The 72,089-nt window shown below is 39.3% G+C and overlaps 1 protein-coding gene and 1 long non-coding RNA gene across 2 annotated transcripts; one reads left to right on the top strand and one right to left on the bottom strand.

The window, feature by feature from the left end:
* Positions 1-25,644: 25,644 nt before the first annotated feature.
* On the bottom strand, positions 25,645-30,918 carry LOC135313342 (uncharacterized). Its single transcript, XR_010372965.1, has 3 exons — positions 30,578-30,918; positions 29,404-29,474; positions 25,645-27,188 (listed from the first exon to the last, which is right to left on the bottom strand). It is a non-coding gene; the product is annotated as an uncharacterized LOC135313342 (long non-coding RNA).
* Positions 30,919-31,035: 117 nt separating this feature from the next.
* Positions 31,036-68,212, top strand: SPOPL (speckle type BTB/POZ protein like). Its single transcript, XM_064451036.1, has 11 exons — positions 31,036-31,337; positions 48,417-48,551; positions 48,718-48,839; positions 49,126-49,277; positions 52,252-52,379; positions 56,840-57,017; positions 57,113-57,168; positions 58,728-58,850; positions 61,563-61,705; positions 61,788-61,841; positions 63,981-68,212. Exons 2-11 carry the CDS (start codon positions 48,474-48,476, stop codon positions 64,123-64,125), a joined length of 1,179 nt encoding a protein of 392 aa, XP_064307106.1. The 5' UTR covers positions 31,036-31,337; positions 48,417-48,473; the 3' UTR covers positions 64,126-68,212.
* The last annotated feature ends 3,877 nt before the right edge of the window (positions 68,213-72,089 follow it).

Genomic DNA, 72,089 nt, shown 5'->3' with positions numbered 1-72,089 from the left:
TCTTCTCTAGGACCATCTGCACAGTCGGCCTCCAAAAATTTCAGAGACCAGCTGCCCAATAGAATATGCAGCCATGCTAACGGTTTTACCTACTTGTTGCTGAAAAACCATACAATTTGGCAATAGCTTATGAACCATTTAAATGTGATTTCTTAAACTATGAGTGATGGCCTGCTGGAAGCTTTACTGGATTGTTTGAATCTTCTCTAGTGTCAACAGGTTAAAACAAAGCACAACCAGGTAACTTGCACTGACCATTTTCCTTCACTGCAACCACTCTGGGGTGGAGTAACAAACAAAACCTTAGTAGCTTTGTAAACAAACTGAGACTGGGAGGTTGATGTTTCTGGCAGGGACACGCAGAGGATGCAAATCAAAGACAAGAGAGAGGAGAAGATAACAATCCATTAGCAACTACAGCTCTAGGTGATCTGGAAAGCTGAGATACGCTTCTAGTGGTTCAGCATCGAGAGAGCTCTTTTCTCTCCCACAAAATGTCCAGACAAGCTTGTAAGGATCACCAGAATCAGAGTGGAAAAACTGATTACTGCTACCACCAACCATGCCTTTTATGTACATACGTTTTAGGCTGACCCACACCACAGCCTCTAACAATCATTTATACACATCAGATGTTTTATCTGCTATGCTATTTTATGATCTCTGGATTAAGGCAAATGTTCACCACAAGAAACAACTCTCAGTTGTAAACTATTTGCCTGCACTTGCAACTCTGTAACCTCTGTAACTTCCCGTTGGTTTCTGCTTTGGTGTGATGGTGAAGGCTGCAGCGTAAACCCCATTACCCAGCATCCCAAAACCATTGTCGAACTGCAACGGAACACTTTAAAGAGTCAGTACATAAAGACTTATATGTTTCTCTAGCTAATTATGGAATACCTAACTGCCACTGTGTGATTTAAACTTTAACAATTACTTTAGAAAAATGTTTGATATCGTCATCATCCCATCAATTTTAAAGATAAAAGAAAACCACATAATATGCATTTTTTAAAACACTAGCTCTCAACTCTGTGGATATATGTGGCCAAGTTTTAGCAGCTGTAGTGACCTGTTCTTATGCGGAATTTGGTTTATTATAGCCTGAAATTTGTTTAGTTTTTCCAGGTGAAATAAAAAGCTTTGTCAACAACAGCATATATTTCATAAAAACACAATCTATATCTAAGCCCCTTTGCAAATCCCATCTCTGAATTTCTTCTCAAATGAAAGCTCAAAAATGAAGAGCAGTGAAGAGCAACATTTTGTTACAGCAAAGTACATTTTTCCTTCTATTTTCTATTACCACATCTCAAAATCTGTCCTCCCTGCCCCTCTCCAAAAATGAAGATTCCTCCTCTTTTTCTCACAGCCTTGGATTTCCCCTTTCATCATAACCCACAAAACTCTCACACTGAATCATCAACCCAGTCACAGGAAGTTGGATGTACCTCACGCTGGAGAGCAGCTGAGATACAGCGAAACGAGGCACGTTTGCACCAGCTGAGCATGTTGCCATATCAGCACTCACAGCCCCTGCCAGCTTGAAAATGAAGGACTGAACTTGAATTGGTGATTCATTTTAGCACAGCTGAGCCACCAGCTCTGTTCCCACATTATATTAGTATTTTCTCCTTGGCCTCTGTTGACAAAGCTTTGCCACCCCCTCACAAGAACGGGCTGCTGGTGTCTGGCTTGAACATGTACAGCGGTGTGCAACCCAAGGAACAAATGCAGCCAGCTCAGATCTGCCGAGTAGTCTGCGCTTCCTGTCAACGGAGGGATAGCTTTAGCAATTGACAAGTCAAAGCCTGCAAACCTCTGCTGAGATACTCGCAGGCACACTGAGATGAAACACATCAAGCTGAGACTTGTCTCTGGAGCCATGATCTGGTCAAAAAGGGTGCTCTGACCTGCAGTCCACCCTGTTTCAGACCAGGCAAGTGTGGAGCTGCAGCAACATATGCTGCCAGTGGTGCTGCGCAAAGCCTGCATGTCACATCGTCAGAACGCACTCATCTTTACTCAAATTCAGTTGTCTGCTTCTAGAGCTAAGTAGATAGAAACATAGCCTCCCAGAAATTGCCATTTCTGCTGAAAATCAAGTCAGAAGTTACAAGAAAGTGTAGCTGGGAGTACTAGGAAAATAGGTATCTGTACAGGCACTGCTTTCGTCTTTTAAAGAGAAGGTGATACACAAGTTTAAAACAAACACCATGTTTGTGAAAGAAAGTTTGATGGGGTGCAGAGGACCACCAGAACTGATGCTAAGGATTTCACAATCCCAGAAAGGCAGCCCACAGTGCACTGTAAATGAACTCCCACTCAACCATTGTAGAGGAGACAACAAAACACTCATTTACAACACTGCATAACATCTGCAGGTAAAACCAGTCCCTGTGAGGACTCTCTGAACCCAGAGCATATGAGTTACAGAAGCTCTTGCAAAAGAGTGAGGGTGTTCCTGGTTGAAGCCACCCAGTGCAGGGTGAGGCCTAAAGCAATGTCAGTACCATAGGAGAGAATGGTAATACAAACCAGTCCATGAGAAATTGGTCATTATCAGTGGCTAGTGCCTATTTCAGAGTAAATAGACTGAGGAGAAATTGATAATTAATATTCTCAAACTAATTATGGCAAATCATGACTACAGTGATTGCTGCCGTCTGAGTAAAGCTATAGATCTACTAATTTGCTGCTTAAACAGCAGCAGTACATTCATTCGTTAGAGCCTGGACAGGATGTTTTCCATCAGGTTTAGTAGAAGACTGCATCCCTACTCTAAATGGGAGATCCATTTTCTTTAATCAGAATAAAAAACCAGTTACTGTGTGTGAGAACTGATGTCTCACGTGTGCAATGGGAAACAATGAGCTTTTACCTGCTTCTAGAATAAAGCCTAAAATACAGGTAAGCACAGAACTTGTACCTGAAACAAAAGCTCAAGCAGGGCAAAAGAGAGAGCAAAGGAAAGTACATTGTCATCATTAGCAGCTTTACCCCAAAGACCCTCTTGTTTTCTCTTTAGACCTGTTCGAGCTCCTAATGTGGGAATTTCACTGACTTCACTTGGGCCTTGTGTCAATTATTTTAACTTTTACTGCATGACCCAGACTTGAGATACCATGCTTTAAAATCCATTCCCAATAAAAGATAAGCACATGCCGAATTATTTCCTCTTGTGTATTCTGTCCCAAAATCAACCCCAAAACAGCTTATCAATTTGCACTTCCTGCTTTTGAAAGTTTGTCACTTTTGACTTCAGACACCTTTTGCTACTAATAGAATTGTTCCTTCAAAAAATATATTTATTTAACTAGAAGATAGAAGATCACTAATAGAGAAAGAAGTTTTAATCCTACACATATCCACATAACTAAGAAAGAGGAAGTAAGAGCCCAAATATATCAATTTTACTTTGAAGGACTTACTAAAAACCATAGACTAAAGAAGCTTATTTTCTTGGAGATGATTTTTTGGTACAGTAATATCTGTCATCAGTGTAAGGCCAGCAAGACTTCCTTAGTATGCAATGAAGTGCAAATGCCCAGAGTGCTGTACTAATAACACGTTTGGCAGGACATAAACTCCTCTGCATTTGTGAGTAGCCTGTTAGCCAGTGTGTAAAATGTAAGAAGCATAGATCAACAAGCAAACTCAAATACCACATGAAAAAAAAAGTAAGGAAGGAACCTGTATGACTGTAGCATCAACGGCCGAGTGATCTGATCCCTCTGCATGTGGTAGAATAAAATCTGAAGAAGAAAAATCCCTTCTCTAAACTCTCCTCTTTCTTTAAGCCATGAATACTAACCAATGTTAACGTAAATGTTGTCAGGCACCCAATCATTATTTTAAAAAAAAGAAACATTTCTGTAAGAAGTACCTTCCCCAGGTCTCCCAGGACAGTTTGCACTGTCTGTCTGTTGTTAGACTGCACACTGCTTGGGCCAGCAAGTGTCATTTTTACTGCCTCTTACAGCGCTAAGCACATTATCAAAGCTTAGCATCCATAACGATGAAAAGCAAAGCAAAGAAAAATCCCACAAGTTAACTTTGATGTGGGTTGCAGATCCCAGTCCTGTTCTGACATCAGGAAACTGGACTGATGTAGGATTTGTGAAGGCTGTCAGAAAAAATGGCAAAGATAGTTAGGGCTCACCTACAGAGGCACAAATGGGAAGGTTAACATGTTTTACTCCAGTTTATTTAACTGCATGAAACCTCTCCATGGACACTTATAATTATAGTGGCTTTAATTTGATGGGGGGTGGGCAGGGTGTCTCTCTGCATAAGGGAGTTAGTGTACAATAAACTGGGCAACAAATTTCTGGATCCCCGGCTGCCCTACACTCACTCCCCAAGCAGTGATGATAGCTGAGTCTGCTTACATATATATACAGAAATCATGCCCACACAGGGAGTTAGCATGAGGAAGAGTAAACAGCATGTCATCGATTCACACTCTGCTGAACAGCACTCTGAAGTATCAGATGACAGTGATACATGTCAGATCTTCAGGGTATGTGCACCTTTGTCATCAAACTTTAATCCAGGCATTCTCTGTTGCTTCTGCACCCTCAGTTACTTCAGATAGCTTTTCCACCATGTAACGTGGGGAATGTGCAGGCTGGCATGGACTTTTTAATCTCTCGTTTCTATGGGGTGACAGTCGTGCACCACCTCAGAATTGAAATGCCATCATGCTGGGTGCATATTTAATGCCAGAGTGAGAAAGTCTGTCTCATCTCCTACTGTTGAATATTTATACTGAAGTAGTGACCAGATTCCCCAATGAAGTTTGGGGTTCCATTGTGTTTGTAATTTTGTGCATGTCTGTAACAAGTCAATCACAGGTCTAGAATATTATCTCATCTGGAGATGACAAAACCACAGGGAACATCTACCTCTCATGAAACAAAACCCACAAGACAGCACACTCCATCAAGACTGGACACTTCTCTTATAAACAGGTTTTAAGAGAAGTTAGGATTTTCATTTAACATTAACTCTTCCTAGAATACCTAAATTGCACTCCTTCCTGTCTGTATCCATTTTCAGTGCAGCTGGGAATGTTTTTACTATTGTAAAATTCAGGACTTAAAAGACAGCAAACCACCATCTGGAAGATATTGATACCAATGTATAACTGGTGTTACAGACCCTGGCACTGACCAGCAGATCAGGACTTAATCTTGACCTTCCCAAATAGGACTTGATGACCTAGGTCCACCCAGATTTTGCCAGCATTATTTTAACACAGAAACCACAGAAACACACATTATCAAATGCGTGCTTAGATGCTTCATCCCTTTGGTGAGAGGAAACACAAATGATCTTTTCCTCAGGAGCTACATTCACAGTAGTCTCTTTAAAAAGCAGAGACCAAACACTTTTATCACATTATATTACATATTCAACCATTTTATTAGAAGGAGACTGATTGGATGTACTCTGCCAATTCAATCCAATTCTCAAGCAATACTATCCTTCCTTGCTATTAAGCATCTCAGCCTCCCAATCTATAACAACTGGAATTGGAATCCTCTGTCTTTTACCACAGCATTTCCCACTGATTTAATCATTCTATTCATATTTCTTGCTGACCTGATTTTTCTCCCCTTTCACTTTTAAATCCCCTATTGACTTGAATTAATCTTGCAGAGGGCTTGTATGACTGGGAACTCACTGAGTTTTGAAAGCAAGCTCTGCTAGCTCATGGAAAGCCTTCTCACACATCTATTTTCAAAAAAGGTTAAATGCCTAGTGACAGAGGTAGCCAAGTGTCATTGAAAAAAACTGCAGCCCACCACATACACAAGAAGAGAATGAAAGTGATGGTTAAAGCAAATCTGCACCCAAGAGGCTCTTTCAATTCAAGTTAAAACTCATTTAGGGGAAACTGTACAATTTTGCATAGCAAAAGTAATGACAGAATTGCTACTAAAATAAAGGATCAGCCAGTTTTATATGTACAATGCTTAGATCCTTCAATAAGCTCTCTTACTTCATGCTGTGCCTGAGCCAAAATACAAATTATGCACTGCATCCACCTATGAAAATCTGTAGCTAGCTACAGTCCTCATGCCTTTAAAAACAACATGAAGCCATTTAACATTATATGATCCTGGGTTTATGCTTTTCTCCCTGTCTTAAAACTGGACAATATTTACACAGCTATCTCTACCAAAAAGGAGCCTTCAGTATGATATAGACTCATGCTGTGCACCTAATACAACCTCAGTGAAAAAGACTGTACTTCAGCTATGAGATTGTGAAGAGAGGGCTTGTCAGGCTGCTGCAGTTTCTTGTGAAATACACATTTTCTCAGTTTAATTGCCCCTCCTTAGCTGCACTAAAGTGAGGAGAGAAAGAGGATCCGATTTCATGACATATGCTGAACCCTGGTTATATGATAATTAAGCACACGAGCAACATAAATTCAGAAAAATTTTGTTATAATTAGATACAAGCTCATGTATAGTAGGAAAGAACCCTTTCCTTGCAGCGAAAAGTGTGGAAACAAACATCCACTGGTGCCCAGAAAAATATTCAATAGCTCTTTACTTTTTTTTTTCTCAGTATAACAGTCATGCTGTGGAGTAAAATACTTATTCCAAGTACAGGGGTTGTACTTACCATTTCTGCTACTATTTTATAGACAAAAAAATTCTCAATATCTGGGATCAAGAAACAGCATGAAAATACAGTACTGAACAACATATTACAGCTGTAACAGAAATTCCTACTAATGTTTGCATTTTGTACAGTTTTATGGTTTCGAGTAGTGGTTCACAAAGTGTGGTCTATGGATCACTCTTAGTCAGCTAAGTCACGGCAAGGGATCTATAGAGTTACTGAGCACACTTGCTATTTTCAGTAAAGAATTTGATAGAAGTGAATGTATCCCTGAGAAATTTAGAGGTCTAATATTGATCCATAATTACACACTCAACAAGCAACCCCTCCTCTCAATTATAAGGGAATATTAACAGAAAGCAGTATTATCCATGTAAAGAACAAGGATTCAGGTTTCAGCTGAAAATAGAAAGGTTATAAACGGCCACAAGCTAAACTTTCAGCCAGGGGAATATACTCTTATCCTATTACATGAAAACTTCTTGTCCCTTCCTGTGATTAAACCATTTGGTTGCACTATTAATACTACCAGAGCAGTATTTTCTATCTAAAGAGGCAAAAGCCAGCACATGCGAACAGCAGTCATTTGGCAAGGGAAATAGTGCCAGTCTAACGGCACAGAAGGCAGCACTTCATAGCAGAAACATTATTAACAGGTTTTTATCCCATGTTTTTTGCTAAATCTTCCTCTCCTTTGTATCATGAACCTGTTTTTTCTTATTTTCTTTTAATAAATTACTACGAGCTTTGGGAGTTTCTGGCATGAAGAATATTGTGTAACTATTGTGCTAAGAGAGAAACAAATGAAAACACATTTTTCCTTAGGTGCCTACATGTACAGGAGAAGGTAAAGGAGAAAATTCTTTCAGCTAGAGTGACTATTACATTTAACAAATGTGCATGTAAATATATTTATGAAGATAAATTTCAGATTACAATCAAAGGTATAGAACCTCTTTGCCTATTTTGACAATTCTCCTCATTACAATACCAGAGCTGTTGATAGCAGTCCTATGAAAGTAGATATCACAGAAACTAAGTACTTTACATCTCATTTTCCCTCTTTATGATAGTACTTTGACCTTTGAATATTAGTGTAGATTCTTAAAGTGATTATGTAGCTGTCTGTAAGTTTATGCCCAGTATCTATTGAAAATATTTGCAAATTTAAAAGAAACCATTTTCACCTTTAATTGCAGTAGCAAAACTATTATCTTATTACTATTCTTACGCCCCATGAAACGCAAAGCTTGTGTGGGCAAATTACACCTCTTGCTGCTAGATAAAAAACTGAACAGGAAGCTTCTGAAATAATCTTGCAGTATGGGCATTTAAAAATGAAGTAAAAATGCTATTCACAGGTCCAGAGGAGGAGCAATAATGAACACTTATTGGTTTTTAAAGGTATTTGGTGATTTAACTCATGCAATTTCTTTTCGAAAACTATCTCATTGTTTTAAATGGCCTTGAGAGTTCCATGCCATTAGCTGTGATTTTGAGAAAATGAAATGGTGTTTTCCATCAACATGTGCATTAAATCTATATCAGATTTTCCTTTGAGAAGGTTATGTCAGTCGGTATGGGTTCTGTACGTCACCCACTGTTTTCCGTACTGTACCAAATTTAAATGAAACCTCTCGTAAAGACAACAAGATATGTACGCGTTGTTTTCAAGGACTTGACAAAGAGCCATTAGCTGCATACTGTCGCCGTGTCTTCGCAAATCTGGGGTTAAGGGAGTAAGGGGAACAAGAAGCAGAGCACAACAGAAATAAGAAGAGGAGGAAAAATGCTGTTAAAGATTCAGTGAGGCATAAGAGCTCTTAGACACCGATACCATAGCTTCCAACTCACTGGCAAACTATCCCTCAGAAGTATGCATGGGCAGTCCTGGAGAAGGCTGGGAATTTATTCTCTTGATAACTGCCACTGCTGGTCAGGCAGCTTGCTACTATTCTTACTTGTGGAGAAATGGCCTTCAGAGAGATCATAACCTTTCTCTGGAGGTCCATCCACATTTTAAATAAGCATTCTCCACATCCAAGGGTTGCTCATCTGGAGCTTGAAGAGGCCAACCCATTTCCATGAGTCCGAGCAAGCCACAGGTCCTCTGAAAATGCTCCCCACCAGGAGGATCTCTGTGTGGCTAGCACCTCCTTGGGTTTTATAGCAATGCAAATATGCTGATTGTCTAACATGACAGTTCCAGTTTCTGGTATAGCCATATTTGACTCACCTGGCTGCCATGTTATGCCTTGCCCTTGAGACAGAGAAAAAGCTAAGGTCAGGACCATTAGTCACCCTGTTGACCAGAGAAAAAGTCTGGATGAATTAGCAGTGTTAGGACCTAGTCCTATGAGAAGAGGGAGTAATTTCTGGTCAAGCAGATCTGCCACATTGCATGCTTATGATTAGTTTCAGTTTAGCCTGATGTAGTCTAAACAGAAGTGACAGCTAGAAAAAGCTAGAGCTAGAAACTGAACCTAAAAGTGAGGGAATGAACCACCTTTGAAGAGTGATCTTTCCACTGTATTAAAGTGATTAATATTTGCATCGAATTACAGCAACTACAGTTAAGTGAAGGGCAGGATTCGTGGTTTCTGAAGATACAGATTTTGTTCAGGTAAAAAGGATATCCTTCATTCTCCCATGCATTTATTACCCAAATTGTCAAGAACTCTTGGATCTATAAAAGAGGTACAACTTCTCCAATTTCTGTTTTTGTTTGAAATGTCTAATCTGGTTGGTCCATACTTCATGTCATGCTCAGTCAAAACAGAATAAAAAAATAGAGATGATAAAATTACGCAAAGTCCTCAGATGTTACAGTCATCTCAGTCAGATGAGATGATTGAGTCAATCATCTCAGTCTTAATCAGTGTAGCCTGTATGAAAAAGGCCTTCACTAAGCCTGAGACAATGAAGATCTTGTGTCTCTCAGATTTTTAACCACGATCACAATTTAGTACAGACTACAGAGACAACACCAGAAAAAATCAAATAGCTTAGTCTACTTAAAAGTAGTACAGAAATATATATTCAAGGACATGATTTCAGTATTACATTTTGGTACAGCTAAACTATAACTTATTTGCAATTCCAAGTCATTAACACCACTTAGGAGCAGTTTGGTACAACATTCTGAGGCCTGATCACTGCAGTGATGATACAAGATATGAATACTTGCACTTGTAATAATCATCTCTGGAGGACATGCCTTTCTAAAATATACAGATCACATTATGAGAATTTTGCCATTTGTGTTTCAAAGTGAAAAGTGAGCTACTGGAACATTGAAAAAAAGTCAGAAAAGAACCTTGGCTATTTTTCAGTTTTAGATCCCCATAAGCATTCAGATATAATTCACTTTCATATGTTAAATTGGAAAGGAGAATATTTGAAGTTTCAAAGACCTATTTATCTTCCTCCTAATCTAGCATGCTTGTTCCTTTTGCAATGAAACTTACAGTTACCTGCTCCTGTCTATTATCACATCACCAGCTTCTCTCCACTGTTTCTGACCTTCACCTGCACTTGCTGCTTCTCTCATTCCAAGCTCCTCCAGGGGATGCCAGCTCTGAACTGAAACATATAGCTATTTTTTTGCAAACTTTTTTAAAAAAATCCCATCTACTGTGACATGCAAGCTATGAGGTGACTAACAACAGGTCTACCAAAGGGGATCTGGGAAATATTTGATAGAAAAAATAGCAATAGCAAAATTTATTCTTTTTTTTTTACTCTTCATTGATTAGTTTCTTAGGGCATGTCTGCACTGTACAATACTACAGGACACAGAGGTACCGGAGCTACAGCTGAATGAGCCAGCTCTGCGGGACAGAGCTAATTAGCCTAAGCACAGCGCCATGCTAGCAGTGTTACATTGCTTTAAAGAAGGAATTTAGTATGTCTTCACAATACTGCATTCTGCCCTATCACTTCACAAGCTTGCTCAGTGGTAGCCTGATGATTTCTGGATCCATCAGAGTGTAGAACTTCATTAGTAATTGAGCAAATGCAACTCCATCAAAGTTAGCAAAACTCATATGATGACTGATTTGTAGGTAGCTTTTTTCTTAAGGTCTTAGGTGTGTGCAAACAAACACTTCTAGTATAAAAAACACCAACTTTTAATTTCTGTCCATTAAATACATATATATACACTTATCTAAAAATTAAATGTTTTGTGTGTGTGAAGAAAAGATATATTCAATGCTGAAGGAAATCAAGGGGATTGGTCACCCAGAAGTGGATGACTTCAGGCACATGCATATAAACCAGCCACTTGGAAGACATGGAAAGCAATTTCTTGACATTTCTTGAAACAACTTCTACAATGCAGAAATCCTCTTTTTATGCTCTTTCAACATTACAGAAATTTGAATAACTGTAAATTCGATTTACACCTACATTAAAAAAATAGCAAAAAAAAGTATTTCTATACATTGCAAGATTATACTGCCCTGTGAAAATTTTGCTATATGCTAATAACGGCAGTCCACATTATGGCTTTATACAAATATAACGGACAGAGCCAAGGAAGCCATTCAAGGAGCAGAGGCCTCAGCCAGTAAGGCTTGCTGACCACAATTCATAATTAAGATGATAATCCTCAAAAAAGCCATATTAGAAACGAGCAAAATAGAAGAAATAAACTTATAAGGCGAAGGCAGCCATTAAAAGTTTCCAAAGGCAAAAGTATGTGAATTAAAGTGTTTAGGCCCATCTTAGAGACTGCTTAAGCACATTATAATTGCCTAATTATAAGAACATACAATCCAGAAAGGAAACAAGTGGACTAGACTAAAACAGTATGACTGACCAGTAAGATCTGTGTAAAAAGTTATACTAAAATATGAGTTCTTCAAAATACAGAAATCTCCATCATGATCAAGTCAGCCATAGAGGACAAACTAGGGATAGTGAAACATAAAGTGGGAGCTCAGAAATCTAAGAATCTGAAGTCAAAATGGCAAGATTTATAATAACAGATTTTGAAAGTAAATCTTTCCTTCTTTCATAGAAAGAAATGAAAACATGCCGAACTAACAGTGCAGCTGAGAAAGATCTAGTCATTATGGGTAATAAGGGATTTGAGATGTGTTCATTTATCAAATATAGTTGTGGTTGGGACACTTTATCACACAACTGCACTCCCCCTCCCACAGCAAAACCTCTGACTTCACACATAGCCTGATAGCTTTGTTTAAACGAAGAGTGAATCTAGGCACTGAAAGCAAGGCAACATAGGTTGGTCTGACGCAGGCTCTGTTCCCTCAGCACTGCCAGGGAGGCCAAGAACCTGCAGAGCAGAGGGCAGCCAGGCTGTGGCCTTATGTCCCTTCATTCAATGAGGGCACCCTGCTAGGTAGTAAGGGTTGTTCTTATTGATAAACTGCTATTGGCCAGGTCACATAAAGATAGCTGGACCCATTATCTGGATGTCATAACAATCACTGGGAGAGATTTCTGCTTCCACCCCGGGGTACTCCAGGGTAGCGCAGCTGGGGGTCTTTTCCAGCCGTTCAGGCAGAGGTCTCCCATCAGCAGAACAGAAAACCTCCCAAGCTCAGCTACTGCATTTGCTCACAGCTAATCCACTGAGCTCTGAAACGCCACTTCCCACCTAGCGAGGCAGAACAGAAACCTCGCTGTGCACTTCAAGGCGCTAACTCACTCCACGGGAAGCTGCTGGTGCATGTGACCAGGCACAGCACCAACCAACTGCTTTAGGAATAATGATCTGGGGACAACCGACTTCCAGCCCTGTCCCAGGGGTCACTATCACAGGCTCCTTTGTGTGCACAGCTCTGCAGTATCACTATTTTTGAAAATGTAAACCTCCTAAAATAATGGATTTATTAGTAATGCAGCGTAGTAAAAATCAAAAAATTAATTTTGATTAACAGCACGTCTTGAATTTTTTCAGGCTAGCCAGTTCAATAAACTACATTTTTATGACGTGCTCATCCTTGACATTTTGGCTTCTATTTTTCCCAGGTGGGTTGCTTAACAACCAATTTCCAACATGCTCCAAAGTGACTCAGGCATCATTTCTGCACTAGTCTGATCACCCTGTCACAAGTTCTCGCTCACACAGATCTCTACACCCACCTTCCATCTCAGAATGGGGGCCATATCTTATTGGTTGAGCAGCAAGAAAGCATTAACAGTAATTACAGAAATGTTTTTCCTCTGCTTTAATTACAGTGACATCAGCATTCTATTAACCTTTAAATTACTGGTATTTTTCCAGGAGAAAACTGTAATGAATAGCAGTTAAGAAAAAAGCTCCATGATTTCAGTGCAGAGAAAATGAGCAAGAAACAAAGCAGAGGGAGCAAATCTGGTGCCAGTATAAACACCTCCTAACAGTGCTCTTGTACTGATGGACACCACTGCCTCTTACAGGCCGGATCCGCAGCTTGTACAAATTGGAATAGCTTCACTGATTCTGGTAGCCTGGTAGCTATAAAGCACAGCTTTTATTTTCGGTCTTCAGATCTCCTGAGAAAAGCCACCTGGAACTCAAAGTGCTAAATGCGGTGTGGTGGGTACCCAGCAGCTGGAAATAGCAAGAAGTTACTGCCTCGCATCCGCTCCTGGACAGACAGAAATAAGCACTGTTCTGGATTCCCCTTAATAACAATATATAACGAAACACTAATGAACATGAAACAGAAATGGTTTTCTTTCTATTGTGATAGTCTAATTTGATCTGTTATAAAGTTGATATTTCTCTTTATTCCATTGATTGCCTTCCTTAATTTTTCAGCAACTGACCTCAGAATGGAAATATCTTTTTCAGAGACAAGATCAGAGAGGAGAGCTAAGGGAAGAACAAGTTGGCAGAAAAAACAATACTTTATGGAACAAGTCAAATAAAGTAGCTGAAATTTTTGTGTATTCTGAAAAAAGATGTTTAACAATTTAGGGATGCTTAGTCAGAGGAACTGTTTTTCGTCCCTCTAGGCTTTCTGAGCACTTCATTTCTTTAAAGGAAGTCTGTGGAAACACTTCCCATGAGAATATAAATATTCAGAAAAAATAGGGAACCATTTATGCTGATACATATTTTTTTACTCAGTTGTTTCTGGCAGAGGTGCCTGCTCCTCACGTACACCTAAGCAGTCAGATATACGATGGCAAGCACTTCCACAGTGATGTAACAAAAATTTCTGTTTACAGCAGCATATGCAGAGGCTTGGCATAGTAAGAACGCAGGAGAACCAGTAATGGAATAAAACCACCTTATTACCTCATACACAGCTAGAAAGAACCCAATGCAGATGATTCTTCATGGAAACAAAATTGCTCTCTTCTCCCAATGACAAGAATCACTTTCACAGATACAGTTCGTAACTCAGTCTAGAATCCCGCTGTGTGACCTTTGTAAACGTGTTTAGGACTATCACTTTAGGTTAAGCCTTCTCTGGTTTTTGCCTTGATTTCTGGCTAAAATTTATGTGTATATATTGTGAAATTCACCCAGGTTACTCCTGCAGAATGAGATCTGGGTAAAAGAGTTCCCATTCAAAGATTTTTTTAAATTAAAATCAACCCTCATTTCCTTTTTTCAGTGTCTTTCCTAAGAACTGTTCTAGTTCACATAAATACTTTAAAACGATTGGACCAGGTGAAGTGAGTGCTATGACAAAGAGTGTCAACTGAGACTCAAATCCTTGATCTGAACCAGGCAGAGAAGGGACTTAGGACAGCTTTCTTCTCTTGCTGTGTGATGGAGCCACCAAGCCATGGACAATACCGGACTGATTCTCTCTCTGTGTGTTTGAAATCTCAGGCAGGATTTCAGGGAAACCTTCATTGACCAAGAACAACTGAAACTGCCTGTAACAAAGGAGAAGTTTCAGCATTTCCTCAAACCAGTTTTGTCAACTGAACAAAATATCATGACCACCTGACTTGTACCATTTTCTAAAACAGCCAAGAGGCTTCAGGACTATGAGATTCATTTTCAAAACATTATACCCTCAGAAGTCTTAATCTTACTTCATTTCCTTGAGGGTGAGAACAGTCAGCATGGATTTACCACAGGTCAGATGAAGATTAACAGAAAGCTAAAGGCATAGTGGAGCATGTAACAGCAGTACAACCCTGGCGGCATTAGGCACGTAGTGCTTTCTGAGCCTTGGCAGAAGTGACTGACTCCAATACAGGAGCTCTTAAATCAGCACACAAGTTTATTGAAAATGCATCTACGAAGAATTCAGTTCTAATGAAGCAAGTAAAAGGAACTGAAATTGCTTAGTATATACCTTTAGAAAATCTTATTAATCTTAATATATTGGCACTGCTACAATTAATAGCCTGTTTGAATTTCCCTTACAGTTTCTATTACAGGAAGTTTATAATTCAGGCATAAAAATCTTACCCTGGGCTGAAACTTGCTATTTAATGTCTTAGCTCATTTGATGCAGCTTTTCTGCACAACCCAGCTCACCTCCCACCCCCAAACAGTAGCAGAAGCTGCTACGTGGTGTTCCTCAACCTAAAATGCTGGTAAGGGGTCAGCAAGCTCTGCTTGCCGTCTGGTGTAAAGTTTGCAAGAGTATATTTTTGAAAGAAACACCTCGGTCTGTCCAAGAGCAGACCTAGATGGGGGAAGAGCTCAGGAAGTAGCTCTTCTAACTAAAACTTTAAACACAATCAGAGAACATCCCTAGCAATTTACTGACTTCTTATTTGCCTATCACCAATATAAGGAATTTTAATTTCTTGTCACCTCGAATAAGGATTCTATTGTCATACAGGTTCTTGAGAGGGAATGGTCTTATACCGGAGGCAGAATGAACAAGCATAGCATGTCCATTGAGAATGAGGCTGAGAACAGAGGAGCAAGAAGAGACCAACAACTGGGAACAGCCACCTAGATGGCCTAAGAGGTAACCAAGAGCCATATTAAAAAAATTGTTCATGGACAGGTCAAAGATATGAGCCAGAAAGGGAATGGAAGCAGAACCATGTCTGGATGAGACTTTTACCGTGGTAAAAGAAGTGACAACATTGGGATTCTTTCCAGATTGGTCATTACTATTCGTTCTGACTCAAGCCGTGACTCCGCAAACACTAACACTGGATCTGTACAGCGTCAGATCACTTTGCCATATAAATCTGATCCACATCAGCCATGGATGCAACTGCACTTCTGTTGAATTATCCAAACCAATGATAACATTTGTGATGGATTTCTACTATGGTGTGAAGAGAGACAGCATCTTAACTAGCAAATGGTGTTTGTGCAAGATGGTGGTTTGCCGCTGGAACACAAGACTTCTTTCTGATCTGGCATTAGGAGTTCAAAATCCTAATTTACACCACCACCAAACCACCAGCCCAAAGGAAAGGTGTTGTGTTACATACCATCACAGCAACTCCACTACACATTTCCTTTCCCTTAAGGTCTTACAGGCTTCCTACCGTCTCATTTTAATAACTATTCCTTTGAATATTTTTGATAATACACTGAATTCTATATGTGCCCATTTCCTGAACTCTCTTCTAATTTTCGAAAATTCAGAAGAAACAGAATTAAGATCTGCATTTTTTTTCTCCAAAAGACTGCCAAAATATCATCTTCTACTATTCTGCAATAAAATTGGATGAAACGGCTGAAGGTGACTTAAAGTATCGCTTATCGTACTATCTGTGCAAAACCACAAGGACAGTGACTTAAAAAATAAAAGTAAGTTACTGAAAAATAAGGAGTAGTTGGGAAGGGTTACGATGGAACCCTGTATCAGCCAGGGTCAACAAATCTATTTAGACTTTCTCGTTACAGCTAGCCTGAATTTGTTGTAGCACTCTGGGATAGGATAGGCTCATGTAGCTGAACTGGAATCAGGAAATGAAAAAGTACTCAGTATTTGTGGAAAAAGATGATGCTCAACATGGACTGGAGTAGGGGGAAAAATAGGGTGGTAGGAAAGACATAGACCAGACCAGGTGCCAGTCTATACTGGAACTGGAAGTTACTTAAGCATCCTTAGTTTGTCATTTCGTGTCTCTGAATGCTTGTTTTTGCTCTGCTGAGGTTGTTTTTATGTAGCTCTGTGTGGGGTTGTCACCCGTGGAACACTGGTCTCCATCGATTAGAGTGGAACTGGCAGTAAAGGTCTCTGGTTTCTATTCCCAGCCTTGCCACTGTCAGTACCACTCACCATGAAAGTCACTAACGTTCTCTGTTCTTCAGCTTCCCCATTTATAAAACATGAATATTGTTATTCACTTATTTCACAAAAAGTCTTAGTGATTCTGTTAAAATGCTTAACTGAAAAATAATATCTATGAGTCTTCCGCAAGGAAAAGAAAACAAAACCTACAGTTCCTGACTAAAGGAATAACAACAAGAAGAAAATGTGTTGTAAAATAGTCATTTTTAAGAATTTTACCAAACTGTAAAGGCTATCACCCATGACAGCATGCTAGAACAAGAGTTCATATGAAATTGCAACCCTACAGATGATCCTAGATGGGTACTGAATAGGAAGCCACCAAGGAAATTATGTTTATACTGAATCATTCAATCATAAAATGCTGTGTTCTTTTTGAATTTTATGTGCATCATGTCAGAGCACGATGAGATTCTATCAGTTCTTGTACACTGATGCAGATTCCTCATAAGTTGGAAAAACTCCCAGGTTAAAACCACATTTTTAAAATCAGAGATTGGTAGAGTTTTTCATTAGCCTTAAAACTAACCTGTTGTGTTTGGTCTCATATTCTCTCTTCTCGTGAGAAAGACAATAACCTCTCACCTGTACTGCATTTTTTTTTCAAAGGAGATCCACTGAGCCTGGATTCCAGCTTCATACAGTACAGGCTATCACCTTCGGTCTGGAGTTCGTGTTAAAGCGTGGATGCTTCCTCACTTTGCTCTACATTGACATTTTAATTTTTAAGAGAGGACTACTATAAAAGAATATACAAAATTCAACTACTGAGGTATGCCAACCCTTGGTTTGGATTAATATAATTGTTTTGGTAGTATGTACTTGGATTAGAGTTGGATGGTGTATCTCTGATATTCGAAGAGAGAGAAAAAACCCAACTAAACTAGAAAGGTTTATAAATTCTCAGATAAAATGATATATGATTCATTTGAAGGCATCTCTCTACAGCTCAGAAGCTGTCCTCTAGTGTGACAGATTGAAAAACTCCAGTACAATTTGTCTTTTCAAGCTGTCCCTGAAAGAAGATTCTGGGGGAAGTTTTTCAAGTGCAGAAACATGTGCTGTCTTCTTAGCTTTCAGTTTATATCCAAGCTACTGAACTGAGAACATTTTATATCCTGTCAGTTTTAATGTTTGTCAGTCTACTTTTATAATTGTGTCACTTGTGAGATTTTATTAGAACAGAGACTGGGGTTTGTAAAAATGCGAGGTGTGAAAGTAACACAGTAATTCACAGAGAGCCTTGTTTTCATAAACATTCCACAACAGAGCACTTGCAAACTCTCTGGTTCTCCTAGACAGCTTTGTAAACTCAGACTTTGTCCTGTCTTTCATGTAGAAAATTGAATCAGTTCCTTATTCCAGAGCAGTGAATTCTGCCTGCTACTCACTAACAAGGCACATTTTTTCGTTATTGTGGCACATATTCCTTGATTCCCTTGGCCAAATATTTATTTATTTGCCAAAATACTGAACAGAACCAACGTTATTTGTGATTTCAAGTCAAATTTTGACTTGGTATGTCTAAAAAATGGCAGGTAACGAGAGAAGTCAACATGTTTTGGAATAGTAATAGTAATATTAGTAATAATATAGTAATAGTAATAGTAGAAATATTCTGTGTCTATGTTGCACGATTGTTTAGTTTCGGCTTTTCATTAGGAAACATTTTAGAAGTAACTTTAAAAGAAAAAAAATAGGGAAAAAAGATTAAATCTTGTAACTTGGTTTTAGAAAAAAGTGAAACATTTCTATGGTGGCCAAGCTGATGGCTCATCGGAGATTTACTCAGCTGTTTTGGGAGGCAGTTTTCTTGGAAGGGACAGTATTTCTGTGCCAGTTGTTAAAATCTTCGAGCAACAATATATCACCTCGTGAGGAATTTTTTTGATAGACAGTCCACTGGTTCTCTTCTCACGGTCATGTATCAGTTGCTTATCAGTGTTGCTGGAATAAGATTGCAGCTCTGCCAGTCAGCCAGAACCAAAGTTGTTACTGGTCTTAGAGCAGCGTGGCAAAAATAGCAGCCAGCTTTTTCTGGATAAGAAGTGTGCATATGGAGAACCTTGGAGACAATCTTGTCACAAGAGGTGTTCTTTCTTGGTAGTCTCTGTATGTGCTCACATGTGCTTCAACTTTCATTTCCTTTAGGGAACAAACTCTGGGATACTTTCTTTGCCCACAGAACTCTCAGTAATATTTTAGGCTAAGCATTTTACTTTCAGCCTTTTGACTCTTTTCTCTACATTGAACCACAGTGCCTGCTTTCTCAGACAGCGTCCGCCATTTCTGCCTCCTCTTTCCTTTACCTTGAACTTTTGTATTTGTCCTGCCCTATTCTGGCTATTAATGTTTTGATCCTTTTCACTCTACAGCCTCATTTTGTCTCAGGTCACAATTCTCATCAGACACTTATTACTCATTCCAGTATTTCAGGAGTTTTTTCTAGTCACAATGGCAATCATTTTACATCCTTGCTTCCCAATGGGAAAGTACAGAAAGAAAAAAGAAAAAAATACAAAGGAAAAAAACCCCAACCTGATTTTATCTTCATTTTTTCATCCTTGTTTTCATGGTCAGGTCTGTTTATGGAAAGATTTAATTCTTGTTTCTGATATCACACTAGTTCTTTTGGGTCTGGATATCCAGCTGACCAGGTGGCCTGTCTGTAGGTGTTGTATTTTTGTCTTGTTAATTGCATTTCCTGCCATGTTGTGGGTGTCATGAATCCGCTCAATGACATCAAATTTTATCCAGGGAGTGCTCAGCTCAAGCTTTACAATCAAATTGTTCTTTATTTACTACTTACAGAAATCCTAGAACTGTGGCAAATGTCTGAGTCATGTGCAGATAGATTTGTACTGTCTCATCTACGCTCTTCTCTCTTGCAACTTGTACTTCTCATCTAAGTGCCATCCAATTCATTACTTGCTTGACAGACTCCTTACAGCATATGAATTGGAAAAGCTTCAGATGCTGCAGGTTTTCAGCCATTACTGCTGCTCAGCTTAAGCCTGATCTTCATGGTGAGCACTAACCCCATTCTTAATTTGCTTTCTTTCAAGTTAAACACAATGGTCAGCGCACAAACAGGCCCTACACTTCTAAGGCTCCGTGGGTCTGAAAAGAGCTGATTAAGGCATTATTAACCAGCATGCCATACTATATAACCGCAACTTTGCTATGAACTAAAAAGTTGCACGATCAGGAGCACAGATTTTTCTCTTTCAGCATTTTGTCCCTAACTGTTCCCAGGAACCGTTCTGGCAGTTCTCTGGGGTCAAGTCCTCAGAGGCATCTCTTATCTGCACAAATGTGTTTGCACAAACCTCCATCCTTCTTGCATACTTTTTCTGAAAGTCGTACGCATATCTGTACTCTATTATTCAGTGCACAGAGAGAACAAGTAATATTGACCATTCAATAACTGAAATAATCTGATAAAGAGGCTAATTGAATGTAAAACACCATTTTCTAGTTATTGCAAAGAAAAATATTGATAGACTTACCTTTTTAAATAAGCCAACAGAAACACAATGTCACCATCCACATTTTTCACAAGTAAATATATTTGCCACTGAAGAGGGACTCCCATGAACTAGCTGGTTTTTAAATTCCTCTTGTGATTGTTCATTTAGGTAGAAAAGAGCCAAATTTCCAAGCTTGGGTAAAGGCATTTGAGACAAGGCGCACACAGTTATGAGGTAAGACCTATCCACCTCTATGCACATGAGTAGTCAAGGAACTAGAAGCAAGTGAAAGGTAATATTAACTGAGATCAACAGTTGGCAAGTAAAGGGAAGCCTTTCCCTTCACTGGAAAAGAGATTATGCTGTTTATAGATGAGATTCACTAATGAAAACAAGTCTTTGAAATTATTTATCTTCATCATACCTTGGATGATTATTTAAAGCTTACCTAGAATGAGCTTTCACGTCAGAAATCTTGAAAGTCATTTTACGTGAAGCAGATAGTACTGATGGAGTAAAAACACAGTTAATTCTCTGTTAACTTCAGGGCTCAATATTAACAGTCCTTCCTTGGGCTGAAGGAAGGCAGTTCTGAGCTCACAAGGGTAGAAGCTAGGGATGCCATACAGTGAGTTTAGGCAGGAACACACGTCTAGAAAACTAGCAGTTGGAAGTATTCAGAGAGTGTAGATCCTTCTGTCCCACATCAGAAGGTGAGAACTTACATATTTCCATTAGAGGCAGGAGTAGATTCTCTACAACAGAAGTGCTTCCTAGAGAGCTGGATTTTTGCAGATGGATATGTACACACTTCTTAAAACAGTGTGGGCAAACCTTTATTTCAAACATATTAAAAAGCATTACAGTGTTCATTCTGGCACCAGCTCAAATTTCTCCTGGTATTGAACTTCTTCCTGTACCGATGGTTCGCCTTTGCTGCTTAAAAATGTTCTTTATCTGCACGTGTGTGCACCTGGTGAAAAAGTCCTGCCATTAGCTTTAGGTTTTCTTTAGGCTTTCTGCTTTCTCAGATGCATCTATGGAAGTTATTTCTATAGACAGAAGTTTATTTTCCCTCACTTTATATGCAGCTGTTCCGACAAAGATATCATACCAACACAAAATTTCCCCCGCTGTTCTAGGCTTTGAGTTAACCTGCAACTTCAAGGTATTAACATATGTGAAAGGTCTTTTCCTTGCATAAAATCTTTGAAATAAAACCTGATGTACTGATTAGCAATACATGATTTTGGCAGAGTGTTACTGGGCTTGTCATGAGAATTATCTAATGAAATTCTGTAGCCTGCATTCTGCAGGTTAATCTTATTTATTTCTTCTTAACTTGGAGGGACAAGCTCTTTTCTCAGGACCAGAAATAACACTTTGGAAAGCATCTACCTTTATAGGTTTCTTTATATTAATCAAAACATGACACCATAAACTGTTTTCAGCACAGATGACAGAAAAATTCTTTTTAAAATTGTAGATGGGGCATTTTCCTCCAGTGTGTTTTGAACTTTCTGTTTGGGTTTTTTTCTTTTCCTGTTGATGCAAACTAACCACGTGCATACAGGTGCTCCAAAGAGGTTTCAGAGAAGGCACACTGATGATAGTCTGTAGGGAAAATTAATCTCAATAATGGTTGAGGAAGCTTTGTCAACAAAGACTGATCAAAGTACTAAAACTAATCATTCTCTATCCAGACGTTATGGAATTCAGAGACTCCTTCACAGAGTACTGGATGAAAAATTAGAACAGGTTTCTAGAACAACAGAATACCAAAGCTACAAATGAAAAGCATTTCAAAGGCACTTTGATTAACTGAACTGGAGTTATGTATTGTGCCAATTGATCTCTGTTTCTTTCTTGCCAGGTATTGTTTCTTGCCTCTCAAAGCAAACTGACTGTATTCAGCAGTGACCTTAAAATTATCATTAGAGATATGACTGAGAGAACTTTGGATAGCCTCAAGCTATTCTGTGTTTATGAGATCACAGCTTCCTTTGAACCTCTTCATTTTGAGGACATGCTGCTGTTGTATTCTAGTTTCTTGAAACTTGTAGGATCAAACAGGTGTTTTAGATGACAAGTCTGGTCTTCAACTGTCTTCTTAGAAGACATTTTTTAGAGTTTCAGCCATGATTGCCAATGACTGAGATAACACACTTCACTTTCAAGTTTTTGTTGGCACTTAAAGGCAACTCAAGGTAGTTATCCAGAATGAACATATTTAACTTCTTTCTTTTTAATTAATTGACTTACAGGCTTTTAAAAACACCTTGACATACTAAAATTCAAATGACATATAACATTCCAGTTCTTAATTATGCAACAGCTGAAGTGCAAGATATCTGTCCAGTCTGGTACCTATCTGGTCTTTATGACCAGGACTCACTAGGGAACCATTATTTACATTTTCTGAATGTAAATACAATGTGTTGCAGTTGTTCCATGGTGAATTCCCGCTTTTTGGATATGACCATTATTGAACAGGCTTTCATACCACTATGGATAATTCTGTTGAGTCAGTAGAGCTACATAGGCATAAAACAGCCACATGAAAAGATCAGATTCTAAACTTCAAGTATTTAATGTAAAGTAGTCAAAAGTATAAAACAAGAAAGAGACAAAAGAAATGAAGCAAGTCAACCCTGAGTTGCAAGAAAATTGGGCTTTTAGTACATGTATGGATAAACTATGGAAAATTCTTTTTTAATGAATAGATACAGAACGAAGCCTGCATGCAAATATGCTGCATCATGATGTATAATTACTGAAAATCTCACATCTTTCCAAATCAATGGTGTCAATATACTGTTTTTAAAAAAAGAAGCTACTTTCACCTTTTGATAAAAAGTGGGATTTTGACCTTGTCTAAGCATAATGTGCATCAGAGTTTACTGTATAATTTTCTTCACCAATTAGCATTTGTGTTATGTAAATTCGGTAAAGCAGTTGAAAGCTAAAATCTCAAATGAAGTTTGCATCCAGTTACAGTATTGCAAAATGATTCTAACACTGTTCTATCATTATACATTTCTTGTGCCAGAGAACATCTGACTCAGAAGACCATTATCTGTCTTAATCTACCTTTTCCAGACCAGCAGTTTTAAGCTATCTACACAGACAGCATATCTCCACCACTGAGTGATACACTCTAGTCCTACTACATTATTCATCTGAGCTTTTGCTCTAGGAATAGGATACTACCATACTGGTTTCTCAAACCTCAGAGCAAAAGGAAGCCATTCAGCTTATGAATCATAATATGTCTTGAGACATAAAATGCTTGCCAGCAAGGAGAAATGCACTAGATGAAAACACCAACAGTGCAAAATCTGTGCTAATGAGAACTACAGTACTTAAAGCACACACAGATATGTAAAAAGGTGTAAAATCTAAATAGATGCCAAAATAAATAAATATAGATAACAAACCCCTGTATTGTCTTGAAATGAAAAAGTTGGCTACGTCAAAATTTCAAATATCAAGCACAGCTCATCATGGAGCTGTTCCGTGTTCTCAGCTTGGTATTTAGCATTTGCATTGGTCTCCTTCCAATAATCCTGAAAGGTGTTTAATTTTTTTCTTTTTTTTCTGGTATTCGGGATATGCTATCCTTACTTCTATCTGTAATGAACAGTGAATCACTTATTATACAAATCTTCAACATTTCTTGGAGATGAAATTCAGTGAGCCCATATCTTTCCAGCAACTCAGGAACCATTCTGCTTAGAAGATTTTTCAGTAGATAGATACTCATACTAATTGCACAGGTTATGTTACTTTGACTACTGTTACACAGAGATACTATTATATACATAAAAATATAAGTATTGCTTATTATCTAGTGTACATGGTCCAGCCGACTTTCAAATTAACTTTATTCTGAAGATAGCTGCACCTTTACATTTTAACTACTTAAACTTTATAAAGACCAGACCAATTATAGATAATGGGAATGAATAAAGTTGTGTAAATTACGATTTTGGGGGCATAGTGAAATTGAAAAATTAGGAAAAACAGCCAGTAGAATGTTTGCATTTCTCAGAAAAATTATGGGGGAAAAAAATTTACGGTCAAACAAAAATGCTGTTTGATGTACAGTAAAATCACGTTTCATTCAGGGGTTAATTAACATCCTGAATGAATAGAAGTCAACTTAGGTATAAAAGGTGAAAACATGAGATTTCAACTTAAAAATTATGAATTTATTCCAAAATCCATTTTTTCCTGTATGCATTATTTCCTATAAAAATTTGCACAACAGGAAAAAAAAGTTAATAAAATTACAAGAGTTTTTCTCTAAAATACATAGAATTGAACAAAGTAGGCAATTGCATATGTACTTCATAAATCCATGTGCCAATTAGATCAACTGTGCAAAACTCAGTAAACAACCCATTACCTGTCCTGTACATTTGGCAGGTGTAAAAATAGGCATTTACTGAAACAACAGTGCTGGTTTATATTAGTCATTAGTAGAAGTTATGTTTAGCTCTCCATGCTAAAAATATTAGGTTCGCAAAGTATGACAGAAGAGCTCGGTCCTTTAAAATGGTAAGTTAGAAGGAATATTGGGCTTTTACAATGCATAGAGACAACCGAGCCAAGTCCTGTCATGAAACTCAAGAGATGTTAAAAATTACTCTTGTGAGTAGTGTAATTAAGGATTTGGTTTATCAGCTAGGAAGCAGGAGGCCATTTCAAGAGGCAACATCACAGAATTCTCAAAAACAAAAAGGGTAATAAATTTCAAAACAACTTATCTTCCTTACATTCTGAATTGAGGTGTGGTTTTCCCCCTCTAAATGTGCCTTAGCAGCATGATCTTCATTCAGTGCAGACTCTACGATTCTTCTGTGAATCTATTTGTATTCTCTCTGAGCCAACCGAATTATGTTCCGATGCTGGCTTTATCTGAATTTATAAATTATGATGTTTGGGGCCCTTCCTTCTATGAAAGTGACTTTTAAAGGCATTTTAAAAGTTACTTGGTATTGAAATGAGGAAAAGACTACGCATTTGGCTACATTATCAAATTTATGAGTGTAAGCCACAAAGCAAAATTTGCTTTTTATTGTTTCTTTCTAGTATAAAAAGAAGTTTCCAACCTCTCTGAAACAAAAAGTGTGTAGAAGGGTAGGCCCCTTTGTGTTTCATTGCTTTTTGGAGAGCAGAAAAGGAAGTAGAGGAGAAAATATTCAGCATTACAATTAAAAATATAGGATTTGATTTTACTTTTCTTTGGGAGAGGAATGCTGATTTGAAAAGAAAAGAGGCTTTCTCATTCTTTAGCAAGATCTGAAAAGAATCTATGAAATTCACAAAAAAAAAAAGCCATCCTTCCCACTAGAGACTATTGTAAAAATTTTACCACATCCAGGAATGTATTTAGTTTCCAAGTTACTGCCTGGGAATCCATATTTCTAAAGAAATCTGAACAAAGCACACTGGCTGTTGTAGTTTTTGTTTCCAATTGTATACACAGCCAGAAGTACTGATTCCTCTATTTAGACTGCCTATCACTTCTCAGTCTGAAAAAAACTCTCATTGTACACATGGGCGTGGAGGGGGAAAGGGTTGTTTAATTTGAAAGACCTGCAAACGTCATGGTTGCAGCTGGAAACATAAACTTGGAAGCAGTAGTAGCTGTTAGGTATATCTCTTATTGAGCATATCAAATAATAGCACTGGGTTGCCACCTTATTTGTGATCTTCAGTGACACTGCAACGGCAGGGAAGAGAGAGTAAAGTTGAAAGAACCTGGGACACAGCACATAGTTGTACAGTCATAGCTGTGGAGTTCCAGCAAATGTGAATGAATTCAACAGCTTATACGTGCATGAAGGAAAAATAGGGAAAAAAGTAGAAGATTTAGAGAGGTGCATGACTGAAAGGAATCTGGGATTTTTTTGGACGAGAAACTGGTGATAATGTGTTAGAGAACACTGAAGAGGAACTAATCAAAGATGGATGGCATTTCGCAGCAGGCCATTCCGCAGAAAAATTAATGTCATATAGTGCTGCAACCAGTGTCCCGTGAGTTTTCTGCCATTATGCATTAAAGAAATATCCATAGGAAGATATATGTTCTGAAGTCCTTACTGCCTATTTTAAGATGTAACAGTGAAAGAGCAAACACAGCAAGAGAACATGAAGGAACATGATAATACAAAGTAAATTCTATTTAGTAATTATTTTTAATGCTATTAACATATAAGCTTCCCTTGAACTGAATCATGCTGCAAAGCTGAAAAAAACTGTGTGGGAAACATCTGCCTGTCTTGTGAAAGTTAGAAAACTAAAATGTTGTCACATTTCACATTTTGCATGAAAATCCTTTAAGTGTTTATTTATTTGTTTTTAATGAAAGAAGAAAAGGAATCTCCCACAACAGCTGCTGAGCTCAAGCAAAGATTGGAAGTCCTAAGCTCAAGTGTCTGCTAAAATTAATGTTTGTTTGTACAAACAGGAAAGAACATGGAAGATTCCTATTGCATATCAGCCAGTAGCTTGGTGGTTACGGTTTTACCTGTGATGCGAAAGTCGGGGTCAAAACTCTCATTGAATCAGGAAAAACAGGGACCTGAATCTGACTCACCCAACACTGGTAGGCTCTTTGCTATAGACACGGGAACACTGTATATTCATACAATCTCACCCTCCTCCCTCAGAATAAATTGCGTCTTTGCTAAAACCTTTCTGCCAAAACTAGCATATATTTTACAGTCAAGAGTGCTGGCTTCCAGACATTGACCTTTTCAAGTGAAGACCCATTCTGTTGAAACATTACTGAATAATTATAGAACTGTATCACTAACTTGTAAGAAATGAGTTGTTTGATGCAGCTTAGCAGGTTTATTATTTCCCTTTTCAGGAAGAAAACCTAGAAGGAAAATATAAAAAAAGTTAAGGTGGAAAAGTCAATCTAAATTGGGTAATGCCTTAATACCCTGGAATTTCAAATTCCAAAAAGCAATTCATGTTCTGAAGCCACTATATTATAAAAAGACTAAAAACTTCACTGCTGAAATTTTATACGCTTTTAAAACTGCCCATAAAATTGTGACTCATATCAGCTAGATCAGGCTTTGCATTTTCTTAGTGCAAAATCACTCATACATCTTGGCAGTACATTTGCAATGTAGTCCGCTTGCTCTTTTAAAAATAAATAGGGTAGAACAAAATAAGATATTACGGATTTATCATGATTCCTCCAGAAAGTGGTCTCATTTGGACAACAGACAGGAAAGGAAAACGGAAAGCATGTGACACTAACACTATCTTGGGTTGTTTGCCATTGATTTTTCTAGTGTAAGTTAAAAGTTAAGTTGACTGAAAAAACAGATTAATACTTTTCTTGAATTTCTTTCAAAAACCTTATTTTAGTGATATAATCTTGTTGTGCATCTTGAAAACATATGGCAGCCATGGGGTTACACACTTGTGTATCTGTGTTTACTGCTTCCTTTCACCAAAAAGATCTCAAAAAGGTTTATAATGAATCTGTAATGAGGATATATAATTTTACCATTGAAATGTGGCTACCTATTGGGTAGACAACGACTCCCACTTGTAACGACATCTTTCAAATCATTTAAATGCATGTTACATATGCAACTACTTCCCTTAAATCTGTGGAACTGCTCATATGTCTAATACTGAAAACAATCTCTTTTCCATGCTCCGAGCATTATCATCATCATGTACAGCAGCTGAATTCAGACAGTTCGCCTCATGTCACCAAACAAGGGTGAGTAAATCTGGTCAATAACCTCAAACGGAAGCACAGGAAATCTGATGTTTAATATACAGCAGACAGAATTTGTGTTTTGAAGGGTTTACCTAAGGTGAAAGTCCCAACAGCCTGAAACTAGCACCCTGGAAAGAGGAATGAGTGTGTTGCCTGCCCAGACTAGAACATTTGAAATCTCCAAATACTGATCCTTTTATAGCTGTATGTTAATAGGCTTCCTTACTCTTTCTAGGAGCATTCTTAAGTAAAATTACTCTATAAAGAAATCCCTAAGAATTATTAGGTAAGGTGTTTGAAAAAGTCCTCAAGAAGGGATCCAGATTGACTGTAGTAGAGGCATATCATCAGTTGGACCAGATGATTGTTGTAGGTCCCTTCCAACTGAAATTCAATTCAACTCCTATTCTATTCTATTCTATTCTATTCTATTCTATTCTATTCTATTCTATTCTATTCTATTCTATTCTATTCTATTCTATTCTATTCTATTCTTACTCTGTTCTGAGGACTTCCCAGTGAAGGACGGCACCACCACAGTGCAGTGGAAAAATTGCTCTGCCCCAGTGGAAGCTGGGAGGAAAGAACATCTACAACAGTGTTTTTCTTCTTTTGGCTTTGATCTCTTTTTAGGCAATAAAGAAACAGAGCACCTTTCCCTGAAAAGCTTTGAAAAGTATAAATACCCCCCAAGTGTCTGCCAGAAAGTAGTGTACACTGTAAGTGCATATTCCTGTGGGGTGTCCTGCCTGGTTTGAGAAAGTTCAATCTAGGGCACTCACTCTGAACACAGGGAAGTTTGGTCTTCCCTCTGGCCTCTGCCAGAATGTTTGTTCTGTAAAGCGTGCTCACTCATTTCACCCTGTCTTGTTTTTCTCTACTATTTTTGTCCTGTCTAATTAGATTATAAACTCTGTGTTTGTCTCATATGTTTTGTAAAATGTCTGGCATAAAGGGCCACTTATCTCAAGTGACCCACTAAGTGCTGCCATAATGCAAATAATACTGATGCATCCTGGTGTGACAGTGTTTCACCTTAATGTGACACCAAAGGCTGGTACTATCTGGTGCACTTTTAGTGCTGAGAGGAGAAACAAACTCCGGGTATGAAAATGGGAATCTAATGGGGAATAGCAGGGAATAGGACTGAGCAGTGGAGGAAAAATACAGGAAAATGAACTTCTGTTAAGACCAACTGGAGACTCCAGATCTGGAAAGTGCGAGTTGCTTCGCTTGGCAACCATTTACCTGCCCTTCTGTGGCATTTGCCCACACACAGGAATATTATATATCTGAGGGCGAGCAAAAGAGCTTTTCAGCCCAAGGGATGCATGAGCTGTAATCTCACCTTTTGTCTGCTGACAAATATGCATGTGTTTTTCACAACTTCTGTTCATGATCCATCTTTGCAGACTTTCTCTAGAGCGGGATTTAAGGGAGACGGTTGTTAGTTACTAGATACAAAGATTCACTTGGCTCACTGCTTTTCCTATGTGCTAAGTTACTCTGTGTGAATAGTAAGATTCCCATTACAGACTCTTCAGTTACAACTAGGGACGCACCCCTGATTTCCAGTAGAGGAGACTGAATTCTGCCATGTGAAAGAATGGGTATTTTTCACTTCCTATTTGCAACAGCTCGCAATACCAAGAATCCTGACAGTCTCATACAACTGACAAAGGTATAGTGCGTTTTCTTCTAAGTAATGGGCCGTATAAAAGCTCACAGCCCGGTCTTCCACCAGGCATCCTGTTCAGCTAAATGCAGTAAGTCCTGCCTGTGGCCATAAAGCTATTTCCTGCAAGGACTGGTATGAAAAAGACTCCACATAGATGAAAAATGCTGAGCCATCTGAAAATACAGTGCAATGTTGGACAGGTTCCTGAAATAGTTCTGAGTGAACTAGTAATACAAAAAGCCGTATGGCCCTGTCAGTGCAGCTCTTCTCTGCAGGATGAATTATCCAGGGCTCTGTGCCTCCCTAATACAGTTCTATTGATTTTGAGACCTTGCTAGCTTGGGTATCCTTACGCAGCACAACGCTGTTTCTATGTATTCTTAGCACTCATTCTCAAGGGAGGCAATTAAGGTGTCACTGAGTCTTAATTTTCTCCATAGATGATATTTTCCTTAAGGCCCTGGCCCTTAGAAAAACAAAACAAATTGCTCAAGTTTCATTTCCAGCCCTCCACAAAGAAGTTTTCAGTGCTGTATACGGAAGTTACAATTATAATTTATTTTTAGAGGCAACTAGGAAGATACGTCAATGATTTAGAGAAATTAATTCCACCTGGCCTAAAGGAAACAGATCTGACTGACAACTCTCAAAACTCCTGGATGGTGAACACACCACGGAGGGAGCAGAAGCGCCCCAGCCAGGGAGCTGCCCAGCGAAGGGCTGAAGCCCACGCTTGCGCCAGCGAGGAGCAGATCTGTGCATGAGGTGAGATGCCAAGGACCCACCACCGGCACTGGACGTGGGGAGCAGGTACGTCGGGCTGGCTCTTGTCAAGTTCCAATACCTGGAGCGGACGGAGCTCACGAGTGGCATTTGCAGGTTGAACTTCATCTGGAAAAAAAAAAATTAAAAAATAAAAAAGGAGTCCTCAGACTTCATCAGAAGCACCGGGTCCGCCCCTTAGCGCGAACCAGCCGGTACGCGGGGGTGATCACCCGGGGTTTGCTCCAGGGCAGCTCCTCCCGCCCGGCCCCACACGACAAGCCCCTGGGATGCCCCGCCCTCGCCCGGAGCCACGCCAGGGGCGCCCCGCCGCCGCTGCCGCCGCCGCCACCGCCTCCTCCTCCTCCCGGTACCACAGGCACACCCCCGGGCCCGCTCCCCGAACAGCGACCGCGGGGTTACCGCCTACCCGCCGCCCTTGCCCCCGCCTCAGCCGCCGCCTCGGCCGCCCTCAGCCCCGCCCCGCCCAACGGCCGGCCTCGCGCCCCGCCCCGGGCGCCGCGGGCGAGGGGGCGGGGCCGCGCGCAGGGCCCGGATGGAAGCGGCGCGGCGCGGGGCGGCGTGACCCCTCCCTGCCCGGAAGTGCGGCGGCGGCAGGAGCGGCGGCAGCGGGGCCGTGGGGGAGCCGCGAGGTGCCGAGGGCTGGGGACGGGGGGCGGCGGCGGCGGCAGCGGGTCTCGGCGCGGGCAGCGATGCGGGTCCGCCACCGCCCGGCCTCGCCGTTTCCGCCCGCCGCCGGGCACCGGTGACCGCGCACACCTTCCCCTCCCCGCCCCGGCAGTATGAGAGCCGCCGCGCCGCCCAGCCAGCGCCCCGCTCCGGTACGTACCGCCGGGGCCGGGGGGGTGGTCTGTGTGTGTTGGGGGCGGGGAGAGGGGGGAGGCCTTTGTTGTGCTCCCCGCTGCCCGTCGCCGTGCCGGCGGGGCAGGCCGGGCCCGTGTCCCCCCGCCCGGGGCAGCGCCCGGCGGGGCCCTTCCCTCAGGGGGCGGCGGGGGGGCCGCGGTGCTGCCGGCGCCGGCAGCGGGAGGGCCGCGCCCGCCCAGCGCCTCGCCGCGGCGAAGCCCCGGGGGCCGTTGCTGGCCCGGGGCGCGGGCAGCGGGGAGGCGCTGGCGGCGTTTCCACCTATGCGATCCATACCGCGGGCAGGAGGCGGTTCGCAGCGGGCCGGTGCAGGCCCTGGCACGAGCGCTGCCCGCCGCCCGGCCGCGGGAGGCGTCCCCGCGGAGCGCTCCGTAGCGCGGCGCGTTCCGCCCGGGCTCTGCCCGCCCCGCAGCGCCGTGTGACAGCTCCGCGGGGAGCCCCGCGGCTCGGGGGGGGGCGGCGGGAACGGGCGCGTTGGGCCCCTTCTTCGGGCCGTGGCAAACTTTCGGGGACGCTGTAGCAGCAAGTGGATGATGTTTGGAAGCTCGTGCTTGATTCATCTCGGCTGCGTGCACCATTTTATACGTGGTCAGGAAGTGGAGTTGGCTAAGGCTGGTTTTCACCTGATGATGTCATCTACTGAAATTCACTGGAGTCCGGTGAAATTTGCATCATATTGGAAGTGTTTGAGAGCAGTAGTAGTTGGGGAGCATAAAGAATGGGGGAAAAAAACCAAAGAAAACATGGGGGCTATTGATGAGTTCACGATATCTTTTTTTTAACTGCAGTATACTAAAATCAACAGTTTATTTCAAAACGTAGCTTTGCTTTATGAAGATATTCTTAACTTATTTTCTAAAATGTTGTTAAGAGTTATAAAAATAGTATTTGAACAAAAAGGATTGTTCCTAACCTCCTGCCAGGAAGAACAATTTGTGAGAGTCAAGCTGGGTCATTCCTTATTCTTATCAGTTCAGCAGAATACATTATTTTGATAGATATCCCATATGGTTAGAGGAATTTGTACCACAGTGCTGCTGAAACGGAGCCATTTGTATGACTGCCAAGGCATTTTGTTTAACTGTTAAAAAAAAAAGGGGGGGGGGGGTTGTTCCTTTTTCTAGTTTTACTAGAAACTTCATTATTTCTGGAAATAAAAATCCCTTCTTAGAGGGACACTTAGCAGTCACCGTCACCTCTGAAAGTATTTTACCTGGCTTCTCTGTCCAGACCTTCTGGGATATGTGAATAGGACAAACGTCAATGTTTGTGAAGGATTTCCAGTGTGTGTGTACTGTGTAGTATTGCCTCCCCACACTCTGTAAGTGGGTATTTGCTCGGGAAAAGGAAAACAATTTTTAAACAATATGCTTTTTGTATATAAAGCTGCAGACATGGCAAGGTTTGGTACATCACCAGAAACTACTTTTAACTGTCTTCTGGAAACCTGAGATTTTAAATATCCAGAAATATCCTTGGTGTTATATTGCCTCGAAACAGCTTTCTGCCAAACTTCTAACTTCAGTACTTTGCAGTCTGCTTTTAAACTGTCAGTGAAAATAAAGAATTAAATTCTGAACTTGCGTAGGTGTTGTGAGCTACTTGTTGCTATTAAATACTTATATATGCTATAGACAAATATAAAATGAGTTTGAAAAAGCCATCAAGTATTTTCTGGCCTAATCACTGATTTCAGCTGTCAGTGCATATTGCTTGCAGTTCTTGGATGCTCAGATGAAGTTACGTATTATAAAACTTATTTTTATCTTTTTTTTCTATATGTTGTGTTCATCTGTTAAGTTTTATGCCTTTGAAAGCAGCTAAACATAAATATACAGGAGAGGTAACGAAACCAGTTGTCAATAACAGAACAAGTCGAAAAGCAACAGCTGAGGACAGTAATGTGTGGTTAAGACTTGCGTGTAGGTCTCATTGACTTTTCTTTTTATTCATTCTTCCCTGGTTTTCTGCCTGCATTTTGTGGCTTTCCCACTCTTTCATATACAGTCTCTTCACATCTCTACCTTATCTGTTCACTGTTTTCTCTTTACATCTTATGCCCTTGTAGGAATGATTGTAGTTAGAAATTTGTCCTGTGGAACTTGGTTCTGGGGTATGCTCAGAAGTAGGCTTCTGCCTGTCTTGCATTACAAAACTACCCCATCCCTCCCCACTACCATCCCATTGATGACAAGTGGATGTTTGCGCTATGTTTTTCTGACAGCTTTTTGTGACAGGCTCATATGCTCCTTATAGGCATTTCTGTAAAAAGCAGTCTGCAACACGCTGCCGTTTTTGCGTCCTGTGTGCTTGGCAGAACGTGGCTAAGACTAGGGAAATCTAAATGAGATTGTTACGCTCATTAAAAGCAGTAACCTCCTACTTGTAATCATAAAACCTTCCGATCTTCAAAATACTGTGCCCTGGTTCAAAACATTAATGCTTTGAAAAATGTCAGTGTTATTCCCTTCCCGCTTTTTCAGGTCTTCCCTCGCTACTTGTCTTAAAGCCTTCTTCAGAGTCATAGTGCTTCCTTAACCATCGTCATTGAATCAGCCAGCATGCCACACAGTCAGCTAAGGATAGGGCAGGAAAACAATGTACTGATGATCTATCAACTAGTGCGAATCGCTTGGTTTCAGAAGTCTATTAGCACAGTGAAGTTGGAGGGACCTTCATCCCTCTCCTGACTCTGCAGAGGTCATCAGGCAGAGGAGGAAGAGCAGCTGGGGAGCCAAGCAGGCTCTGTGTTTTGTCATGCGTGTCCTGGGCCCTATATTTTTAGGACAAAATAGAAGGCCCTTGCCTTAGTGGTTGTCTAATGCTTGCTCCATCATGTCGGAGATAGGCTCTCTGAGAGGCTTTCATACCTTAGCTCTTGGTTCCCTTTCCTCCCTCTGCAAAATGCATGCATATTTATGAGAGACTTCTTCCTTGCTTTGATTTCTTGATAAACTTTCTGGTTTATGTCCTTATGGCACTCTGTTTCTGTCTCTTCTTGTCCCACCCATATCAAAAGGACTCTCGATGAACTGTCCCTTCAAATGGAGTAGGAAATCTTTCCTTCAGGTTGTGCTTAGTGCTTAGGGGAAAATTGCTGCAACTGTGAGGGGTGTGGAGGTATTTTCACAGTGGCAATTCAGACGTCGTTACTGGGAGAAGACGGTCACTTGCCCTAGTTCTGTGGGTTTCTTGGGTAGTGTGTATACTGTGTTAGTGTGGCTTGTTTTGCACAAATGTTTTATTTTTTTGGTAATGTTTTAGCTATTCAACTTGTGTGGTGGGGTGGAATTTTGGCAGGAGTATATGCTCAGTATTGGAGCGAGGTTAGAGAGAAAAAACCCTCAACTGTAGATTCCATTTTACCCTAGTTTAATAGCTTTCTGATAGGTTTTTTGGTAAGCTGATTTAAAATTATTCTTTGTCAACTATAAAGGGGTTTTTGTTCTTTACAAGGAATCACTTTGCAAGCATGCATCTGTCCATCAACGTTGTTGTGATCAGTGTTAGCATATAGTATTTAGGAAATGTAGTAGAAAGCGAGATACTCTTTCAGCTGATTGAGGCCCATTGGCGTGGAATAATCTAGAGAGCTCACATGTACAAATTCCCTGAATTAGATTACTTATCCTTGATACTGCCTTGTATCTCCTAGAAGAGATTTACCATTTGATTTTTGTGAAAAATATTACACATGCCGCTTTTCACTGGTTACATGTCTTTTCCTGTGGAAATCATCAAAAATAGGTGACAGAAAGCAAGTGTAATATGTTATTTCCAGAATTTGGCCGTTGCTTTAGTGAAAAAAGCTAGTTTCTTTTCCATGCTGCTGCTTCAGAGATTAAAGATGGACTAAGTGATTTCAAAGTTGACCTCATGTAAAGTTGAGTACTAGGTGAAAGGGGAGTAGAATTTCAGTGATGAGTTCTCACCTCTAAAAGAGGCTACTGTATGAAGTTGTAAACTTTTTTAAGCATTAGATATGTCTAGTGTGCTCACCCTTGATTTCATTGTGAAATACATGGAATGAAGCTGGTGGGTTTTGTGAGCTCTTGCAAGATCGTCATTTACTACTTGTGTGTCTGTGAAGGTTTTTTGAAATAATTTTGTTTAATTAAACTCCAGGTCTCAGCTCACTTAGCTGATAAGCACTATTTGAAGCTCTAGTTTGAGTGTACTCTTGCTGTAGGATTGCTTTAGAATAGACAGCTGCTTAGCCTTTGATTAGTGGTACTTTATCAATCGAGTAGTGAACAGTCTGTCAGTTCCATCCACCTTCGTTCATGTGACATTTGCTCTTTGCGCTACATTGTGACTTGACTTCTGAAGTAGTTCAAAAGTGAGTTATCATTTGCTGTGCATTTTAACTGGCGGCTTTATAGAAAGAAAAAGCAATTGCGTGCCAGGGAGAATGCAATAGAGTAGCTCTTGGCACAGGCAGTGCTGCTGTTCATGGAGTAAATGTCTCCAGCGCTTGGGAAACTTCCAAAGTTCATGGGGTGGGAACCTCTTATTGTGGTACCTGCCTCTGTTGTGCAGCAGAGAGGATCACCGGGTGAAACTTGGGAGCCAAGCTTTCTCCCGGCCTCTTTCCTGATTGTTCCTTTAATGTTTATCCCTCCCAGGAGCTCACTTACCAGTTGGTCAAGTCACTTGCAAAAGCAATTCTTAAGTAGGGTTACAAATGGAGATGAAGGCAATGGGGGCGGGGGGGAGTGATGACTTGCACTTGATTTCTTTCAAATGGCTTGTTTTCTTGTGTGTCTGAATGTTTGGAAGATTAATTAGACTTGGGTGTCTCTAAAAGGGTTTGTGGTTAGTTGCATCAGCTGTTGCTTCCTGAACAACTGAAATTACGTGTAGGTGCAGAACTCATTCTGGCCTGAGGAATAGCTGGTGTAACTTTCTCCTCTGGTGTCGTACTTTCTACTTCTCTGTTCCATGTTGAATTTTTCGTTGGAAAACTACTCTTTCCAAAAGTTTTAATTTTCCTGGCTTTCTTTGTTCATATTAAGTTTCTAATTGATGGATCTGTTTTCTCCATCAGCATGGCCTGTAGCCTGTGAAGGACAGCCGTTTTCAATATAGGGAATTTCAGTGAAAAATCACTGGTTTAAGTAGAAATAAAATCTAAATACAAGTCACTGGTTTGAGTGCTTAATGTATTAACCTAATGATTCAGATTAGTTGGTTAATAACTTCTTAAAATTCTTCAGAGGAAGCGCTTGTTTACGGTTTGCAGCATTTAACACAATAGGGTTCTGAATTACTTAATCTGTAGACATTACCTCAGCAACAAAACAGCACTCTTTGGTGGTAATTCTTCTTAAATTTTAAAACAGATGGATTCCTTGTTAATGGAGTTTAATTGCAGAGTCACTTGTTTGTAATCAGAACTCTTGAAGATAATCAGAAGTGTTTGGTAATGAATTTAGATGACAGGTGCTTAATATAGTTTGGTGCAGCTTCTGGGATGGAGCAATATGTAATGATAATATTAAGTTTAACTCCTTTTTATGAACACTGTATGTGCCAGCGGTTGCACTGATATTTACATAGCAAATTGAATAACTGTTTCTGTAACAGAGGACCAAATACAGTCATTTCAACTACTGTATCTGTGATGTGTGTGAAGTTCATCGCAGCAATTATCTGCATGCATATGGATTTGAACCTATTTTAGGTGTTTTCACGCATTTGGAAAGTACTTCTTACAGTCCGTATGAACTCATTTAAAGACTTGAGTCATACTATTTCAGTTCTGGAAATGTTATACTGAAAACCAAATTGTCTGAATTATCTAGCTTCTTTGGGTAATTGTAGGTTAATAAAATACATTGATGTACTGATTGTCAAAGCTGGTGCGATCTTACTCTTAGGTCTGGCACTGCGTTTGACATATGGTGGTTTCAGAGGAATAGAATGTATGAAATCTAGTTCCAGTGTTTTTTCTGATCTCCTTGCAGAATATGTCACGGTAGCTTTTGCTTGTTACTTATGTGCATACACAAGCAAACTCTTTGAAAATGGCAGCAGAAGAATATTAATGTTGCAATGGGTGATATAGGTTATGAGAGACAAACTTCTTACACTGAACTTTGCATAAACATGTTTTTGCAAGTGTTGCAAAATATACTGGGCAGGTGATTGATCTGAGGAAGGAAAATACAGTAAAAAAAGTCTGGAAGACTTGAATTAGTACTGTTATATCACGAGAGGCTTCTGATTAGGGGAGTTCCTGTTTTGCTTATGGCAGAAGGTGGCTTATTATCAATAATGTTCTCCTAAAGTGTGGTTGTTCTATTAACCAAGAAACCCCGCCTCAAAACCCCAAACCCCAAGGGTGGGGGATTATCAAGCAATAGCAACCTTTATTCTGTAGCCAGTAGTTTTGAATATTGTTTTACAGGCCAGGCATCGTTTTTAATAATTTAAATACCAGTTGTGTTTAGAAATGTGCTGTCCCCTCCAACAGCTGTAGGACTGTGCTCAGAGTGGTGAGAGGAAAAATACATGGCAGTAGCATCATCAAATGTTAGTCTGGGTTACTAATAAATTATAGTGTCTAAGCCTTCACAGAGGTTTTCAGAGTAACTTTTAAAGATGGGCTTGTCACTTAGTGTTAGCTGACTTTTTGATTTCCTGGTATTAAATTGCACCTTTTCCTTCTGCTTGTTTTTCTTTTTTTGTGAAAGCAATTTTCTGTGGCTGCACCATGGACATTGCACTGCGCTATGTTTAATGAGGCAGCCTCATCAGGATGATTCACGGCAGGGTTATGTCTCATGGGGACAGAGGCAAAACGCAGCAGACTTGCGTCCACTTCTGGTCTGCTGTATTTGATGGTACCGAAGATGAATCCAACTCTATTTACTTGCTGTAGCCAGTGGAGGACTTGGCAAGCCCAGCTGTGCTAGGGCATCGGTAAAGCAAGGAGGGATATTTGGCTTATTCAAGTGAAGATGTCAGTGGGTGATTGCCTGGGCGGTCTGCAGCTCCTGCAACGTGTTTTCTGGAGGCACCGCTTCTGGTAATGAAACAACTGGTTGCATAGTAGTTCAGAGTGGTGGTTTTGTGAGGCTGAAGTCTGCTTAACTGCCCAGGTTAGCCAGGCCACTGCAGTAGCCCTACGCCGGCCTGTTTGTGTTGTGTTTACCTTGCCACTGTTTTTAAACTTCAGTAAAACAACCTACCTGTAGAGGAACAAATTGATGGCATAAGGAGTCTGTGCTGGGGGGGGGGGGGTGGGTGAAGCGAGCAAACATCCTGCTCAACAGGGTGTGAGTAAGATTTTACACATTCACACCTTAGTAGCTACGGCTTTTTGCGAGACAGCATTTTTCTATAGTTTTTAATATTGTCTTAGGCCTTAATTTAATCCTCAAGGAGTTTGCCCGGGTTTTTCCAAGTGAGCAGGTGACATGTTAGCCTTTTGGAGAAAGACCTGTAGCAGAGGAGCCTGATGTGGAGTAAACTGCACCATGTCCTGCTCCCTTTCCCTCTCATCCCAGGAAAGCAGTCTGAGGTTGCAAATCGGAGCAGTGAGTTCTACAGTCTCAACTGCTGGCACAGCAACCAGGGCTTGGTGTTGCAAAGCAAGTGGTTGTTGCTGAGTACTCTTTTCTTGTGAGGTATCAAATGGTTCCATAGAAATTGAAAGCTATAGAAATCTCCTAAAACTCAAAGCAATTTTAAAGAAATAACCCTTGTGAGGAAAAAATGTGAATGCTACTTTTGGTCTCCGGACCTACTCCTTCTAATCTGTAATTTTAAAAGTTTATGGCTGCTGAGTTTGCTCAATTTGTCTGTCTAGAGAGTTAAGAGATACTTTGAAAATTTTCTTCTGTCCTGAGCAAGTAAGACTCTGCTGTAAGTGGGAGAAGTTGCAGAAACTGCTACAGTTTGAATCACTTTTTGTTGTGGAAAAATGGAGCTTAAGCAGATTATCTTGGGATTGTTCTTAAATCCAAAGGTAAAAGCAAAACTAATATCTGGATGTTTTTGAAGCAGTTGAACAGCAGAAATTGTGTTCTTGTCTGTACTTTAGAACTTGGACTTGATGGTCTTAAAGGTCTTTTCCAACCTAAACAATTCTGTGATTCTATAAACCAGTCCCTATTAGACCAAACGTTTAGGATTTTCTTTTTGACCTCTGTATGTGTGAACCTGTTTAGCTGCAGTCCAAGACTGAGATGTCAAGTTTTGCTTGTCTTGATGGGTTTCACCAGGTCTTCATATAGCTATGCTTTCAGAAACTCCTACTTCATATTCACCAGAGTGAGTGAGTGTGCAGCTCTGCCTCTTGACTTACCTGTCTTTCCTAGGATGTTGCCTAATCGACTGTTGTGGATGAAACTTAATAGCTAGTCCATTGAAATTAGTTCGGTTTCCAGTCTGGGAGAGTGCAGTTTGGTCTTCCGGCAGAATTGAGTTTTGCGCTTTGGAATCATGTGTAAGTTATTTATGTTTCCTATCAGTTGTTTTTTGCACAAAGTGTAATACTCTGACTGGTTTGGTAAGAGGCATATAACAGACCTGACACGAGCTGTACCTCTCAACATGTCCATGAAGGTGCAGCTGTGTGCATGAATTTGTTCACTGTTTGCTATGATAGGTAATAAGGCAACAAATGAATGATCAAACGCCTCTCCTGATAACATCTGTGAGCATGAACTTTTGGCTGCTGAAAGTGGTTGTACCATTTCAGTGTGAACTTTCCAGGTGATAACGATCTGCAGAGGTTAATGAGGAGAGCATTATGCTGCTGTTGCTCTGTACAGCTTCTTTGCAGCAAATGAAAGCACCTGCCTCCAGAGAGTGTAGTCCAGTGCCTTTCACAAATCTTATAAATTTAAAAAAAGAAAAAAACACCCCAAACTAACTGTGAACTTGCTGGAGATAAATATTTTTTTGTTATAATTGAAGTCAACTTTCTGTTGGCTAATACAGATATTAGTTTCATGTGCAAAAACAAGTCAAGATTAGCATATTTCTTTGAACTCTTGTGTGTAACTGAAGTATTTTGGGGAAAAATGTCTTCATTTAATATACTTTCACATGCCAATGATTTGTTTGAGTAAGAGTAATGGAGTGAAACTAAGGAGGGGAAAAGATCACTTTGGCTGTATACCAGGGAAAAAAACCCAGTAGTGATAGATTATTTGAGTAGAATAGCTTCCCAAGAGGAGTTGTGGTGGAAATACCCATCTTTTGGGTCCCATAAAACTAGACTGGGCAATGAAACTGAAATATGCTGTAAGAAATAATCTTGTCTGTCTTCTCCAGGGAAATGCATAGATGACGCTTGTAGGGAATGGTCTAGGTTATCTAATGAAGGAGCACAATGGGTTTCTTACGTTATTGAACAACAATGCAAGGCTAATGCTGAGGGATTTTTATTAATAAGCTTGGATGATGTGAACTAGACGGTTACAGTTCAAGCTCTGTTGGGTACTAGGTCTTCCTTTCAACATTATCTTTCAAAGGCTTAGGATAGGAAAGAAAATTTGGAGGAAAGCCTGAAAATTACATGTACTCATCTTTACAGTTTTTACAACTAGTAGTATAATCCTGCTAATTTTGAGCTGCTGACTTCAGTGGTACTGGTTACAGCTAAACCACCATCCTCCTGAAAAGCTGGGCATTTCACAGGTCCTGGGTTTTGCCTTGTTGAGGCTCTTCTGCTGGAACCACCCTGAGGATGTGCTTTTATATTCTGGGGTCTTGGTTGCAGCTATTTTGAGATCTCTGACCCCAGCTGCCTGCTCTACCTCTGGTAGAGTTCACTGTCTCTGGAGCAGGGGCGATGGCGGAATGTATACATAGTTTTTCAGCTGTCATGGTCCAATCCAGGGTAGTATTCTTTTCTCCCTGGAGAACTGTGGAGAGGGTTACGAATTGGCTCGTGTGGGTGCTGAAGTGCATGTGTGTATTTCTCCTGGCTGGCTGGTAGCTTCCAGTGGACCTGGTGAATGGCAGGGGTAAGATCTTAAGCTTGGGGGATGTAGGAGCAGCCAGAGCTTGAGATTTAAGCCCCAAAGCTGGTTTAGGTTTTTGTAAACTTGGTGGTTGTTGTGTGGTTCCAAAGCAAACATTTAAATCAGCATTTTAATATTATATTTAAAAAAAACCAAACCACCTTCCTTCACTTCTTCAGTAAGTGTCATAGGGTTTTCCTGTGCATAGTCCAACTGCTATTCCATTCCACTTGCCATGAAAAGGAAACATTTTGTATGTTAGAAGTACTACAAATAATGTAAAATATACTATATCCTCAAATTATTCTAACTTAGTGGTGTGGATATATATGACTGCAGTTGTTTAAGTATTAGTGATACTGTTCTCTCAAATGTTGCAGTGATAAATAGGGATTGAATTCAATGAATACTAAACAGTATTTAAATTTTTTACGTATATCTTGAGTCTTGTTTTCAGAGAACCGAATGATGATACTGAACAAATTGGAAAATTGCCTAATAGACCTTTCAGATGTCTGTCATTGTGTATCATCCAGCAGAATATTTAAAGTTATCTACATAGGAAATATGCAGCAATTCTTTAAAAAAGAATTGTGAAGATCCATTAGAAATCCTTCTAATTAAGAAACAACCCTATCTTTCACAAAGTTCAGATTTTTTTCTGTTAGTAATGCCTTATGAATCTTTAAGTGTAGTCGGCTTATGAGACAAACTGTTAAACAGAAGAAAATGGTTAACTTCTGTCTTCAGCTGGATATTTTTTAAGTATCTGAGATTTGGTGAGAAAGATAATGCCTTTTGTGGGGATCTGAGCAGCATTCAAGTGATTTTAATCAGCCACTGGATTTTCATGCTAGTGGATGGGAATGACCCAGGTGATGGGTGGCTGTTACACTAGTCCTGTGACCAAGGAGAAAGGGGCATGGCTTTCTTGGCTCTGAAAGAGTTTGGCCTTCATAAATTGACACTACCTAGACCTGCACAAGTCAGCTGGAGCACTTCTTCAGATGGGGGGGATGTGTGCAAAAGTAACTTAGTCCTGGGCCTTAAAATGTCTTTCACTTCAGACTTAAGCATTTTGATCTGGTTTGATTCCTCCATCTTCAGCTTCATATATGTATTCTCTCTCACCCAAGAACGGATAAGATAGTGAACCTTAAAGCAATTCAATATTTTTCCTAAGAACTTGCCTCCTCAGTAATTTGACAAAACTGATTTCTTGATGAAGAAATACTGATATATAGTACTGTATTCACCGGGGATCGTTTAATGAGAGGAAATGAAATCAGTATCTCTGTAGCTAGAGCATGTTTATTTTGAATGTGTTTTTGGAAACTGATTTTACTGAATGGAAGGTGTATTCACTTTAGATTTCTTTAAAAACCCAAAGTTTTGGTTGTGCAATTAGATAAACTATATTTGGTTTCTAAATTATGGATTTACTAGGAGTAAAAAGTTGGAGGAACAGGGCGTTATTTGCCAGTTAACCTTCAGAAGATGATCTTCTATTTCAGCCAGTGATGAAATACCGGTATTTCCAAAAGGGGGTGGGGGAAGTTAATTCATAACAGCTTTGCATTTCTTGAAATGTTCAGCCCTGTTCAGGAAAAGACTGTCACCATTCCAACGGAATATGCAATACATGCATGTGGGATTTGGTGGTATGGTCATTTATTAGGCTTTCCTTAGACTGCTAAACGGTATTAATATCAGTTGCTCTTAGACAGTAAATTACCCTAATTTTTACATTAGCCATTAAATGCTTGAAGTAGTTTGTTGGATAGAGATGTTTGATGTTTCAGGTTCCATTGCCTCTTTCTGGGGCATTGTGGAGACTCTGTGCCGTCGTGGTTTGGAAGCGCACTGTGAGATTGCTGTTAAACGTTGCTTTGTTACTCGGTTTCTGGACAGGACTTGAGAATAAACCCACACTGTGCCAGACTCACTCATGTTCAGTTATATCATGTGATGAGATGTTGGAAGTCCTATGATGTGCCAAAATACTGGCAGCCTGGGAGGGGAGCACTTTGATCCTGGAGGCTCAAGCCCTGGAAGGGAGGGATAGCAGAGGGTCAGTGGGAACTGCTTATCTGTTGCACAAAGCGCTTTCCTTCTCGCGGGGCATGGTCACTGATTTGCCTGGTGAACTGATCTGTGGGTTAGGTTCTGGCAGGCTGGATTTAACTTTCAGGGTGTGTTGGGCACCCTGAAGAAGGCAGTGTGCCTAGCCATTCCTGCCAGTAGTGTAACTGTAATACCTTATTGAAATACAGAGCTAAAACATTGCTATGGCCAGTGGTTAGCATGCACACCTGCTTGCATGCACTTGTTATGCTGCTACTACTCTGAAAGAGCTGTTAGGATATAGTTGTTGTACTGAGCTGCTGCTCTTAGACATGACAGCTGGCAAAAGATCCTGTTAACACTTAGGGCAATTCTTCAAAATAGGTTTATGAAGTGCTTTGTGGGTTTATTATTGGGAGAGTAGAAAATTCTTCTCTGTTTATATGCGTGTGGTAGTTTCTTAATGAGCTACTCATTTTTTCAGCGAAAATGTTGAGATGATTCCAACACAAGATGTAAGAGACTGAGAATGTGTTCTTGTCTAGCTCTAAGAGGTTGAAAAGTAACTTTGTTTAGAATAATGTTGACAAATATTCAATTTCTGGGAAGGGAAACAATGTTTGTCTGAAATTGTTATATTGGTGTATGAAGTAGCTTTGAACCTTAAGATTTCTTAGAAGTTAGGATGAGAGAGCTAATACAGCTTTTAATGAAATTTAGCATAAATATGTTTTATGGAGGGTGGCCTATGCTTTATTTACACTCTGTGGAGATTTAGAGATAACTTCAGATGGCTTGAAGTTTTACAGAAATACTTGAATAGGAAAGTACTTCAGTGGATTCCTAAATAAAATGTGCTTTAAGAAATAATATTTTTTCATGTTATCTCTACCTACTTGCCTGCTACTGCTCTGCATGTAGTACTGAACTCCATGAAGATCCTGACTTAACAGACTGGTCTATTTGGCAGAGTGATCAGCAGGTGAAACCAATACTACCTTAAAAGACCAGGAGAAAAAGTGATAAGTCCATAGTGTCTGGGGTCTGGGAGTACAGGTTAAGTAAAATACCTTTGAGCTTTTCTTTCCTCTTTTGAAGTAAGACAAAGCAAGCTCTCAGTGTAGAATCATCACTGACTGCTGCACCGCAGTGTGGGTTTATCACGTCATGAAAAAACCCAAACAACAAGGGTGCTTGACACACTTTAAAAAATACCTCTCTAACTTCCATTTTGGAAGCCAGAAGTTTCTTTTGCTCTCATCCATTAAGACTTGTTTTAGTGTTCCCAGTGCGCATTTGCTCTGTTGGTTGGAGAATTCTGCCTGGCAAAACAGCCACGCCGACTGGCTAGCAAAGCCGTGTCCAGGCAGGCATGGCATTGCCTGAAAACTCTGAGGTATTACCTGATAATGTCCTGTCTCTGATGCTTTGTTCATGATAGCCTGAAGAGGAATAAATGCAGGTTCTAGCATGAAGATTGTCCCTCTAAGTTGTTTCGTCCTGCAGATAACAGGCCTGTCTTCCTGCACTTCATTGATTTAATTCTGCTCTGTCATTCTCCAACTGGTTTTGTGAACTGCAGCTCCTAACCATTTGATGTAATAGGCTGTGATGAGGGTTTGGTACTTGAAAAACCTTTTCTTTGGAGCTGATGACAGTGGCTAATCAATGATTCATAAACAGATCCTTCAGAGGAGTATTTAGCCTTCTCCCCAGGCAGAGTACAGCACATAGAACAAAGGGTTAGCGTGTAGGTGCATCTTCTCACCTTCAGCCTGCCCGTGCGAGGTCCACTTTGCCCTGGTAGCCCTCGGTGGCCTGCTCGGTCTGGCTGTCAGCCTGCGGACTGAAAAATCCTTCCTTCTCCAAACAACTCTACACTTCATGATAATATCTTAGAAGCTTTTCTCTTTTGCCTTGTAGTTTTGGTAAACATCCCCGTGTTGTTGTGTTGTACCCCTGCCAAATCCTGATTAATGGATTAAGTAAAGTGAGGAGCCGATCAGCAGTACTGCGAAACTGTTTCCCTGCTGTTCTCTGGCAGTCGTTTGGTATTTCTTAACAGAGCATCAGATGCTCTGTTTTTGTTCTCCATTGTTCAGTTTGCTGTTGGTTGGTTTTACTTATTTTTCTTAAATTATGCATTCAGGCATCTTAAAAGATAAGACAGACTGCTCCTCAGTGCAGGTTCCCAATATGATATCGAACTATTAAAAGTTCTTTCTTTCTCCCAGTTTTCTCAATCTAAGTAAGCTTAGTAAATCAATGCCAAAAAAGGTGAGACACAAGTCTGTTCCTCAAAGCCATATCAGGAGCTCAGGAAAATTAGTTGTCTGGTTCTAATGCTGTAACGAGAAACTTTAGAAAAAGCTGAAGCTATTCAGAAGGATCTGAAAACTGTACTTAGGTAAAATCATGGCTTCTGTCAGAACCTGAAATAAATAAGAAATGCCATGCAGCAGGTGGAAGCAGCCTCTGAAGTACAGATGCCCTGGGTAGAACAGGAACAGAGACCAGGCAGCAGACTGACCTGAAAATAATTGAAAATAACCACCTTTGCTTATGGTTAAATTCTCAGTGAATCAAGCTGCCTTAGCTGTGAGACAGGAGGAGGCAGATAACTACTGGTAGCTGGCATAAGGTCACTGGACACTTTCTAGAGAGGATACTACACAGCAGTTATTTTCAGCCTTTTTCAATTTAGAGACCCCTTCAGAGCAAACTTGGCAGAGATCTGCTGCTCCTTCATGGTTACTAGGAGTTGACTGGTCTAATGGACTGAAAAATTTGAGGAACAGGTCAGAGATGAGACAGTCCTTTGCATGTCATGCAAACGACAAAGGAAGGAATGGGCTGTATTTCTTCTTGGTTTTAGCTTTGGAGAACTGAAGAACAGACAGGTTCAGTAAGGCTGAGATATAAGCTGTTCTAACACTTTCAGGTTATGGTTCTATATAAAATCCATCACACTGTTGGGTAACAGCTTCAGTTGTTACCATTGACTATTACCATTATCTCTTGAAGCACACCCTAAAAGTATTAATATTTGCTTTATGCAAGAGGGATGTTTGCATGTATCCTTCCCAGGAGTTTTACTCGGGGTGGTTCTGTATGGAGAATCAAAACAAATTGCACACCTGTAAACAAGGTCTATATAAACACAGCTTCTGCAACATGTGATTCCTGCTTAAAAAAAATATGGGGCAAACAAGTTCCATTATCTTATATTTAGGGTGGCTGTTTCTTAACTAGTTTTCATTTATGGAAAGTATTAATTAAGTACTGAAGATTGCCACAAATGAATACAAGTTTTATTTGGAAAGAAAAGTCACTTACGAGAGGCAGCTGAATTGTATTTGTGATCACACTTGAATGTCTCAATGATCCATATCTTGCAGGAGAGCTATTCAGTGATTTGTTTTTAATCTTGTCATAGTAGATCTGTTAGGAGAGATCTCTTACGGGATCTGATTATGTTGTGTCTGCTTCGTCTCTGATAAAAACTGATAATTAGTTTTGTTTTAAAAGATTTATATATATTGGAAATTCAGAGCAATTCCCATGCCAGCAGCATTTAATGTGGAAGGGCTAATTGATATCACAAATGAGTGAGAAGAGGTACCAGAAAGGCAGCAAGGGAAGGAATCCACTGAGGATCGTAGCGATTTGCAGAGAATTTCTTCCCATAGGAGCAATACTCATTCACGTCGTGACTGAATTGTGTGTGATCTTAGTGTCGTCTTACCAATGTTTGCATAAAATTTGTTTCTAAGTGTGTTGCTCATCCCCAGAGGAAGAGTTCCAACGTGGCGTGCAACTGCATCTTTTAAGACAATTAACGCTGGTCTATCATAAGTAAAAAGACCTATGTGGTGAAGGACTCAAACCTTTCAGGAAGACTGTAGGCTTCTGATGTTGCGTTAGCAACGGCAGGAGTCGTGTAAATAAGCCTTCTGTACTAAGAGAAAATGTTGCATGGCAGAAACAATTGTGACTTTCATCTGGTTTTATCAGGGTTCATTTCACTTCTTTTTAGCAACTTAATGGAGCTGCTTAAGTGGGAAACTGTGCTTCTGGCAGGAACCTGTCTAAAGATGACAGCAAACCCTACCTAAATGAGTGTCAGCCCAGTAACCCAGAGCTACCCTTTGACAGGCCCGCCTTCTTTCATTAGCTATGTACAAAGACTAGTGCAAGTAGGCTGACTAATTATGTGTCTGTAGCTAGATGTGATGAATCTGGGCATGTGACTCAATTTCTGATGGGCAGGAGAAATTGCATTCCTCTGTTAGGTGATAATCCGGAACAAAATTGCTTTATTTGCTGCTAGAAAGTTCTTCAGGGTTGGTAAGTTGACTTAAACTGTTTTTCAGCTTTGTGCTTCAATAGGGAGCGAGCACCTGGCTGTGGTGATTATAGTTCTTCAGTTGAATCTGTTGGTATTAAAGATAGAAGGTGGCCATGAAAGATGTGTGAACAGAATACTGCTTTAAGTGCAAGTTTAGTTTCTCACCCTCCCTTGGGAAATCCCAGGACTGTTTGAACTGATTCCATACTCCCAGGTGGCTAGGTGCTCTTTCAGGACTGAATTATGCCTGTGTGGCCAACTAGTGCGTTGGTACTAATAACTGAGTGTTCTCAGGGCCCTAGTTACTCTCCAAATCAAAGCAGAAGATCCTGAAGAAAGTTATAACGTGACTGGCGTAATCAAAGTGGTAATTTGCAAAGCTGATATTGAAATAATGTCCTTAGCAAGTGCCTCTGCATCGTATGGTAATACTTTATAAGCATGAGGAGTGAGCCTGCAGATTTTGAGTGGTCATTAAGGTGTGACAGCTAGCTTGTCGAAGTACCAAAGCCGTTGTCCTCTTTTCAAGTTTAATTTGCAGATGCATCATTTAGTGAACACAGTAATACAGATATCAAAATATGGATTTTTTTTTTTTCCCCCCCATACACTTAAAAAGGGTGAAAAAAAGAAATGAATTACTTTTTTAGGAGAATTACTGAAGTTTGGATTGCTATCTCGATACTATAAACCTGCAATAAGCGGCGATGTCAAGGGTTCCCACCCCACCTCCTCCTGGGGAGATGTCCAGTGGACCTGTGGCTGAAAGCTGGTGTTACACACAGGTAATCTACATACATTCCAATGGCTTTATTTTCTGCTCGTAATTTGAAACAAACAAAAAACCTAACCCTAAAAAGACTGTCAGTACAACTCAGTATAACTAGTCTTCATAGTTAATGCTTGATATGTAAGTAAATTTTATTGATGTTTTCTACATCTTTTATTCAGGTTAAAGTAGTAAAATTTTCCTACATGTGGACCATTAATAACTTCAGTTTTTGCCGAGAAGAAATGGGTGAAGTTCTAAAGAGTTCTACCTTTTCATCAGGGCCAAATGACAAAATGAAGTGGTAAGGTCTTTACTCTAGCAACTGCTTTGTGGTGTTTGTTTTGTTTTGTGTGGTTCTTTGTTGGTGTTTTTTTCCCCACTCGCAAAAGTTGCAGAGTTAAATTGCAGATAAATATTAAAACTTGGACATTTCTTGAAGTGGTACTATAGGTACGTATTGGTTCTAATTTCAAAGCTTCAACAGTCATAAGGGAAATATTTGTTTTGGTAGCATGTATCTTACAAAAATTTTCCTGAATTTATTGTGGGTACTATTTAAAAATGTACAATTTCTGCATTTCTTTTAGGTGCCTGAGAGTGAATCCAAAGGGATTAGATGATGAAAGCAAGGACTACCTGTCATTATATTTGCTTTTAGTCAGTTGTCCAAAAAGTGAAGTCAGAGCAAAATTCAAATTTTCCCTGCTGAATGCTAAAAGAGAAGAAACAAAAGCAATGGGTAAGGAAATCTTAATGTATTGCATGTGGATTTGTAAGAACATCCTAAAGATCATCAGCACTGCAACTTCTTTCAGTTGAGAACACAATTTAATATTGAGATAAAGTTGAAAATATTTTTTTAATATCCTTTTAGAAACTTAGCTAAAAATCTTGTTCGTTTCACACATTCCTGATCACTGAGCCATGTTAATTCTATCCTGAGCAGTATAAATTACAGTGCATTACTAACTGCTGTCACTCTGGATTCTTGTCACTTAGCTTTTCTAGCAGATTACCCTTGCTTCCTGTTAGCAGGGGTGTATTTGCCTGTTCCTAGCTACAGTGGAAGTAAGCGTTTGATTTCCATTGTTAATTAGGATAAACATGCATGGTTGGTTTCTTAGACACTCCTTTACAATGTTTTGGTCTATTTCAGCTGATTTACACTGTAATCGGTTTAAAAACATGAGCCATGTACCCAAGGAGTTAGAAGACTTTGAAATAATTAGTGATTTGATTTAATTGCCTCTTGATATGAAAAATATATGGCTCTTAGTTTCAAACTTACAAGCACAACCTTCATTGGAAACACTTTTTGGGAAAGCTGGAGAGTTCTTAAGAAAATGTGTAATTTAATGCTGGTCTGTGCTAGTCCTGCATACGAAGAACCTGCCTACTTTTCTTCCCTCCTCCTACCCCAGGACTTAATGGATCTTGCAGGGTCTGTTCTGTTGCAAGTCTGAATTGCTTGGAAAAAATCTATAGATCTTCAGTACTCATACCCAAAGTTCATGCTACTTTCTCCTTGTGTAACTAGGCCCATGGGTAATATTTAAAGTAAATCTGCAAAACTGAGTTCAAATCTAAAAATTAAATGGTTGGACTTTTTGGAAGGAAAGTAAATGTATATATTTCACTCTCTTTATCCTCTTCCACCAATGGAGTTGGTTGCTTCAATCCCTGCAGGCCTCTTTGGTTCTGGAGCTTACATGAACAAAGCTACACTTCTAAATATTTGGTGGATCGTGGATTTTGGCTCTCGACAGTCTTCCAGTCCAGTAGTGGATTAGTGTATGTAATTAAATGAAACTGCAGTGTGTGCATCAAAAAACATTTTGAGATAACAGGGGATCACAGGGTTATTGAGGCTGCAAGGGACCTCTGGAGGTTGTCTAGTCCAAGCCCTCTGCTGAAAGCAGGGCTAACTAGAGCAGTCTGGGACCTGCCGTGCTTTGAATATCTTCCAAGGATGAAGACTCAACAACTTTTCTGGGCAACCGTTCTAGTGCTTAACTAGATGCTGCTAGTCCTTTTTTGCCTTAGGGGTTCATTGCTGGGGTCCTGGTGGACAACAAATGAACAAGAGCCAATTGCCAGTCACCTATTTCTTCCTGATCGGTGGGTTTGTAGCAGACACTGAGCACAATGTTGCTCGCATTGGCCTGCCCTCTAATCCTGACCCATAAGCTCTCGGCTGGTTGATCCTCCGTCGCAAAGCAGAGGTCTGTGCATTCCTGCAGTTCTCGCGTAAATGGCAGCACCCTTGCCTTGCCTTCCTGGCCTGGCCTCCCGAAAGAGCTGGTACCTGTCCGCTGCAGCACTCCAGTCGCGTGAGCTATCCCGCCCTGTCTCTGTGAGGCCTAGGAGATCGTAGCCCTGCAACTGCACACAGACCTCTAATTCCTCCTCTTTCTTCCCCATGCTGTGTACGTGAGTTTACAGGCACTTGAGGGAGGCGCTCAACTGTGCTGATTTCCCTGAAAATGTATGAGAGCTTTCTTCATAATGCTGTCCTAAATGAGGGACACAGAATGTACGATGGAAGGATTTTGAAGATTATGTGCCAAGTGGTCCTTCAAATGCTAAAAATCACAAGGTGCCAAAACCCAAAAATCCTATGAGTAGATGTCTTCAGTTTCTGAAATAGTAGCTGTCCTGTATTTGGCACTACAGGAATTATAAACATATTCTGATTTTGGAAACTTACCAACAGAAATCTTATTTCTTGGACTTTCCAGCAATTTACCATCTGCTTCTGGAGATGCTCTGTTTTTATTTATACAGTATAATGATGCCCAACTGTAGATGTCCTTTGTAAATTGATAATTCATGCATAGACTGCTGCTTCAAGTGATGGAGCTGTGTATAAAATAGGTAACAAACTAACATTTTAAATTTATTAGAAAGAAAAGTACATTTACACTTTCTTGCTGCATATTTTTGTAGTGTTCTATACTTAAATTGTTACTGATCATTTAATTTCAGAGGGTTAACACCGGTTCTTGCTGATAACAGTAAAAGCTAGCGAGTTACCCGTAGAGTAGAGAAGTCACTTTCTTGATGTCTGTATTTTCAATGTTGTAGGAGAATGCTATCTATCTATATACAATTAGCAAATCTGCTGTATTAAAAATAACTCTCATAGCTATGGTTAAAAGGTAAATTAATAATCCCTTTTTATGGCCAAAGAACTAGTTTGTTACTTAAACTTTTATTTCTGTTTTGCCTTTTTAATGCTTTTATTGTATTTCAAAATAATTTCAACCTGTGAAACAAGATTTTTTCATTTCACCAAGAAGTCAAAACAGATTGTTATGACAACTGCAGAAGTGTTGTCAGAATGCATTAGTGATGACAAATTCATTGTAATGGTACTTCCCTGTGAACAGTTTCTGTTTTGACACATTGGCATTCTTAAACATGAACTGAAAAAATCCTCCCTTGCTGGATGGTGCCCAAGATAACATCTATGGAGACGATACGGTTTGAATTGCTAATTGTGCTCTAAGTTCTGTCAGGTGTTTTATAAAATAACACTGTTACAATATCTAAAGTTTTAATCAGTTGTGGGGGACACATGTGATCCAAATCTATTAAACTGATTGATTTTTTTTTTGGATTAACACTCAGCCTTAATATAGACTATTTAGGTGTTGTTATTTGTTAATATTTTTATTTAACTTGCTTTACTTGTACATAACTCTTTTTATCAGAAAGCCAAAGAGCGTATCGATTCGTGCAAGGCAAGGACTGGGGTTTTAAGAAATTTATCCGAAGAGATTTTTTACTAGATGAAGCTAATGGTCTTCTACCAGATGACAAGCTTACATTATTTTGTGAGGTGGGTATAGTTTAAGTGGTAAGCTTTTAAATAAAATATTTCCTGCTCCAACAGATTTATGTTGATTTAAACAGTAATACAATATAAAAGTTGTCTTCTGCAAACTATAAATATGGTAAGATACACATTTACTTGCCTTGTCTGCATTGTATATTGTGTTTTGATACATGTACGCTGAAGTGTAGAATAAATCTGAATTGATCTCGTGTAAACTGTTGGTCTTCTCAATGAATCTGCCAGGATTACATTAGAATTGACTGTTGAATTATTTATGCAAAAGGTGACTGATATGTGCTGTCTGTAGAAGTAGTATTTTACTGAGGTCACTTATTTAAGAAAGTTGTATTTAGAATTTTAGGATTATTTTTTCACTGGATAAGCAAAAGAATGTCTGCATGCAGGTTCACATTATTAAAAAAATCAACTAATTGTCAGAATCTGTTTTCCTGTAACATAATGAATGGCTTTGACTAATGAACAGGACTTTCAAGTAAATGAAATGCTTTGTTTTTATAGTAATTGTTACATTTTGTTTTCTGAACAAGTGCAGGTATCCTGTAGAAGGACCACTTAATACTGAGAATTAGAGAGCTGTGGTATAAATTTAACTTCATGGTGTATTATGGGTCACTTTCATATTATCAGTTACGTTGGTAACCTAAACTGTCACATTAAAATTCAGTAAAACACTTAATGTTAAAAATGGAAACTAGAGAAAGTTGCAATGTAAGTACAGTGTATGTTGGATATACATTGGCCAGTTATCTTTGCTGCCATAAAGTGATTAGTGGCTTAGGAGGATGATAGATGTTCTAACTGCTAATAAGTTTGCTTTGATCTGTGTATTTACAGGAAATGTGTAAAATTGTCTTGGCAAGATTACAATTTAATTATATGTCATTATGCTGTGTAGGAAGAATAATTGAAATGTGGTCCCTGAGACTAGATATCGCAAATATAGTGCATCTTATTTTCACTTAGACAAGTGAAATTAGATGCATGATAAATTTGTTATGAATACAATTATTTGGGTGATAAAAGCAGAGGTAACAAGTGGTTTATGGTTCTGTAAATATACTTTTTAAGATTACGCTTTCCTGGTAATGAATACTTTGATGTAAATGAACAGCTATTAAGAATAGTGTTTAGTTTTGGAAATAGGGTCACTATCTAATTTTAAAGATAAAATTTGTTTAAAAAAACCAAATTTAACAAATACTGAGTTCTCTGGAGAAAAATATTGTTCTTTGAATTTTGATGCTACTCTTTAGATATAACTGTATTTCCTTACAAAACTTCTTGATGTTCTAATGGTAGTGGCTTTTATGAAGTGTTTGACCTACCCCTGATTATAAATGCTGAAGGAGGCACAGCATTTAGTTGTGCACAAATAACCATATTAAAATAACTCTGGCTTGTTTCAGGCTAAAGCAAAAAAAAAAATGGAATCACAAATATTTTGAAAATTTATTGCAATTAGAAGTAACAGGTGTTTGAAGGGCCTTTTTCTATAGACAAGTCTGAAGTTTGTGTTCTAAAACCTAACTGTAAGTTCTAATTTCTATGTTTGCCTTCCTACTTGTACCCTAGTTGCAAGACTGACTTAACGCTTCTTAAAACTATATTGCACTTGGCTTGATAAGACTTATCAGATGTAGCAGGTATTTAGGAAAGGTCACTGAGTACCAACTGTGCTGGTTGGCTTTTCTTTTCTCCCTGTTGGGTTGCAGGAGGATTATTTGGTCTTTCCTTGGCAGCAAAGATGTTCCTTCTGTGTTGCCGAATGTTCTTGAGATCAGTCGGATATGTCCTTGGATTGGAAACGGAAGGGATGTTAAATGAAATACATCAAAGTCTGGTGTTGCCACCAACAAGCGACCTGTCGATTAAATACAACTTCATAATTTTATTTTCTTAAGCAAACCAATCTACATTTCACCCAGTTCTCACTTTCCCTGTAACTGAGGTTACTGAAGCCTTGCAAGTATTTTCATTCGCTAATGGAATAGTAAATTCTCTGCAGAGATGTTCTTCCTAGCGAGTGCTTTCACAGATCTCTTGCCTAGCTTAGGTTGAGAGAGTAGTCTAGGGTTTCACTTCCACCATTTTTTCTATTTGATCACCACAGGTTCAAACCAAAGAAAATTATACACACTATCCATGTAGACTGTCATCACACAGAACTTGAACAAGTCCTAATTTACATTTTTATATACCCTTACACATGAGGCTATGCAATGCAAACAGGACCTGTGCCCGTAAAGCATGCACGCCATGCCAAAGCTGCATGTTGGATAGCTTCCTAAGAAGCAAAGTGAGTCAGACCTTGTGGAGTACCTGGAAATCCTGCTGCTGTTCTTTAAGCTGGGTTGTTTGCTGTTGGTTCTAGCATCTCCTTATCATCCTGCAGTTTAGTGAAGAAATACCTTCCCTCTTGTGAGTTTTATAAACGCACCTCTAAGGTGCCTGAAGTAGGCATTTAGTATCAGGTGTTGAGACAATGATAAACCAGTCACTTCTAGCCGAAGGTGAGTTTTCAGTAGTTATGTGGGATTGACTTGACTGGATTTCAGCTTGATTTGAATGAATTAAGAGAATGCACTTGATTTTAAGAATGCTGTCTGGACAAATGAGGTGAAATATCAGACCCCTGTAAGTGTTGGTATTTAGGATCTTTAAAAGTTGTTACAACCTATAGAAAATACATGCCAGGCCATTCAGAGGGGGGAGGCTTGAATTAAAATTTTGCTTGGTTTATGTCTTAAAAGGATGGGTTGTAGGAAATTGTTGTGCAACTATCAATATATACTAGAAACCATTCTAAAATAGTAGAAGCTTTGAATGCCAGAGATCAGTTTAAGTACACATAAAGAACGTGTAGGTGACCTTCCTAGCACTGTCTATAGCTAACGAGAGGATGCTCTGCAGACAACTTGGATCGTGAACTTTGAATCAAGTCTCTGGAGAAGCAGAACTCTCCTTTGGCAACAGAAGACTGGCTTTGCTAAGCTAAAAGTCGGTTTGTGTGTATGTATATCTCTGAAACCACTCCGTGTGTATGAAAACTGTGAAATAGAGTACACAATAGCTCTATAGATCTCTCAGTTTTACAAATGTATAGCCTTGCTGTGGAAGTGGAATTTCAGTGCTTTGGGATATTTTTTCCTTTTAAAAGGTGGAATGATAAAAAGGAATTGCTTATAATCATGAGGGGTTATGGGATGAAATGGGGAATTAGGCACTGATTCAAATTCCCAAGCTGCTGTCTTAATTGGATCATTCTCCTCTTCTGATCTGGAGTTTGGTTTGCAGTGCTCTGACTTTCTGTGCAGCTTAGCTGTGCTATTTTTGCTTTATGCCAGACTTATTCCAGATGCTGTGCCTCTGGAAATCAAAGCACTGATCTTAACAGTATCAGCATTCTCTATTACTATATAATCTTAATTTTCTGTATTTGGGAGATGCAGTGATCAAGATCTTGTAGTATGGCTCTTTACAAAGGTTTTATTCTCGGGCATGTGCTCTCAGACAACAGAAGTAAAACCTGCTGAGCTCTTTTTTCCCAGCATACTGATTAAAAGGACTTAGTATGTAAAGATATCTGAAAAAAAGCAAGTAAGAATGCTACTGTCCTGTTTACTACTTATTTGAAAGAATTAAACATGGGGAATAATGGCAATCTATTCACTTCAAATGCACATATTTCACAGTTTTCTTAACTAGTTCTGTACAAAAATTACATCCTGTGAGCATGCATTTCATTACTGAAGTTACTTACCTACTATATCTTATATTTCATTGACTTATATTTCTAAAATAATGGCTTTTAATCTTGTTTGGCAGACAATCAGTCATGATTCCTGCCTCAGCTGGACACAGTAAAATTAACTGGTGAAGAAGCTGTGTTAATTGCATTTAGTTTGCATTATCACATTGCAGGTTAGGTACGAATTTACTGTAATTAAAATTAGGAATATCATACTATTCAAAACTTCTATGGATTATTCTTATGAAACTTATCAGGATCACAAGGTCACTGAAAATCTGTTTAGAATTTTATATTGCATATATATTTTACTTGAATGTGTGAAGTGTTGAACTGTTAACTTATCTCTGAAATACTGTTAACGTTTTTTGATCCCACTGGTATCCCAAGAACCATATCTGTCCTTGACTTACTTTAGCATTTGTCAGGTGGCATGTGGTATTGTGCTCTTTTTGTTTTGGTTGGATAAGTACATTGTATTAGTCTCTAAAGCCCTATTTGTTTTATGTTACTTAAAAGTAAACTGTAACGCATTGGTTTAGTTCCGGCCTAAAGCCAGAAAAATCACTGTTTTTTGCTTTGCTTTGGAATTGCTGAAATTCTAGCAATAGGTACTGTAATTTAATTATTGGCATTTGTTGCAATAATATATTGGCAGTTATGAAGGAGTTGTCTTGCTGTGATTTTCTGTTAGGTAAGCGTGGTCCAAGACTCAGTAAATATATCAGGACAGTCTAATACAAACACTTTGAAGGTACCTGAATGTCGACTAGCAGAAGATTTAGGGAATCTCTGGGAAACAACAAGATTTACAGATTGCAGTTTTTATGTAGGAGGACAAGAATTCAAAGCTCATAAATCTGTCCTTGCAGGTACTTCCTACTTTTGTATTGTTACTATTTTGTATTTAAAATTGCTAAAAGTTTTAAAATTTGATTATATTTAATATTTACTTTTCCTGCTACAGCACGATCTCCAGTTTTTAATGCAATGTTTGAACATGAAATGGAGGAAAGCAAAAAGGTAAGCCGTACTGAAAACTTGACTTGTAAATAGTTGTACCTCGTGAAAAAGGGAGAAGTTGCAGAAAACGTGAAGTATTGCAAGCTGAGGAAGATGAGTACCACATGATGCTGTGTGAATGGGGAAGGTACTACTCCTGAACACTTTCCCAGTGAATTCTGCAGTTCTTGTGTAGAAAGAGCAGATAGGGCTGACTGTGGAGAGGTTCTGGAATATTTGTTCTTTCAAGTACTTGTATCTTCCCTAGATCAGTTTTTTTGATGTTAGCTACTGATTTAATTGACCTAGTAATCTCTACCCCATTTTAGCTTTAGTTTATACCTTCACATAGGACCACTGACTTGACTAAGGTTTTGCTCTAGTGTATTTTGCAGGGAAGCTAGGACACAGAAACAACAGGTGAGTTATGACTCAAATTAACCCAAGGCAGTGAAGCACTCCTTTTCATTCACAGTTTCTGCAGGCACTTGACCTGTATAAGTGTTTTGGATGGTTACTTAATCAGCACAGAGAGCTGCTTCTGCTTTTATGCACTTGATATCTCCCCCAGTGAGGAGTTGTTTGTCTTTTGTGAAGAAGAATATCTAAAATGGGTTGGTTATAGGCAGAATCCGTGAAAAGGCAAGGAACTGATCAGCTCACTGAAGGGTTGTAATAAGTGATCATCACTTAGTCTTGGAAGCTGCAATGATACCACTTGTGTGAACAAATACATCAGAAAAATGTGCTGTAGTACAGTTCAGTTTCACAAACATGGCATTTTTGTTCCCTGCACTTCTCCTATCTGGACACTTCTTTGGGTAGAATTGGAATATTGGAAGCATTTTACTGGGACTTCTGGACTGAAAGAAACCCAGACGTGCCCCAGCTTCAGTAATGTGCCATGATGGGGGCCTTCGTTGTCATGTTAGCAATAAATCTCCAGTGCAGCCCTACTTCTAAATACTGTATGTGGTTCAGTGGATAGAAAATGAGAACATGCACATCTCGTGCTGATAGCTTGTGATTTTTGTACCCATTAAAAAAATCTGGTGCTTGCTTCTATATCTTTGACTTAATTTCCTACTTCATTAGTTGCTTATAGGGGATACTGTTAGAGGATGGGGTCAAGCATACAATACCACAGATTTGTTAGGGAGGCCTTTAAGCTACGTGATGTCAGTTAGATTTGGTTTGTTTGCTTTTGGGATTCTGAGAACAAAATGTAGGCTGTGTTGACTCAATTTAAGTCGAGCCAAAAATGGCTCACTTTGTTCTGTCTGCTGCTCTGACTTCTAATATTCCAAGCACATCAGTGTAGGGTTGGAAACTTCGCAGCACTTTTAAATATTCCTGAAACTGTGCCTTGTTTTTTATATACAGCCTGTGCAATAGAGTCCAGAGTTAAACATTAACTTTGCTTATTTTCAGCGTAATAGTGTTGAATGTTAACGTAAATTTGTGAGAATTTTGTATGATGGACAGCCAATAAAAACTTGCAGCATGCATATAATATTTGATAAGTTTACTTTAAAGTTGTAGCTACATTCCAGATGCTTTTATTGTTTCTTCTTTACCAGAATCGTGTAGAAATAAATGATGTAGACCCTGAAGTCTTTAAAGAAATGATGAGATTCATTTACACAGGAAAAGCACCAAACCTTGAAAAAATGGCTGACAATTTGTTAGCAGCTGCAGACAAAGTAAGTAATAGACTCCTGAGTTCTCATTTTTGATCTTTGCTTGTGGAAAGTGCTTCTTAAAAAAAAGTTATATCGATCTGAAAATATTTTTATTTTTTTAAATATGGGAAACAGGTCTTATCAGAAATGGAGAAAGATGGGAAAGAATAGACTTTTTTTTAAGCAGTAGAACGCTAATAAGTCTTTCTTGACCAGAAGTGCTTCAGTTATTATATTTACTATCCAACTTATTTTAGAAATTGGGGACCATTAATATGATTCGGAAGATCAGTCTTGAATAAAATTTATCCTAGACCTTTGTATTCCTGAAGAGGATTTATACAAGTGTTTGAATTAACTGTGCTCCCTGAAGTACTGCTACTTCAGAAGTTTTCAACTTTTTGTCTTCCCTACAAGCGTAATAGTTCTAGTCATTCATCTCTTCTGTATTCGGATCTTGTATTCTCTTTAAATTATTATTCTGTGAAATACTTTTTCTACTATGATTTTTGAGATGAAGGGAATTATAACAGCACAGCAATTAAGGTGAAATTATTCCCTTTCATGTCATAACTCAGTTTTCTAAGTTTTTAAAAACTTGACTCAATACCTTGTTTTTTCCTACACTGTTTTACAGCTTGAGTTGAAATTTTAGTTAGCTCTCCTCAGAGGGCACACAGTTGTCTTTCCCTGAGGAGACATCTGTGGTTTAGAATCCAGCAAATACTTTAGTGTGTGTAATCTGAAACTTTTTCACTCTCAGCTGAGAGTACGCCAATTTCTTAAATTACCTTTGCAATTCCCGAATTGGTTGTACAATCATATTCATAAAACATTAGTGGTGAAGACTGTCTGTTCTTATCAATCCTAATATAAGTCATTTAAAGTAACAGAAGTCATCCCAGTAGTTAATTTCAAGAAACAGTTTTGGACCCCTCAGGATAAGAAGGACATTGAGGTGCTGGAGCGTGTCCAGAGAAGGGCAGCGGGGCTGGGGCAGGGTCTGGAGCACAAGTGTGCTGGGGGGCGGCTGAGGGGGCTGGGGGGGTTTAGCCTGGAGAAGAGGGGGCTGAGGGGAGACTTTATCGCTCTCTGCAACTGCCTGACAGGAGGCTGTAGTGAGGTGGGTGTTGGTCTCTTCTCCCAAGTAGCTAGAGATAGGACAAAAGGAAATGCCCTCAAGTTGTGCCAGGGAAGGTTTAGGTTGGATATTAGGAAAAATGTCTTCACTGCAAGAGTGGTCAGGCACTGGCACAGGCTGCCCAGAGAGGTGGGGGAGTCACCATCCCTGGGGGAGTTCAAAAAACATGTAGACATGGCACCTCAGGGCATGATTTAGGAGGCCTGGGGGTGTTGGGTTGGCAGTTGGACTTGATAATCCTAGAGGTCTTTTCCAACCTTAGTGATTCTGTGATGATTTTTTTTTCTGGCAACTTAGTGTGTTCGATGATTTTATTTTATTTTTTTTACTTTTTTTTAAGGTCTCTTGACCTGGTACTGCCCTGGCTGTGGTGGCTTACCATTCTTATTCTTTTCACCTCTTGATTCCAGCATCTTGTATTCCAAAACTGATTGTGTTTTGTCAAGTTCTAGTACACCCAAGTGGGAAGGTGAAATGGTGTTGTCTTATGAATGCTGACTTTTAGGGCATAATTGACAAACGTAGAGAATATAAGGTACAGTTGTATGATTGCAATAGCAGAAAATAAAAATGGTGAGCTAGGAGGTCCCTGTATCTTTTTCGTAACAGTTAAACTATCAGAAGCTTTCTGCTATTCCTTCTGAATGTGAAATAATGTAAAAATGAGTGTCTTGCATATTAACAAAGATATTACACTGCTAATTACCTGGTAGGTACAGATTTATTAAAATTGATATTTATTCTAAATAGAGGTATCCTGAGGAGTAGCATGGTAATGGAAGTCAAAATGCATAGGTCTAGAAACATAGAAGTTAGGCCACTAATTTGACTTCTCTTCAGTTACATTTCTTTGTTGCATAGAGCAGTTGCTAATACAAATGTATTAGTGGCAACTTGAATATATGCCACTCAGACATCTAAAATTCTCTTCAGACTTGAAAACTATCTGAAGAGTGCTAAACTAAATGGGGTGGGTAAGATCTCAGTAGAAATGTATACAGCTGGCTGACATCCTTCAAAAAAAGAAGCACAGTTTATTCATGCAAAACATAATATGGGAATGTAATTATTTTACATCAATTTTCTGCTAGACTGTGTCAAAGATATGGAAGAAGTTAAGATATTGAGGTGGGGGCAGGGGTAAACTTGGAACAAGCTAGTTCCAAACAGGCTAATGTACTTTCCTTTGTACAGTTTCATGAAACTTTCCATCGTATAATTTCTTGCCCCTTGCTTTGAAATGTAAATCTGTCTAATGATGATTTTGATAAAGAGCCCATGTCTGTTCCTTGCTCTTCCTCCCTTACTGAAGCAAAAAGAAAACTTCTAAAATGAGTTATTTTTGTTGCTTTGATAAAACTTCTCCCAATAAAGCATTTGATCAGTTTGTGCCAAAACTAACAGGTGTCTTGCCATTTGAGGGCTCTTTAATGCAGCATGTTGAATTTTGAATTACCTGTTTGGAAGCGGTTTGATCTTAAGTTTGGGAGGCACCAAGCATTTTCATGACTGGAACTGTCTTAAAAACTGTAGAGGTAACGGTGGAAGGAATGAGTTTGAAGAATGATTAGTGTAGTTTTTTCTTTTATCAGTATGCACTGGAACGGCTGAAGGTCATGTGTGAGGAAGCACTCTGTAGTAACCTCTCGGTAGAAAATGTTGCTGACATTCTTATCCTCGCAGATTTGCACAGCGCTGAACAGTTAAAAGCACAAGCAATAGACTTCATTAACAGGCAAGTAATATTTGAGACTCTAAATATATTTGTATTTATGCTTTGTGTACCTTTTCAATATTAGCACAGTTCTTTCTTACAGGTGCAGTGTTCTTAGACAACTTGGGTGTAAAGATGGGAAAAACTGGAATAGCAAGTAAGTTTCCCTGCCTCACGATGTTCTGTACAAACACTGCTAAACAGACTACAGATCTTAAGACCTGTTGCTTCATTTCCACATTATTGAGGCCAGTCACTGACTGCAGGTGAAGCAGGACTCAGCAGATACTACCCCAGTTACGACTGACGTCCCTGTTAAATGATAGTGAGGGTTAACTGCCCTCCAGCCTGAGATCGTAACAATAGCTCGTTTTCATGCCCCTCCTAGGGATATATCAGTGCTGTGAGATGGTAGCAGCAGCCACCACATGAGAAAGGAAACCATTCTCTTGACTAATCAGGTTTGTACCTGAAGGAGTGGCAACCCCAGGGTGGTTTCAAGACATGCTTAGGTCAATCTGAGCTTGCAGTGTTGCCTGAGCCTGCAGTATTTCCAAAGAAGGGAGGGCAGTGGCTGCTCTTGCCTTTGGCGACATGTTTGTGCACTTTCTCACATGCCAGCGCGTGTTCTCTTGAGGCCATGCAACTAGTCAGTCAGGTCCCTGTGATCTGGCTGGCTCTGTAAGTGCTCATGCCTACACTGGAAGTAGGTTGAGAATATGTGGCTCAGACTGCAGGACTGATTGCAGCATATATTTAGAACAGCTCAAGTGAATCATGGGATAGAAGACAGCTTCAGAATAGCGAGTGGTAGGCTGAAACAGTAAAAGGACAGCAGACCACTTACAACTGACCATCAGAATCTCCAGAGAAGTTAAAAGCTAGGTTGTACCAGTTAGTTTAAAATTAGTGTTTCTCCTTAAAAACCCAAAACAACCCCCAAAAAACCCACAAAACCGAATAAGGTCTTTTCAGGCCTAATGATTGAGCCTGATGTGAAAAAGGAAGGGGGTGGTAGAAGGGAAATAGTAAAATACCAGTAGGAAAAACAAAGTCAGAATACCTAACAATGTAAACTAGTTGCTGTGTTCCTTCTCAAGTGATTTGGAACTTACTGAGCTGACTTCTGTCTGGGATAATTGCTAGCAAACCTGCTGGCCATCTTTGCGTCAGCTAAAGCATCTACAATAAATCTAGAATAATGTGAGAGGGTCTGGCTTAATTTACTGCCTCTGGGTACCAGGGAGTCTGAACTTTGGTATTGTTTCTCAAAGCACCTACCTTTACTGACTTGCAGCAGAAGATTAAAAGTTTGCATTAGAAATCACAAAACGTTTTTGAGAGATTGTATAATGCAGAGGTCAGCTGCGAACTTTGTTTGACAGTGTTCCCAAAACAGTACGAGGGTGCTCATGAAAAGCTCTTGAAAATGCCAGGGCTGTGGAAACTTGGGATTGATGCATAAGCTATTGGTTCCAAATTACAAATTTATCCTGTGGCATGGATCCCAACCAGTGTAATATTCTTCATGTGCAGAGTGAATTTTATACTTTTGGTTGATATTATTTCACAAAAAAATATATACATTGAGTAAATATATTGGTTTTAATCTCCTGCATGTCAATGTGATACTTGCTGAAATATGTTGTTGCTTCTGTACTAGTTAAAACTCAACAGTGGCCATTGAAATCCATTCTGAATGTAGTCTGTGATCTTGTACTGAAGAAACAGTGAATATTCTCAAGTATGCTCCACTGGTACTCAAAGTGAGCTCCCACTGAAGGGTTCTGTAGTCAGCCAGCTAATCTGGCTTTTTCTGGTATATGAGCTAATAATTTTTGCTGCGGTTTCAGCTGATTCATCTTGTCATCCTTCTCTCTCCCCAAATTGAGTATGCCCTTCTATGTAACGAGATTACCTTGTCTTCCCTTGCCTTTCTTCTCTACACTAGACCTCATTTTTCTTCTAGTTTTCCTCTTATTTTTTTATTTCCTGAGCAGTGTCAATGCAGTTATCTTACATGGTGCCCGGTATTGGACATGGCTGTCTAGGTGAGGTCTTGCCACTACTGAGTGGAGTGGAATAAGCACCCTATGTCCAACATGTGATATCAATATACCCAAATTACAATTTGCTGCTGCTTTCCAATGACGTTGTTACGGGCATTCAAAAAGTTTGTCTCGTAACGCTCAGCTGCTCTCCCGCAGCAGTTCTGCCTTGCCTGCTTTTCTCTGCTGTGCATTTGTGCATTTTGTTTGTAAAATTGTGTGACTATTCTTAATGCTTCTGTTTTCAGCCAAGCAACAGACATAATGGAAACAGCAGGCTGGAAGTCCATGATCCACTCCCACCCTCACTTAGTAGCAGAGGCCTTTCGCGCACTAGCATCTGCACAGTGCCCACAGTTTGGCATTCCACGCAAACGGCTAAAACAGTCATGAAATCTTCCATGAACTTTAGAGAAATTGAATTGACTACTCCTCCATGTCCAGAGGTGTTCTCACAAACCATAACAAGAGTTTTTGTTATCCTTGTCCACAGAACAGAAGCTGAAAAAGCCTGTTGTTTGCTTTTCAGATGGATAATTTATGGTTTAATCCTCAGCTTTAAATTAGACTGATTACTCTAATTCACTGAAAGGCCTTAAATTATCTTCAATGACTCTCTAGTCCATATAGTCTAATGTATCTTGATTTTTTTATTATTATTTTTTAATGTGCCTTGTCTTTTTGACTAGGCTCTGCAGGATTGCACTAGCTCCATAATGCAGTAAAGTTGATAACTGAAGATTAATTTTTGAAAGGGATCTTCCATTATTTTCAGAAGAAAAAAAAATGATTATAGTTTGGTCCTGTGCTAACTGGAAGGTTTTAACTAGCCTCTCATTAAAAGCGCTTGAACCAGAGTCACATAATGTATCCTAGGCAAGTGCTAAATATAGGGAGGGCCTGTTTACCTTCAGCAAATGCCTACAGGCTATTTATGGCAATATACTGCTTTGAACATAATTTATTTTTCATTGTGGGGGCAAATATGCAATGGTTTGGCCCAAAAATGTATTTTCATTACAGTTTGTAATGCTTATTGTGTGTGTCAAAGCTGTCCAAATGGTAAAAAGAAACACAGAATAAACCTCTTGCTTGTGTTTCTTTACGGTCCATCATTAGTTTACATTTAACGCAGAACTGAACGAGAGGTAAGAGTTCAATGTGAAAACAGAATAGTATTGTATAAGGAAAAAATATATCCCACATGTATGGCTACATAGAGAAGTAAAGGATGCAGAGAATGACCAAATGTAAATTGAAGAAATGGGCCAAATGGATTCTGAATATGCACTTTTAATGTGTAACTTTTGTATGTTGTGTGGTACATATATATTTTGCTTTTGATGAATTAATGAGGTACAGGTAATTGTGGCTTAACTTTTTAGATACATTTTGAGATGCCCACAGCCACATGGGATTTAGTTTTGTTAGAAAAGGCATGTCTTTTTAAGACTCAATTGAAGGTGGCTATTGCAAGCTTTCATATTTAAGTAACAGAATATTTTCGCTTATTTGAAAAAGGCATGTGAATGGTAAAATTTTGAAGGGATTCTTCCCACCTTGACGATTGTGCACAGCTTCCATTAACACCTGAGGAGGTTATGTACACAACAGGAGGAATATTTCCCTGAAATGTCAGATGGTATTTGCAAGCGGAGACTTGCTCAGTCTTGCATTTCAGTTACTGTACTAGCATTGTGGATGGTATTGAAATTCTGCATAATGTGAAAAGGATGAAACATTTGTAAACTGCTTGTCATGGGCCAGTTCTTTATTATATGAACCTTAGCTTTAATACCAACATCCGCGGTGTTTGATAGCTTTGTTTACAATTGGGAGGAAAAGTCTGCAGTAGTGCACACTCTAATTGTTTCCTGAGTTATTACATTGAGTTTACTGTAATGGTGATAATATGCTATATTTCTTTTTTGGGAAGACTTGGGTTTAGCAGTGGGGAATGGGAGATCTCACCTAATTTATAAACATATTGGCATAAGGGGTTTAGTTTGCCTATTAAAAAGTTATGCAGGGAGGAGAGAGGAGGAATTTCACATTGTTTACTTTCTCAAAATCTAGCTCCATCCTCATTTCGTTAAGATTCATCTGAACTGCTCTGAACAAAATTTTTAGAGGAAAGAGTATATAGTTTTATACTTCGGCATCTATTAAACCATTAGCAAAGGTAAATTGGAAAAAACCGCCCAGTCCAGTTTTGAAGAATAAAATAATCTCTAAACATTCATTTTCTTCCCTTCTAGCTAAATCTTTGACGGATAAAGCGTAAAATCGGAAACTTTAATAGTACATAAGGCTTCAAATGATATATTTAGAGATTTATCCTTTTATCAATTTTTAAATATTTATATAAAATAAGGTCTCATAAGCATTCTTCACAATAAGATGTAAGAGTAATTGTTCCCTCCAAAATAGTGATGTTTTTGCTGCACTGTGTAATGCGTTAGGACTATATATCCTCATACTCATCACTGGTAAAACTTGCAGCTCTAACATACAAAGTGACTTGAATATTTAATGCTGTAATGATTGTCCGGTTCAGCTTGTTCTAAAGTAACAACATACAGTAATCTAATGGAAAGGTTAAGGACTTTCATGAAGACTCTTTTTTTCAGAAGCTTAATACACTTTGTACCAAAAACGTCAGACACTGTGCTGTAATATTATCTGCATCGTAGAGTGTCCACTTCTCAAGTCAGGCAGTGTATACCATATGTTACACTAACTGCAAAAAAATAGCCCGTAATTGATCTGTTTAGATTTTATTTTATTTATTATGTATGTTTTCAAGTTTTGTCAGCTCTTAAGAAAAATGTAAAACAGTTGCTGTATTCTTACGTGGGTGCACTAATGATTCACCTCTTCTATCCTTTAACTACATGCAGTGTTCTCACTGGAACAAGATAGCTGGTAATTACAACCTTCTCCTTTGGATTCAGTAGCTTGTTTTCATTCCCCACGTCTCAAGAGCTTGCCCTTCAAAACCTCGCTTGTCAGTTCTGAGTGCAGCAGGTATAAAACTATCTAATACAATGGACAGGTTTTTTTCAGGCTGAAATCTTAAGAGGTTTTTTTTCTTAGTTTTGTATACAGATTAGGAATATAATGTATGAAGGTGCCATGTTTTGGCTTGCCAACACTTCTCCCTCAGATATATGTGAACCATCGCTTCCGTACTTTTCTGGGGAGAACCCTGCATGTGTCCTGTGTGTGCGTGCGCGTGTGTGTATGACTGTGCGGTGTTTTTTGTCGAGAATGACTTTCTAAAAATAAGGACTCAATTTGCTGTTAAAATGCTGTTACGTATTATATTTTTTTTCCATTTGAACCTCTCCTAAGGAGATGCTTCGGGTGGAAGATGCTTCAATAAATAATCCTTATTTCCTAGTCCATTTACTGCATGCAGAAGTATGAACACATTGTGCCTTTTTTAGGAAACTGCTGTAATGAAGGGAAGATGTAACAGGATACACGATCTTTTTAAAAGGTATTTTTAAAGGTGAAGGAGAATGCTATTTGATACACAGCTGAGACGGAAAAATCACAAATTACCCATTTGAGCTCTGTTGCATGTTGACTCTTGCTTCCTAAATTCAGTTTCACTGGGGTAGAAACAAGACAAAAAGTGGAATTAGTATTACAGATACAAGTTGAGTAATGGTATATTTTTGTGAAAATGTGAAAAATTTTGCTGTTACAAGATAAGTGTGTGTCAAAACTTGATAATCATGGACGCAAAGTTAGTTTTACAAGTTACTCATTCTGATGTTTTTCTAAAGATTGAGTATTTAGTATAAAATTCACCTTTGCGCAGAAGGTCAATAGAATACCTACATGGAGATTATGTTCCTTTTAAATCCTCATGGAAAGGTTTCTCCCTTGGGAGGATAAAAAGATGTGCAGTATTTGAAACTGTGTTTCATAAGACAGTGAATTGCGATTGTGAGGTATTGCTACCTGAAATATTGTTGAGTTTTGTTGAATTTTACAGTTGGTTAAAATTCCTGAGCCTGATTTATTTTTGTTTTGTAATTGACAAATGGAATGTTAACTGTCCTCTGTCTGATGTTGATAGTGTATTTAGTGCAGAGCTTAGCTCCTTAGCTAGCAAGACACTGACTTAGTCTCATAACTTGGCTTCTGCTTACAGTAAATGGACTATGTTTGTAAAGGGAATTCACTATTTCAAGTGTTTGGCAAGGAACTTCACCGTGTTTGTGACCTGGTTTTTGAAGGCTTTAAGATCAATGAGTCCTATTTTAGAAATTAAACCAGTGAAATGACTTAGACCTGTTTTGGGGTGGAAATGATTAAGAGAATTCAGATATGTAAACAGCTGTATCAAACCATCCAGCCTTTTTTTATCAGCTGATGTTAATGGTGAAATACTTTTTGTACCTTGTTGCTGAAAATATTTTTGCGTTTCAGCACATCAAGTTACAATAAAGTTGTTACTTATACAGAATGTGTCTGTGGCTTGTATTTGTGTTTTTTTTCCTGTATATGTTCACAATGGCTAACTTGGCTTCTCTCCTTTGAGAAAGGTATTTACCAGCAGTGTCCGTCAGTCTAGTGTAAAATATATCGCTGTCCTTCTGGAAACGTTTTTGGGAGGATCATATTGTGGTCTTGCTCTGATCTCCAGTACCTTAGTTATTTTTCCATTTTGACACTTTCAAATAACTTCAAGCTCAGAAGAGCTTATAACTTGCCTACCTGAGAAATGACTCCCTTCACACAGACTCTTGTCAGAACTGATACCTGGTAGGGTAAAGAGCTGATCCTGTGGTAATGAAGATGGGCTTCATGGTTTCTAAGAGATTTGAGTTCTTTTTCCACCTATCATCAAAAACTGGGGTGGTGTTTTGTTTCTCCTGTCAAGGAGTATAGGCTTACAATGACCACGTACAACAAGAACATTGTGTACGTTTGCTACAGGAGAAGTTGTGTGTAAGAATAAACTGTGTGGGTAGTTCATGGGATTTAATATGCCTAGAGATATTTTGCAAAGATATGTAGGACTGCTGATGTGCTGCTCTCTGTACTTGACTTTTGGACGCACTGAACTCCAGGAACCATGATGCCACGGTAAGTTGCCTTATAAAGAGTGACACGGGCCATTTGAACAGACAGAATTACCTGTCTTGTGTTATCTAGGCTACGGCAGGAATGTGGCGCAGTCGACTTGCAGTTCTTCCTAAGATGTCTTGGGTAACCCGTAAGGATACAGAGCTGTCATCACAGGGCTGGCTTGGGTGCCTCAGCATAGCACGTCGCTGTTGTGTGCATAGGTACATGCAAAATTCTGTGTTTGCTTAAAACATGTCCCTTAAGGTACTCCACAATGACTCAGCTTGAAGTTCCTCGTGGGGCTTATACCAACAGTGGCATAACGTAAACTTTCACAGGCAGCTTCAGTAACCTCCAAGGTGAACGTGACTGGCTGCCACTGTCAATGGTAATCTGAATTATTTGTGCAAGCACAAACTTTTGAACTGAGCTTCAGCTTTTAGGTAAAGAATATTAAACTTTGTTATTTCTTTTCTTTAGAAGGCTATATTCTCCATAGCCTTTCTGAAGTAATTTTTCTTCTGAGATGTTTACCTTGTCATCATAAAAACATTTTCTTCATTATTCAGTGAAACTGATTCAATTAGCATTGATGGAAAAAAGCACCTATTTTCCTTCTAAAATTAATTCTAATAGTCTTTTGTGTGGAAACTGGGCACATAAATAAGCAATCAAACTAAAAGTAGGAAAAGCTTTCTCTTAGAAGTATTTTATGGTGTCAATCTATTTGAATCTTGGTTTAACTAAAATATTACCAGAAACTTTAGCAGCTTTCTGAGAGTTCTCATTTGAAATCCAGTCTACATCCCCTCTTCCTTTAAAAGGGGAGCGCTCATGTCACGAATCTCGACTGGTAGGATAAGCTACTGGAATAAAAAGCATCTCTCACTGTACAGAATTGCCAGCCCTGCCATACGCTGAAGGCGCAGCTCGGTGTCCTGCTGAGTCGTGCCAGCTTCAGCAGCCCCCGTTACTGCCACTAGAAGAAAGTATTTCAGAGCGCAGCCTGAGCGGTCACAGGTGAGAAATAACCGATTAAAGTGTGTCTTTGTGCCACTTCTCCGAATTTCATAGTTGTTACGGACTGATCGTGACAACTTGCATCGTGACTTTGCCATGAGAAATTCTGAATTATTCCGGGATGTTACCTAACGCACCGCTTTATTAAATAAAGAATTCAGTAAGCTTAGCTATGTTCTACATGGAAGAATATAACCTTTTAATATTAATGTTTTTCTGTGTTTTAGATCACTTCTGTTATAATTACTATTTAAGTTACAGTATTACCCATTCCGCTACAAATTTTACTTGCCATGTTTATTAAGTAAATTTATTAGGTAATTTATGTTGATGATCAATGTACTTCCGTTATACACAAATAACTTTGCACTTAATGTTGTCATAGTACAGTAACAGAGGAAATGCTGTTTCCAGGTTTTTTATTTTTATAGATACAAAACTTTTATAAATTTTATTTTGTAATCTAAATTTTTAAAAATTTGTATATGATATAAAATTACTAGGGTAGTTTTGAACAGTTTATCATTCTGCAAACTTCTTGGTAATTTTCCACTAGAGGAACATGTTTTTATTGTTGTCTATTTTGAAGATTCCTTCTTTGTTCTCTCAGGGAAAGCTGGAAGAAATACAAGTGCAGAAGTCGAATGAAGTATTTCAGATGTGTGGTGCAAAGAACTTGCTTTTTCTACTACGAGCGCAGCACCTAAGCAAAAAACCCCCAGACTCGGCTCTGACAATTCATGAGTGCTTTGGAATAGAGGTGGCATTCCAGTGGTTGTCAAATAAGTTATATTTTAAACAGTATGTGAAGTTGATGCTGGAAGTGTAAAATTGGGTTTCTCTTAAGTCAAGTATAAATAACAAAAATGAGCTTGTGATTTGAGACTCGGGGGGAGAAAAATAATTTTGCACAGTTTGCTTGGCCTTGGCTTATAGAGAAACTGCCAAGAGTGTTTTGAGATCTCGGCTTAAGTATTTTGAAGGAGACGTACAACAGTAGCAATATGTGGTGATCGTCCTGTAAAGCAGAGAGTGGATTTGGTTTCCTTTGAAAACATACCTGGCACTAACAGTTTGGTCTTGCGCTCTTGAATTTGGAGCATAACAACATTTTTGTGCAGGTACTGTATTTCAATCAAGGGTATGAGATAATGAGTGAAAGTCTGTGCTTTGCCAAACTTATGCATGTTTCATGTGTTGGCAGTGATAGTCATGTAGAAAATAAATTGCATTATGTCAAACGTTGCGCTGCTGATGAGAATGGAGGCAATTTGTGCTGCATTTTAAGCAGTTAAGGTTTTTGACTTTCCATATTTCTCACTGAATAGTTGACTGAGCCATTTCAGTTAATAGAGGTAAATTTTGAAGCATATGCACAAAATTCCAGCAGGGTGACTTCTTAAAGCATGGAAGCTTTAAGCGCAGGCTAACCTGCTATTTTAACCTTAATTGCCAAGTAAACTATTTAAATTTTTCATTTTTAAGTTGGTAACTTTCTGTAAACTTTAATTTTATGTATTATGTACACATAACTTTCTAACCCAGCTGTTACAACTCTTGAAATTTTAAAACAAACCACCTACTTGCTACTGAAGTATGCAGCTAAAACGTTTACTTACTGCGGTCAGGAAAGACTAAATCTTGCTAGGGTAGTTGTCCCATCCCCAGATTACGGGCTGTGATGTTCTCCATAAACCACACACCATATGTCTTAAAAGGGAAAAAAGTCTATTAAATTTTGCATCTGTCGGTGTCAAATCTTGCAGATGGGCCGTTCCTTTCAGACACGCACATGGGAGTTCTTACACTACCAAGATCTCATTCCTCCCTTAGAGCAGGACTGTGTTTTGTTATGCTGCATCAAAGGAGTCTATACCAGTACAATTTACCTGGGGAGGATTATCCCAGGGCAACAGAGGGATGTAAAACTTGTTTTTTTCTTTTTCTTTGCTGCTGTTGTAAGGACCAGCAGGAGGAGAAACACGTGCAGGGTGTGCTCACTAAGGCTGGTGCCTAGCTGGCTGCCAAAACTGCAGCTGAAGTTAACCAGAGCTGTTCGATTGAGATCGCTGGGGCTCCTCTGTCTATGTACAGGCACGCTTCTGAGCTACCTCTTCGCTCCTACTCTATAAATATTGAATGCTCTTGGCTTTTACTGTTAGGATAAAGAATGCCCAGAACTTGTTGCATATTTATTGGCTTTTCTGGTCAAGGTGCATTTATGAAGGGTAGATGTGGACCAGCGTGCATAT

Source organism: Phalacrocorax carbo, chromosome 5, assembly GCF_963921805.1.
Source record: "Phalacrocorax carbo chromosome 5, bPhaCar2.1, whole genome shotgun sequence".
Classification (NCBI taxonomy): Eukaryota; Metazoa; Chordata; class Aves; order Suliformes; family Phalacrocoracidae; genus Phalacrocorax; species Phalacrocorax carbo.
This window is presented reverse-complemented; position numbering and strand designations above follow the sequence as displayed.

Excerpts from the sequence above, each read along its gene's own strand:
- SPOPL (XM_064451036.1), top strand. The coding sequence starts at position 48,474 with ATGTCAAGGGTTCCCACCCCACCTCCTCCTGGGGAGATGTCCAGTGGA. Across the intron at positions 52,380-56,839 it reads AGCTTACATTATTTTGTGAG|GTAAGCGTGGTCCAAGACTC; the intron begins GTGGGTATAGTT and ends ATTTTCTGTTAG. Across the intron at positions 61,706-61,787 it reads GCAATAGACTTCATTAACAG|GTGCAGTGTTCTTAGACAAC; the intron begins GCAAGTAATATT and ends TCTTTCTTACAG.